General features: G+C 41.5%; 1 protein-coding gene across 2 annotated transcripts; it reads left to right on the top strand.

The window, feature by feature from the left end:
• The first annotated feature begins 38,706 nt into the window (after positions 1–38,706).
• Positions 38,707–71,750, top strand: RBBP6 (RB binding protein 6, ubiquitin ligase). Of its 2 annotated transcripts, XM_025370297.1 has the most exons (18): positions 38,707–39,913; positions 44,932–45,031; positions 47,735–47,771; positions 52,334–52,378; positions 54,433–54,521; positions 54,640–54,736; positions 55,123–55,262; positions 58,362–58,534; positions 60,418–60,521; positions 60,637–60,974; positions 61,969–62,065; positions 62,195–62,273; positions 62,383–62,437; positions 63,553–63,621; positions 66,031–66,393; positions 66,681–66,782; positions 67,631–69,385; positions 69,765–71,750. In XM_025370297.1, exons 1-18 carry the CDS (start codon positions 39,748–39,750, stop codon positions 71,329–71,331), a joined length of 5,376 nt encoding a protein of 1,791 aa, XP_025226082.1. In that variant the 5' UTR covers positions 38,707–39,747; the 3' UTR covers positions 71,332–71,750. The 2 variants fall into 2 exon arrangements, with proteins under 2 accessions (XP_025226082.1, XP_025226083.1); XM_025370298.1 differs by lacking the exon at positions 66,681–66,782.
• Positions 71,751–72,089: the final 339 nt, after the last annotated feature.

Here is a 72,089-nt window from a genome sequence, read left to right as displayed (position 1 = left end):
AAATAGAGAGGGTGGGTTTACAGGCTCAAGTGACTGAATATGCCAGGCACTATTGGATCAGGTGTCCAAAAAAGTAGCTTAGGGGATGTGTCCTTGTAAATCCCTTAGTTCGGTTTTTCTGTGCTGGCTTCTATGAAAGGCAGGCTGTCCCTATGAAGTGGCACAGATGACCCCAAGCAGCCCCAGATCTACATCCTATGGGTACCTCTACCAGTTAAGATGCTTTTTGGAGACTCATAACTGGACTCAACAAGACAGACAGCACCCAGAGACAGAGTCCAGAGGTGGGCTCGGCTTTCAGCTCAGTTGATTCACCTGCACCAAGGTGAATCTTCATTCTGTCTCTTTCCTCTGCCCATTCAGAGCACCAGCTTCATCCTCGGTCTGGCTTAAATGTATTAAAGCATTGTTTTCAGAAGCTCCTAGCAAGACTTTCTTTGTACCTCTTGGCCCAAATTGATTTTAACTTGTCCACCCTTGAACTAGTCACTGCCAAGAAACTGGATTATTATGATTAACTTAAGATAATTATCTGGGAGTAATGAATTTTAGAGAGTCAACTACTATGTCCACCAAAAGATGTGTCTTGTGTCTTTCAAATCATTTCCATTGCAACTCAACCTATGATGTCATTTACATCATGATGCAGAATACATTCATATAAATATAAATTTCCCGAAACAATATTTATCCTTACTATATATGATGCACCCTGTTAGTTCTACTCTATACTGCATTGTTTGTTAAATGTTGATTTTTAAGTTTTATTTCTTTATTTATTTATTTTTTTGGAGACAGGGTCTCACTCTGTCACCCAGGCTGGAGTGCATGGGCACAATCTTGGCTCACTGCAACCTCTGCCTCCCAGGTTCAAGCGATTCTCCCACCTCTGCCTCCCAAGTAGCTGGGATTTCAGGTGCTCACCACCACGCCCAGATAAATTTTGTAGTTTTTAGTAGACAGGGAGTTTCACCATGTTGGCCAGGCTGGTCGCAAATTCCTGACCTTAAGTGATCCATCCGCTTCAGCCTCCTAAAGTGCTGGGATTACAGGCATGAGCCGCCGCGCTTGGCCAAATGTTGATTATAATTACTAAATTGTATAACAACCCATTAATGGGTCACAACTCACAATTTGAAATATGCTATACAGCCTACTCTGGGCACAGTGCCTATGGGGTAGCCCTCCTCTGCAAGGAGCAGTACAAAAAAAAATGAAATATGCTGTACATACTTCCCGCTGACAGGTCTAAAAAAAAGAAAAAGAAAAATGCAGTACTGAAATAACTGGCTTAGAAAGGGGACTTTTGTCCAATGATTCTAGCAAAAATTCCGCATCTGACTCTTCTTCTTCTTCTGGTTCACATTGTCTCATGACAATGGGTTCCAGCGGAGTCAGGGGTCCATCCGTGAACCATGGCAGTGACTCTGACTGGCCAGGATTGGGTCCCACTCCTAACCCTGGCACCAGGGGACTGTGCTCAGCACCGCTAAAGCTGCATGGACTGAGAGTCAGTGAGGAGTAGCTCTTCAAAGAAAAAGTTCTTAAAGCAGAAAAAAAAATGAAAACAGGTGCTGCTCAAGGAAAAATAACAAGTTTCCCCTATTATCCCACTCCATTTGAGAGAATAATAAAGACTTTAGATAGCTTTAGATAGGTGGAGATCAGGAGGTCTGAGCCCAGCAGTGTGAGGCTCTGCATCCAGTAATCCAGGCTTCTAGTCAACTCCTAGTCTTGGACTTCAGGTTTATTAGGTTGCTGCAAAAGTAGTTAAGGTTTTTTCCATTACTTTTAAAGTTGGACTTTTGCCTCCTCTCTCTGCCTAAATTCAAGGCTGGGCCACCTGCATACACCTAAAATCTTGCCTAGTTTAATATTCCCTCTCTGTATCTCAGGGATTAGAATCTCACCCTTGGACTCCAGCCTGGACGCTTGGGGCCATATCACCTCTGCCAACCTATTTACCCATCTATCTACCTGCCGGGGCCTCCAAATATCACCTCCTGAATTCCCCAATGACCTGCTCCACCTGCCTGAGTGACCTGGCAGAAAGGGCCGTCTTTTGATGGGAAACAAGACATTAGTATGGTCTTGGTGGTAAAGACAAGATGTTGGTAAACAAGACATTTATAATAACGCAGACAATTCCTCCTTCCATTGGAAGATAGCCTGGCTCCATGGGGTTACTGGGACATGACAAGGTAGGTTTAGCACTACTGTGTTTTGTTTCCTGGTTCTCAGGTTGTGGCAGAGATTCTTCAGGTTCTTACCCAACCCATTTCTTCTTCTTCCTGAGCACACAACTGGACTATATTTCCCAGCCTCCTTTGCAGTTAGGAGTAGTCATGTGACTGAGTCTGGCCAATAAACTGAGCATAAGCGGGGCACCACTTCCAGGACTGACCCAGTGAAACCTCCTACATGCTGTCTTCCATTCTTTTTCCCCATCTCCCAGTTGATTAGAAAAATTCAAGGTCCTAAATGGGATCTGTACTAGTCAACTCAGGTTGCCACAACAAAACACCATCAACTAGGTGGCTTCAACCACAGAGATTTATTTTCTCACAGTCCTGGAAGTTGAAAGTATGAGATCAGAACATGGTGGCTCACGCCTATAATTTCAGCACTTTGGGAGGTCAAAACGGATGGATCACCTGAGGTCAGGATTTCGAGACCAGCCTGGCCAACATGATGAGATCCCATCTCCAGTTAAAAATACAAAAATTAGCCGGCATGGTGATGGGTACCTGTAATCCCAGTTACTCAGGAGGCTGAAGCAGGAGAATTGCTTGAATCCAGGAGACAGAGGTCGCAGTGAGCCGAGATGGCACCACTGCACTCCAGCCTGGGCGACAGAGTGAGACTCTGTCTCAATAAAAAAAAATAAAAATAAAAAAATAAAAGAAAGAAAGTATGAGATCAGGGGATCAGCGTGTCAGGTTCTGGGGAGGGCCCTCTTCCTGGCTGGCTGACAGCCACCTTCTCACTGTGTTCTCGCATTGGCAGAGAGAGAGAGAGAGAGAGAGAGAGAGAGAGCACTGGTGCCTGCTCTAGCGTCTTTTCTTATAAGAACACTACTCCCATCATGAAGACGCCACCATGGTGACTTCCTCTAAATCTAATTAGCTCCCAAAGGCCCCATCTCTAAATTCCATCACATTGTCAGGGCTTCAACATATGAATTGGGGCGAGAAGAGCACAATTCGGTTCATAGCAGTGGTCCCTGAATGACCTGCATTCTATTACGTTGTAAGAAATACATTTTTATTGTGTCGAACACTGAGCTTTGGGGAAACCACTCATTACAACAGCTCATGTTATTCACCTTAACGGATGCATCAAATCAATCCTAGCTCCTATACCCTCACCTTAGTGAACAGAGCTAAGCCCACCAGGCCAACGACTCCAAATGCACATGTGTGTGCGTGTGTGTCTGTGTGTGTGTGTTTTCAGAGCCTCATGCTCTGCCAGCCAAGCTAGTTGGGTGCAAATATGAGAAGAACATAAAATATGAGGTCTTACTGCATCTATTCTTGCCCTCTTCTCCAATCTCTTCCCCACACAGAATCCCAAGTGGCCCTTTACAATGCAAATGTAATTACATCACTCCCCTAATCAAAATCTTCAGCATCTGCCTCTTGCTCTTCGGAAATCTTCACCAGGGCAAATCAACACAGTCCCTGAACTGAGCAAGCAGCTGTTGATCTGGTGGACGAGTTCTACTCTTTTTTTAAAAATTCTTTTTTGAGACAAGGTCTGGTTTTGTCAGCAAGGCTGGAGTACAGTGGCATGATCACGACTCACTGCAGCCTCAACCTCCCAGGCTCAAGTGATCCTCCCACCGTAGCATCCTGAGTAGCTGGGACTACAGGCACACACCAACACATGTGGCTAATCTTTTTATTTTATTTTATTTTATTTTGTAGAGATGGGGTCTTGCCATGTTGCCCAGGCTGGTCTCACACTCTTGCCCTCAAGCAATATTCCCACCTCAGCCTCCAAAAGTTCTAGGATTACAGGCATGAGCCAGTATGCCCAGCCAGATGAGTTCTTTTCAATCCCCATCAGATAGGCAAATCTCGAGCAGTTCAATTCACTTGGGACTGACAGTTGTACACATTTGAGGTCTAGCCCAGAGCTATAGTAACTCTCCTCCTGTCTGGCACAATGTAGTCCCAAGGGGCCTTGATCTTCTGGGCCTCCCACAGAACATCCCTCAGGTCCACTATATTGATGACACCATGTCAATCAGACCTGGTGAGCAGGAAGTGGAAGACATCTGAACATTCTGGTGTGCCACAGGATGGTAGATAAATCCTACAAAGATCCAGGAACCTGTCACGTTGGTGAAGTTTTCCTTGCAGCCTAGCAATCTGGGATATAGAAAGACATGCCCTCCAAGACAGAGGAAAGAATATTGGACCATGCACTTACTTTTTTTTTTTTTTTTTTTTTTTTTTTTTTGACAGTCTCAGCTCACCACAACCTCTGCCTCCCTGGTTAGAGTGATTCTCCTGCCTCAGCAACCTGAGTAGCTGGAATCACAGGTGCACACCACTGTGCCCAGCTAATTTTGTATTTTTAGTAGAGACAGGGTTTCAACATGTTGGCCAGGCTGGTCTCACCTAACCTCAGGTGATCTGCCCACCTCGGCCTCCCGAAGTGCTGGGATTACAGGCGTGAGCCACCGCGCCTGGACTGCACCATGCACTTACTATCACTAAGAAAAACCTTGCATGTGTTGGGCGCGGTGGCTCACACCTATAATCCCAGCACTTCGGGAGGCCAAGGCAGGCGGATCACGAGGTCAAGAGATCGAGACTAGCCTGGCTAATATGGAGAAGCCCTGTCTCTACTAAAAATACAAAAATTAGCTGGGCATGGTGGCACGCGCCTGTAGTCTCAGCTTCGGGAGGCTGAGGCAGGAGAATTGCTTGAGCCCAGGAGGCGGAAGTTGCAGTGAGCCAAGATCCCACCACTGCACTCCAGCCTGGTGACAGAACAAGACTGTCTCGGAAGAAAAAAAAGAAAAACCTAGCATTAGCAAGGTCTTTGGTGTTTTAGAGACAGCTCGTACCATCCTTTGGGCTCCTGCTTCTTGCTAACTCAGAAAAAAAAATGTATTCGTTTTTAAGTAGACATAGAGCAAAATAGAGCTTTGTAGTAGGTTTCAGCTGCAATACAAAATGGTTCTGCAACTTGGGCCATGCAGCATGGCAAGTCCCATGGCATAGAGGTATCTGTGGTGGAAAATGACACCACGTGGAATCTCTGGCAAGCCCCACTAGAGAGTTACAACACATAAACATAGGGTTCTGGAGCAAGGCCATGCCATCTGCAACAGAGAACTCTTCAACATTGAAAAAAGCAGTTCCTGGCATGCTACTGGGCCCTAGTAGAGATGGAGTACTTAACCATGGGGCACCTATTGTGAGCCAGTAATTGTCAGACCCACCAAATCTTTAGCTTGAAAAGTACAGCAGAAATCCGTAGTACCGTGGAAACAGCACCTTCAGGGTCAGTCCTGTGCAGGTCCAAAGTTCAATGAAGTTATAGAAAGATGTGACCCAGACTACATGTTCCCTGCCTCATTGCTCTGACGCCCTTCCTCAGCTCATATTTACATCCTGATGAAGGGTTTCTTATGTACGGTGGATGGAGGAGAGACCCCAAGCCAAGTTTATGCATGGGATGACTCCTCTATTGGTGAGAGCTGAAAAATGTTCTGTGCTACACTAGATTCCCAGGCAGGGGCAGCTTAGGAAGGCTGGACAAGCTTTGGATGGTATACCCGGCCATCGACTTTGTGAGAAGAGAGAAGTTGCCTGACATGATCGTATATGCAGACTTCTTGGCAGTGGTGAATAGCCTAAGTGGTTGGCAGGGAGCCTTGAAGGACTGAGATTGGAAGACAGGAGAACTTGAGGCAGAAGTATGAGGACTGATTTGTGCGAGAGGTGCCAAGCATGTGGATCTTCAAGTCTCATGTCAACGCCCACCAGAGGTTATCCGCCAAAAGAGAGCATTAAACAAGTGGGCAGACGGGCTGACTTGTCCAGTGGAGACCAGCCAGATTGTGTACCCAGCTGTAACTGTGTTGGCACAGTGGGTACTTGAATAGACTAACCATGGTGGCACAGACGGAGGCTTGCTACGAGCTCAACAACATGGGTCCGTTTCACCAAGACTAATCTGCTGGCTGGGCGCAGTGGCTCATGCCTGTCATCCCAGCCCTTTGGGAGGCTGAGGAGGGCAGATTGCTTGAGCTCAGAAGCTCGAGACCAGCCCAGGCAACACAGCAAGATCCTGTCTCTAGTAACAATAAAAATCAACTGAGCATGGTGACACATGACTGTAGTCCCAGTTACTCAGCAGGCTGAAGTGGGAGGATCGCTTGAGCCCAGGAAATCAAGGCTATAGTAAGCTGTGATTGCACCACTGCACTCCAGCCTGGATGACAGGGAGATACCCTGTCTCAGAAAAAAAAAAAAAAAAAAAAAAAGGCCATGCATGGTGGCTCCTGCCTGTAATCCCAACACTTTGGAAGGCCAAGGCGGGCAGATTTCCTGAGGTCAGGAGTTTGAGACCAGCCTGGCCAACATGGTGAAACCCAGTCTCTACTAAAAATACAAAAATTAGCTGGGTATGGTGGCGCATGCCTGTAAACCCAGCTACTCAGGAGGCTGAGGCAGGAGAATCAGTTGAACCTGGGAGGTGGAGGTTGCAGTGAGCCAAGATTGCACCACTGCACTCCAGCCTGGACTAGAGAAAGATGGAACAAGCCTCCATTAAAAAAAAAAAAAAAAAAGAGATACTGATCTAGCTACTGCTGCTGCTGCCACTTGGTTTGTCAGCATTAAGTATTGACACTAACTCCTTAATATGATGTCATTCCTGTAGCAAACAAACCAGCCCACTGGTGGCAAGTTGATTGCATTGAACCTGGAACGGGCAGTAATTTGTCCCTATAAGGACTGGTGTGGATTCCAAGTGTGGGCTAGTTTCCCTTTCCTGTCCACAGTCCCCTGGCCAGGATCACCCTCTGAAGACTCACAAAGTACCTGATTTCCATCATACAATCTTGCGTTACAGTCTTCAGCCAAGGGACTCACTTTATGGTGGAAGGGAGGTAGCCGTGGACATGGTGTTCCACATCACTCAGAAGCCACTTGTCTGATAGAAGAAAACTGAAATGCTGTCTTAAAGGCATGGTTAAGACACCAGCTTGGTGATGACATCTTATATGTCTTTCTAGATGTATAGACTTTGAACTAACAGGCATTATATGGTAGTGTGTCACTGATAGATTTGGGGGGATTTTTTTGTGTTCTGTTTTGTTTGAGACTGAGTGTCACTCTGTCACTCAGGCTGGAGTGCAGTGGCGTAATCTCAGCTCATTGCACCCTCCACCTCCTGGGTTCAAGCAATTCTCCTGTCTCAGCCTCCCGAGTAGCTGGGATTACAGGCACGCGCCACCATGCCCAGCTATTTTTTGTGTTTTTAGTAGAGACAGGGGTCTCACCATGTTGGCCAGGCTGGTCTCAAACTCCTGACCTCAAGTGACCTGCCTGCCTTGGCCTCCCAAAGTGCTGGGATTACTGGCGTGAGCCACTGCACCTGGCCTGTTTTGTTTTAGAGATGGAGCTTGCTCTGTCACCCAGGCTGGAATGCAGTGGCATGATCATAGCTCACTGGAGCCTCAAACTCCTGAGCAAAAGTAATCCTCCCACCTCAGCCTCCTGAGTATTTGGGACTATAGGCATGTGCCATCACACCCTGCTTGCATCCCTAATAGTTAGAATACGTGGATCTGAGAACCAAGGGATAGCAGTGGCCTTTCCCCCATCACTCCCAGTGTCCCACTTTAGGAATCTGTTTCCTCTCCCTGAAACATTAAGCTCTGATGAACTTAAGGCCTTGGTTCCTAGAGGAGAGATGCTCCTACCAGGACCATCCCTGGTTACCCCTGCAGTAACCACTCCACCAACCTAAAGCTAGGCTACCCCCTGGTCATTTTGAACTCCTTGTGCCAGTAGCACAGCAGGCAAAAAAAAAAAAAAAAGGAGTTGCGTTACTGTTAGCAGAGTTAATTGACTCTAATTATCATAAAGACATAGGACTGCCATTCCCTAATAAAGACATCCAGAGGATGTCTGAAATGCAAGAGGGTTTACTGGGGATGCCTCTTGGTGCTTCCATGTCCAGTTTTAACTGTGAAGAGGCAATGACATCCACCCCAGTCAGCCTCAGGCATGAAAATCAGGGACTCAGAGGCCTCAGGGATGAAGATCTAGGTTAAAACACCAGACAAGCAAAATTACTCACCAAAATAAGCACATGCAAAGATGCTAAACATCGTCAGTCATTAGAGAAATGCAAATCAAAATCACAATGAGGCCAGGCACAGTGGCTCACGCCTGTAATCCCAGCACTTTGGGAGACCGAGGCGGGTGGACCACCTGACGTCAGGAGTTCAAGACCAGCCTGACCAACATGGTGAAATCTCATCTCTATTAAAAATATAAAAATTAGCCAGGTGTGGCCATGTGTGCCTGTAGTCCCAGCTACTGGGGAGGCTGAGGCAGGAGAATTGCTTGAACCTGGGAGGCAGAGGTTGCAGTGAGCCGAGATCACACCGCTGCACTCCAGCTTGGGTGACAGAAAGAGACTGTCTCAAAAAAAAAAAAAAAATCACAATGAGATACCACTTCACTTGTGCTAGCATGGTCATCACCAAAAAGGACACGTGCCAGTAAGGATGTAAAGAATTGGAATAGGGTGAGAGGAGGGTGAGAGATTTAAAAAAAACTCATATTGGGTACAATGTACACTATTCAGGTAGCAGGTACATCAAATTCAGATTTCGCTATGCAATTCATCCACGTAACAAAAAACCACTTGCACCCCTAAAGCCTACTGAAATAAAAATTTAAAACGAAACTGGGATAGAACCCCCATACATTGTTGGCGGGAATGTAAAACGGTGTACCTTTTTTTGGAAAACAGTTTGGCAGTTTCTCAAAAAGTTAAACATAGGCAGGGCCTGGTGGCTCACGCCTGTAATCCCAGCACTTTGGGAGGCCAAAGCAGGAGGATTGCTTGAGTCCAGGAGTTTGAGACCAGCCTGGGCAACATAGGGAAACTCCATCTCTACAAAAAAATTTAGAAAGTTAGCCGGGCATGGTGGCGCACAGCTGTAGTCCCAGCTACCTGGGAAGCTGAATCGGGAGAACTGCTTGAGGTCCAAAAGTAGAGGCTGCAGTGAGCTCACACTGCACTCCAGCCTGGGCGACACAGCAAGACCGTGCCTCAAAACAAAGGGTTAAACATATGACCAGCAATTCCATTCCTAACTATGTACCCAAGAGAAATGAAAATGTATGTCCCCACAAAAACTTGTACATGAATATTGATAGCAGTCAAGTGACTATTGTTGGCTGGGTGCAGCGGCTCACACCTGTAATTCCAGCACTTTGGGAGGCCGAGACAGGCGGATCACTTGAGGCTAAGAGTTTGAGACCAGCTTGTCAACATGGTGAAACCCTGTCTCTACCAAAAATACAAAAGCTAGCCGGGCGTGGTGGCATATGCCTGTAGTCCCAGCTACTTGGGAGGCTGAGGCAGGAGAATCACTTGAACCCGGGGGGGTGGAGGTTGCACACTCCAGCCTGGGCAACAAGAGTGAAATTCTGTCTCAAAAAATAAATTAAATTAAATTAAATTAATATAAATAAAACAAATAAAACAAAACTGAAAATGCAGCTTTTTTTTTTTTTTTTTTTAACAGGGTCTACTCTGTCACTGAGGCTGGAGTGCAGTGGTCTAATTATGACTCACTGCAGACTCAAATTCCTGGGCTCAATGGATCCTCCCACCTCAGACTCATGAGCAATTCAGACTACAGGCACGCCCCACCATTCCTGGCCAATTTCTTTTGTTTTCAGTAGAGATGAGGTCTCGCTATGTTGTCCAAGCTGGTCTCTAACTCCTGGGCTCAAACCATCCTCCCACCACAGCCTCTTAAAGTGCTGGGATTACAAGCATGAGCCACAGCACCCAGCCAACATGAAGTTATTTAAATTTCAATATGTTAATTAAAATTAAATGAAATTTAGGCTGGGCACGGTGGCTCATGCCTGTAATCCCAGCACTTTGGGAGACCAAGGTGAGTGGATTGCTTGAGGTCAGGAGTTCAGGACCTGCCTGACCAACATGGTGAAACTCCGTCTCTATGAAAATACAAAAATTATCCAGGCATGGTGGTGGCACCTGTAATCCCAGCTGCTAGGGAGGGTAAGGCAGGAGAATCACTTGAATCCAGGAAATGTAGGTTGCAGTGAGCTGAGATGTTGCCACTGCACTTCAGCCTAGGCGACAGAGTAAGACTCCATTTCAAAAAAAAAAAAGAAAATTAAATGAAATTTAAAATGTTATACCTCAACCACATTAGCTATATTTCAAATACTCAATAGCCACATGTGTCTAGTGGCTGCTATATTGGAGAGTGTAGACATAGACTGTCTCTATAATTACAGAAAGTTCTATTGGGCAATCCTGTTCTAGCCGCTAACATAGGCAAGGGAGTGCTCCTGGAATAGAGATAAAAGGAATGGTCTATGCAGACATCTCCCCTTGGGTGATCTGCCAAATGACAGCACTCCTTGTATTAGTCCTTAGCTTACCCTCAGGGTCCTACTTGGCCTTCCTGAGCAATCTCGTATTTATTTTCCTATCTGCTGGTGGATTGATGCTATTGACAGTTTGGAAAAGTAGTCATGATTAAAACAGAAGTTAATACGCTTTTGCTCTGTACACTATGTATATCCAGTAGAACAGTGCCTCGTGCCTAATAACCCCTCAATAATCATGTGTCGAATAAATGATTAATAATAATAGTGTCAATATATCAAAAAGATACCTACACTCATATGTTTATCGCAGCACTATTCGCAAAAGCAAAGATACGGACCAAAGTGTTCATCAATGGATGAATGGATAAAGAAAATGTGATACTTATACTCAATGGAATACTATTCATTGTTTAAAGAATGAAATCATAAAATTATGAAATCTTGTCCTTTGGCAGCAACATGGACGGAACGGGGGGATCATTATTTTAAGTGAAACAAGCCAGACACAGAAAGTCAAATATCATGTGTTCTCACTCATAAGTGGGCTCTAAAAACATGTGTTCGCGGCTGGGCACAGTGTCTCACGCCTATAATCCCAGCACTTTGGGAGGCCAAGGTCAGAAGTTTGAGACCAACCTGGACAACATGGTGAAACCCTGTCTCTGCTAAAAATACAAAAAATTAGCCAGGTGTGGTGGCGCATGCCTGTAATCCCAGCTACTCGGAAGTCTGAGGCAGGAGAATCACTTGAACCTGGGAGGCAGAGGTTTCAGTGAGCTGAGATCATGCCATTGCACTCTAGCCTGGGCAACAAAAGCGAAACTCCATCTCAAAAAAAAAAAAAAAAAAAAACCTGTCCACATGGGCATAGAGAATGGAATGAAAGACAATGGAGACTCGGAAGGGAGATGCAGTGGAAGGGGGTGGATGATAAGAAACTACTTAATGGACAATGTATATCATACAGGTGACTTGACCCTGACTTGACCTTTTGACCACTATGCAATCTATGCATGTAATAAAACTGCACTTATACCCTATACAATTTATTTTATTTTATTTTATTTTATCTTATCTTATTTTATTTTATTTTGAGACAGTCTTGCTCTGTCGCCCAGGCTGGAGTGCAGCGGTGCGATCTCGGCTCACTGCAAGCCTCACCTCCCGGGTTCACGCCATTCTCCTGCCTTAGCCTCCCGAGTAGCTGGGACTACAAGTGCCCGCCACCACACCCAGCAAATTTTCTGTACTTTTAGTAGAGACAGGGTTTCACCGTGTTAACCAGGATGGTCTCGATCTCCTGACCTCGTGATCGCCCGCCTTGGCCTCCCAAAGTGTTGGGATTACAAGCGTGAGCCACCACACCCAACCTTGTACCCTATACATTTATACAAATAATAATAACAGAGAACATTTATCAAGCACATACTGTGTGCCAGGTACTGTGCCAACGCCATACAGCAGCAACACTGTAAGGTGAAAATCACTCCAGGTTTCAGATGAAGAAACTGAGATAGAGAGGTTAAGAAACACTGCAGTTGACTGGGTGTGGTGGCTCACGCCTGTAATCTCAGCAGCGCTTTGGGAGGCCAGGGAGGGAGAATCGCTTGAATCCAGGAGTTCAAGACCAGCCTGGGCAATACAGGAAGACCTCATCTCTACAAAAAAAAAAAAAATTAAAAATTAGCCAGGCCGTAGTGGCATGAGCCTGTAGTTCCAGCTACTCAGGCAATTAAGGTGGGAGGATTCGTTGACCTCAGGAGTTTGAGGCTGCAGTGAGGTATTTTCATGCCACTGCCCTCCAGCCTGGGCAGCAGACCAAAGACTCCATCTCTATTTTTCTTTACCTTTTCTTTTTCTTTCTTTCTTTCTTTTTTTTTTTTTTTTTTTTTTTTTTGAGACGGAGTTTCACTCTTGTTGCCCAGGCTGGATGACAGTGGCGCAATCTCGGCTCACTGCAACCTCCCCCTCCCAGAGACCCTATCTGTATGTATATATATATATATAAACAGAAAAGAAAAAGTACTACAGTTTTTTTATTCATTTGTTTGTTTGTTTTGAGATGGAGTCTTGCTCTGTCGCCCAGGCTGGAGTGCAATGGTGCAATCTTGGCTCACTGCAGCCTCCACCTACCAGGTTCAAGCCATCCTCCTGCCTCAGCCTCCTCCCAGGTAGCTGGGAATACAGGCATGTGCCACCACGCCCGGCTAATTTTTGTATTTTTAGAAGAGATATGGTTTCACCATGTTGGTCAGGCTGGTCTCGAACTCCTGACCTCAAGTGATCCTCCTGCCTCAGCCTCCCAAAGTGCTGGGATTACAGACGTGAGCCACCGTGCCCAGCCAAGCACTACAGTTTTTAAGTAGAGGAGGCAGAATTGAAATTCAGAGTCTTATTCCAGATCCGTAGTCCTTAACTAGGGCAATATGCACAATGTAAAGGGAAGTGTTTTAAGTGGACAAACAAAATCAATCATTGCAAGCTCTCCCAGAAGTCTAGGTGTATGATGCCATCAACAGCATCCACTTGCTAAAGTCGCTTCAAACCATCTGGGATGTAGGGGTCAGGGGGAGCAGGAAGCTGTCTCAGATAGAGGCTGCTTTGAGGCTATGCAGGTCTCGGTAGACACAGGGGCCCACAGTTTCTTCTTTCTTGAGAGGCTGGGGAATGGGGGCATGAACAACATCTCTGCAGGAAAGGGTGTACTTGATAAGCCAACCCTAATTTGTTGGGCAGGGTTTTGTGGCCCTGTAAGTCAAGGGTTAATTAGATTCAGGCCTGGACTGTTGCAAGCCTACATGGGAATTACCCCAAGTCTCCGAATTCTCACAGTGCAGTTATATTGGAAAACAAAGAGTTAGGATGCATGCAGAATGTGTGACAGCTTCTTCCTCTGTGTGGGAATGCACTTGTACTGGAAGTTCCCTGAATCTGCACGTGGGCTTCAGACCCCCATAACTAATATGGCAGAAATGATTGACGATAAATCAAGGCCGACTCTTCTCTGCATAACGGTGATTTACACATACCTTGACTCTTCTCAGGGTAGCTGTACCTGCCCTGCGTGGGTGACGGGCAGGAGAAAGTGTATACCTGGGCACCGCTGGTCCTCCTGATGACATGAAGAAGCTGTACAAACCATATCTCTTGCTCGTATTCCTCTGTAACAACTGTGAGTGCAGTGGCTCACGCCTGTAATTCCAGCACTTTCGGAGGCCGAGGCAGGCGGATCACTTGAGGTCAGGAGTTTAAGACCAGCCTGACCAACATGGTGAAACCCCTTCTCTACTAAAAATACAAAATTAGCCGGGTATCGTAGCACATGCCTGTAATCCCAGTTACTTGGGAGGCTGAGGCAGGAGAATCGCTTGAATCCGGGAGGTGGAGGTTGCAGTGAGCCAAGATTCTGCCACTGCACTCCAGCCTAGGTGATGGAGTGAGACTCTGTCTCCAAAAAAAAAAAAAAAAAAAAAGTGGGGGGCAACTTGGCCCCCCAAGGGACCATAGGAAATGTGTGGAGATATTTTTGGTTGTCATAATGGGGGAAGGGATGCTACTGGCACCCAGTGTGTAAAGACCCAAGTATGTAGTTAAACATCCTACAATGCAAAGGACAGCCTCCCACAACAAAAGACTGTCCAGTCTCAGGGTTGAAGAACTATCAGACTAAAGCCTGTTGTGCCTTTTCTCTTTTTTGACGGAGTTTTGCTCTTGTCGCCCAGGCTGGAGTGCAATGGTGCGATCTCAGCTACTGCAACTTCCGCCTCCTGGGTTCCAGCTATTCTCCTGCCTCAGCCTCCCGAGTAGCTGGGATTACAGGCATCCACCACCACACCGGGCTAATTTTTTTGTATTTTTACTAGAGACAGGATTTCACCATGTTGGTCAGGCTGATCTTGAACTCCTGACCTCAGGTGATCCACCAGCCTCAGCCTCCCAAAATGCTGGGATTACAGGCGTGAGCCACCGCACCCGGTTTTTGTTTTTGTTTTTGTTTTTAAGACAGGGACTTGCTCTGTCACCCAGGCTGGAGTGCAGTGGTGTGATCATAGCTTACTACAACCTTGACCTCCTGGACTCAAGCAATCTTCCCACCTTAGCCTCCTGAGTAGCTGGGACTACAGGCACACGCCACTATCCCTGGCTAATTTTTTGTGTTTTGTAGAGATGAGTCTCGCTGTGTTGCTCAGGATAGTCTCGAACCCCTAGGCACAAGTGATCCTGCTGCTTCGGCCTCCCAGTGTGCTGGGATTACAGGTGTGAGCCACCCCACCTGGTTCTGTCGTGCTTTTCTGATGGCCCGTCCAGCCTTATAGTCATAGCTGTGATACTGAAGGCAGATCTTCATCTTGTTCCCCGAGTGTGTGTCCATGCTGCGGGGATGAGAATGCCATTTCTCTACACTCTTGCCACACCGGAGAATAGTTTACCCTCTGCTGGAGGCCAGGTGCTGGTATCCAGCAGAGGTCCTCTCGCAAAAGAGCAGACCATGAAAACACAATCTCATGGGAGTCCACTAGGGGGCAGCCATCAACAGTATCCACTTGCTAAAGTCGCTTCAAATCGAATGAAAATAAAGCTGGGGCCGGGCGCGGTGGCTCAAGCCTGTAATCCCAGCACTTTGGGAGGCCGAGACGGGCGGATCACGAGGTCAGGAGATCGAGACCATCCTGGCTAACACGGTGAAACCCCGTCTCTATTAAGAAATACAAAAAACTAGCCGGGCGAGGTGGGGGGCGCCTGTAGTCCCAGCTACTCGGGAGGCTGAGGCCGGAGAATGGCGTGAACCCGGGAGGCGGAGCTTGCAGTGAGCTGAGATCCGGCCACTGCAGTCCAGCCTGGGTGACAGAGCGAGACTCCGTCTCAAAAAAAAAAAAAAAAAAAGAAAATAAAGCTGGAAATCCACGGGCAGAAGGAAAACAGACCGTTATCTCACCCCTTATGCAAGAATGAACTCAAACTGGATTAAAGATTTAAACATAATATCTGAAACTGCAAAACCAGTATGAGAAAACATAAGGGATAGAAAGGAACAAAATAGGCCTGGTGCTGTAATCCCAGCACTTTGGGAGGCCAAGGAGGGCGGATCACTGAAGGTCAGCAGTTCAAGGCCAGCCTGGCCAACATGGTAAAACCCCTCTCTACTAAAAATGCAAAAGTTAACGGGACATGCCAAGGCGCATGCCTATAGTCACAGCTACTCGGGAGGCTGAGGTGGAAGGATCACTTGAACCCAAGAGACCAAGGCTGCAGTAAGCCGAGATCACCCCTCTGTACTCCAGCCTGGGTAACGAGCCAGACCCTGTCTCAAAAAAATAAACAAAACATAATTTATATACACTTGACCCTTGAACAACATGAAGGTTTGGGGCACCAACCCTCCATTCAGTTGAAAATGCAAATATTAACTTTTGACTTCCCAAAAACTTAACTGTTAATACTAATAGCCCACTGTTGACTGGAAATCTTATCAATAACATAGACAGTTGATGATTACATATTTTATATGGTAAATGTATCATATATTCTATTTTTACAATATAGTAAGCTAGGAAAAATATTAAGAAAATCAAAAGAAAGAGAAAAATTATTTACTATTCATTAAGTGTAAGTAGATTATCATAAAGATCTCCGTCCTTCCAAAAGTCTTAAAAAAAAAAAAAGAAAAAAAATTGCCTCAGGTCTAGGAGTACTGAAAAAGAATAATTTATTTAAAAAAAAGATCTTCATGCTGAGTAGACTGAAGAGGAGGAGGAAAAGGAGGAGTTGGTCTTACTGTTTCAAGGGTATTTTATGGTAGTAAATGACAAAATAGCCTACCATCTACATATATTTTATGCATTCATGACATACCTATTTTTTAAATTTTTTTGATATTTCTAGGCTATGCAGTTTGTCTGCAAATTTCTTTTTTTGTTTTTCTTTATCTTTTACTTTTTTTTTCTTTCTTTTCTTTTCTTTTTTTTTTTTTTTTTTTTTTTTTTTTGGAGGCAGGATCTCACTCTGTCACCCAGCCTGGAGTGCAGTAGTGTGATCTCGACTCACTACAACCCTCACCCCCTGGGCTCACTTGATCCTCCCACCTCAGCCTCCCAGGTAGCTGGGACTACAGGCACACGCCACCACGCCCAGCTAATTTTTTAATTTTTTGTAGAGACAGGGTCTCAATTTGTTGCCCAGGCTGGTCTTGAACTCCCAGCCTCAAGCAATTCTCCCACCTTGGCCTCCCAACGTGTTTGGATTACAGACATGAGCCACTACACCTAGCCTAAGTTTTTTCAAATTATTGCAAATCTCCTAAACATGTTCCAATATATTTACTGAAAAAAATCCATGTAGAAAAAAATCCATGGACTCAAGCAGTTGAAACCCATGTTGTTCAAGAGCCAACTGCAGATAGATAGATAGATAGATAGAATTTTGGTAGCATATTACACATTGGTCTTTACGGTGCTTTTCACTTATCTATATATAGCTTGGATACCTTTCCACAACAGTGAATAGTATGCCATCTAATTCCTTTTTTTTTTTTTTTTTTTTTTTTTTTGAGACAGAATTTCGCTCTTGTTGCCCAGGCTGGAGTGCAGTGGTGCGATCTCACCTCACTGCAACCTCCAATTTCCGAGTTCCTGCCATTCTCCCACTTCAGCCTCTCGAGTAGCTGGGATTACAGGCATGTGCCATCACGCTTGGCTGATTTTTGTATTTTTAATGGAGACAAGGTTTCACCATGTTGGCCAAGCTGGTCTTAAACTCCTGATCTCAAGTGATCCACCTCCCTCAGCCTTCCCAAAGTGCTGGGATTACAGGCATGAGGCACCGTACCTGGCCCATGTATAGAATTGGGGTCTCCCCCGGATCTCTCTTTTCCAGGATTCCCCCGCCTTGATCTCCAGAGACTGTGTTTGTGCATACCCTGCCCTCTGATTTTTCCACATAAAACCAGGTTTTCTAGCAGGGTTTAAGCTACTCCCAGACCTTGGCACAGATTTACCCTGCCCTCAAAAACAAGGCACTCACCCAGGCTTGTCCCAAGTGGCAGCATCACTCTAGCCCCTGCCTGCTTGTGCTCACTCCTCGGTGCCTTCAGGTTTTCACATTTTTGCAGAGTTTACAGTTGTTATCTGCACAGGGTTGATCCAGGATGAGAGTGAATTTTTGCCTCACCCTTTTTTTTTTTTTTTTTTTTTTTAGGAATGGGGTCTTGCTATGTTGCCCAAGCTGGTCTCCAACTCCTGGGTTCAAACAATCCTCCCACCTTGGCCTCCCAAAGCACTGGGATTACAGATGTGAGCCACCGCACCCAGCTTGCCTCACTCTTTAACTGCCACATTTTACCTTCAGAAATATCACAACCCAGCTGGGCATGGTGGCTCACACCTGTAATCCCCTACTTGGGAGGCTGAAGCAGGAGAATCGTTTGAACCCAGAAGGTGGAGGTTGCAATGAGTTGAGACTGTGCCACTGCACTTCAGCCTAGGCGACAAGAGCAAAACTCCGTCAAAAAAAAAAAAAAACAAGGAAGGAAGGAAGGAAGGAAGGGAAAGAAAGAGAGAAAGAGAGGAAGGAAGAAAAGAAGGAAGGAAGGAAGGAAGGAAGGAAAGAAGGAAGGAAGGAGGGAGGGAGGGGGGAGGGAGGGAGAAGAGAAAGAGAGAAAGAGAAAAGGAGGGAGGGAAGGAAGGAAGGAAGGAAAAGAGAAAGAAAGAGAGAAAGGAAGAAAGGAAGGAAGGAAGAGAAAGAAAGAAAGAGAAAGAAAGAAAGAAAGAAAGAAAGAAAGAAAGAAAGAAAGAAAGAAAGAAAGAGAAAGAAAGAAAGAGAAAGGAAGGAAGGAAGGAAGGGAAAGAAAGAAAGGAAGAAAGAAAGAAAGAGAAAGAAAGAAAGGAAGGAAGGAAAAGAAAGAGGGAGGGAGGGAAGGAGGGAGGGAAGGAGGGAAAGATCACAGCTCTGCGACCCTCCTGTCTTCAGAGCAACGGGTAGTATGGGCCATCAGATCCCAGATCATTTGAGCAATTTGGGATGGAGTGTGGTTTTGGTTTTTGTGTGTGTTGACAAAACACTGTCAGCAAATCACTGACCTTGGAAGGGTTGCTTCACCTCAGTTCTCATTTATAAAGCTGAATGGCAATACGTCTCTCCTTGCAGGCTTGTGCAGAAGTTCAATGAGATAGCACAGTGATGGTCGATGTTTTTGTGGCACTTACAGTGTACAGGTACTGCTGCTCAGGTACTTTATTCCCTGCCACAGCCCATCAATGAGGTCCTGTGATTATCGGCTCCATTTGATGGTGAGGACATGAAGGCACAGTGAGTTTGCGTGATTTGCTCAGTACCCTTCATGGAGTACGTGGTGGAGCTGGGATTTGAACCAAGGGCATGTGGTGCCTGCATCTGTGCACCTAATCATGTGGAAGCTATAATGTGGGGTTTGTTTTTGTTTTTGTTTTTTTTTTAAGAGTCAGTGTCAGGCCAGATGCAGTGGCTCATGCCTGTAATCCCAACATTTTAGAAGGCCAAGGAGGGCCAATATCGCGAGCTCAGGAGCTCAAGACCAGCCTGGGCAACATTAGTGGGACCCCCTCTCTACTAAAAATACAAAAATACAGCTGGGCATGGTGGTGCACACCTGTGGTCTCAGCTACTTGGGAGGCTGAGGCAGGAGGATCACCTGAACCCAAGAGGTGGAGGTTGTGGTGAGCTGAGATCATACCTTTGCACTCCAGTCTGGGTGACAGAGCAAGACCCTGTCTCAAAAAAAAAAAAAAAAAAAAAAATTGCAATGAGCCAGTGTCTCGCTCTGTTGACCAGACTAGAGTGCTGTGGTGCAATCATAGCTCACCGCAGCCTCAAACTCCTGGGCTGAAGCGATCCTCCCGCCTCAGCCTCCCAAGTAACTGGGACTACAGTCATGTGTGCTACCACACCCAGCCGAGTGTGGTGCTTCTTCATCCTGGGTCTGCATCAGAATCACCTGGGCTTCCTTCAAAGACCTGCTGAATCAGAATCTCCAACCTCTGTATTTGGAAAAATCTCCACGCTTTGGCATTGAGTCAGTGCTGAAATATGAACATCCGTACCTCCTGGTCTCCCTTTTCCTGATTCACAGGGGAGGACTGCTGCTGTCAGCCTCTTCTTGGCTCTCAACCAAGCTGCAGGCCTGGATTATTAGGGTAGCCTCTGACCCATTCCTGATAGATCTATGTCACCAGCCTGAGCAACAGGTGGAACAGGCTCCAGGAGCTTTGGCAAGAAACGGCTGCCCCTTGGATCATCCTTACCCGCCTGGCTGAAGCTGTAACTCTGGTCATATGGCCTCTGGCAAAGATGCTATGAGCCATGGTGTATGTCACCCAATCTCTATCTTCTAAATAAACCACACCTGGCAACCCCACGCTCTCCTGAGCCCCTGCAAGTTCCTGGAACCTCCCAGGATGCTCTTGATGATAATTACAGTTCAGTTGTAACTTGAAGGACTTAGGAACCCATGGTAACAACCATACTGAGAATCCTGAACATTAAAATGGGAATGTCTTCAGTTCTCATACCCTTCTAGAACATTCCCTTCTCAAATCTAAATTCATTCACACGGCTTTTATGATCCTACACTATCTGACCCCTGCTCACCTGTCAGGCCTAAGCCCTACCACTCCCCACAACCCCAACCCCAGTAACCACACTTCATTCAGCCACATTGGCCTTTTGACTCTCCCCTCCCCGTCCCCTTTTTTTAGAAGCAGGGTCTTACTCTGTCACCCAGGCTGGAATGCAGAGGCATGATCAAAGCTCATCGCAGCCTCGACCTCCGGGGCTCAAGCGATCCTCCCACCTCAGCCTCCCAAGTAGCTGGGACTACAGGCAAGCACTAACACGCTCAGTTAATTTTTTAGTTTAGTTTAGTTTTGTTTTGTTTTGTTTGTTGAGATGGAGTCTCACTCTGTCGCCCAAGCTGGAGTGCAGTGGCACAATCTCAGCTCACTGCAAGCTCCACCTCCCAGGTTCATGCCATTCTCCTGCCTCAGCCTCCCAAGTAGCTGAGACTACAGGCGCCTGCCACCACGCCCAGCTAATTTTTTTTGTATTTTTAGTAGAGACAGCTTTCACTGTGTTAGCCGGGATGGTCTCAATTTCCTGACCTCATGATCTGCCCGCCTCGGCCTCCCAAAGTGCTGGGATTACAAGCATGAGCCACCGTGCCCAGCCAGTTTTTATTTTATAGAGATGGGGTCTCACTATGTTGTCCAGGCTGGCCTCAAACTCCTGAGCTCAAGTGATCCTTCCACCTCAGCCTCCCAAAGTGCTGGGATTACAGGTGTGAGCCACTGTGCCTGCCTAAGTTTCTTTTGATCAAACCTCAGGGCCTCAGCACTTGCTGTTCACCCTACCAAGAAAGTTTTTTCCCTAGAACTTCCCACAGCTCTTTCTTGTCAATCAAATGTCAAGTCAAATGTCACCTCTTCACGGAGGCCTTTTCTGACCACCCAATGTTAAGTCACCCTCGCTCTCTGCCTCCCCATCACTCTCCATCTCACTACCCTGCTTTATTGTCTTCCCAGCACTTACTGCATCCTAAAGCTGTTGTTGACCAGGCACAGTGGCTCACGCCTATAATCCCAGCACTTTGGGAGACCGAGGTGGGCAGATCGCCTGAGGTCAGGAGCTCCAGACCAGCCTGGCCAACATGGTGAAACCCAGTCTCTACTAAAAATACAAAAATTAGCCGGGCGTGGTGGCGTGCGCCTATAATCCCAGCTATTCGGGAGGCTAAGGCAGGAGAATCGCTTGAACCTGGGAAGCGGAGGCTGCAGTGAGCTCAGATCACGCCACTGCACTCCAGCCTGGGCGACAGAGGGAGACTCCATCTCAAAAAAGTAAAAAAAAAAAAAAAGAGGGCCCTTGAATGATACATTGTTTCATTCAACATGGGTGGTTTCACCATAACTCAATTGCTAGCTGGGGCCACTAGCTGGAATTCGCACATTCTGCCTGCATCTGCATGGGTTACCTCACTAGGTTTCCTCTGACATTGCAAAGCTGTGCCTGTTCGGGGAATGGGGGCGTCTACATCCCAGTGTGAGTGAGTGTGTCTGTGAGTGTGCCTCGTGATGGAATGTGTCTTGCCGGGATGGGGTCACATCACGCACCCTGGGCTGCCAGTACAGGCTCAGGCCACCCGAGACCCTGAACTGGAATAAATGGAAAATAACAATCTTACATGTTTTTCTTAATCTTTCTTAAAAGTACGTATAGCTCACATTCATTTCAATGTTTAATATGAGAAGCGTGTTGGTCTTTATTTAGAAGTTTGGTGATGTTTTTGTGACCAGAAATATGCCATAGGAATTTAACTCTTGTTAATATCAGTAAACCTACGGTAAAATTGGTTTTGTTATGTGTTGTTTCGCTTAAAGTCACAATTTCCAATAACCTGTTAATGACATTCAGCGAGGACTTACTGTGCCTGAGATGGGCGCTGGTGTGACAGACACCACTGGGAGCACCTAACAGGGAGGGCAAGCCGACTCCCTGAGTTTGAACCCTGACTCCATCACAATTAGTGGGGGCCCTGGACCCACCTCTGGGGTATATAACCTGAGGCTTTCCTCTGTGAGCCCCGGGTTACTTACTCTGTAAAACGGGGAGAAGAATCAGGCCTCCTCCACTGGCTCATCATGAGGATAAGTGAGATAGTACCTGTTAAGCCTATAGAACAGCACCAGGCCTATAGGACCAGCAACCCCGGTTGCAGAGTTGGGAAGAGGAGGGCGGGGCAGATGTTTGCCGGCAGCATCACTCACAAAGTCTGACCTAGGTAAGCAAAGGCTTCCCCATGTGCGCTTCTTCCAGGGAGGTTCAGCAGTGCGAGGGGAGATTCCAGGCCAGCACTCTGCTTTAATCTATCAAGCTCGTCACTGCTGCAGAAGCCAGACAGAACCACTTATCAAGAGTCATTCTGGGGCCTCACAAAGAATTCCCCAACCCCTGCCACGAGCTTAGGGAAGACACAGGTGAGGCAGGCAAGGTCTGCGCCCTCTGGGAAGTTTATCTCAAAGCAGAGACAAGATAAAAACAAAGATAATAGGAGACTTGCTGTCGCAAGGGCATATGTTGGTCTGTTTACAGAGGGCCAGCTCTGCTCCTGGTAGCTGGGGACAAGGGGTCCCTTCTCCATGGGAAATGTTAGCCACATGGAGTAAAATGGAGTCAGTGGAGTGGGGGAGGCACTGCTCTCCCTGGCAAGACACATCCCGTTTGCTTGGAGGTTTTGATGTTGTTTTGTTTGTTTGTTTGTTTGTTGTTTGTTTTAGAGTCTCACTCTGTCACCCAGGCTAGAGTGCAGTGGCGAGACAGCTTATTGCAACCTCCACCTCCTGGGCTCAAGCGATCCTCCCACCTCAGCCTCCCAAGTAGCTGGGACTACAGACATGCACCAACCCATCCAGCTAATTTTTGTATTTTTTTTGTAGGAACGGGGTCTCACTGTTGCCCAGGCTGGTCTCAAACTCCTGGGCTCAAGCACTTTGGCTTCCCAAAGTGCTAGGATTACGGTGTGAGCCACTGTGCCTGGCCTCTGGTTTAGTTTTTTACTTTTTTTTTTTTTTTTTCGTAGAGACAGCATCCCACCTTATTGCCCAGACTGGTCTTGAACTGGTGTCAAAGAATCTCCTGACCTCAGCATCCCAAAACACTGGTATTACAGGCATGAGCCACCGCGTCCAGCTCACATCCCTTTTAAATGATGGCTCCTGTGTGACCTCAAACGTGTGACCTCAACTCTCTGAACTTCATTGTCTCATCTAGAACATGGGGATACTATTGGGATGGATTCACAGTGTTGTTGGGAGGATTTAAGAATTCAATGCAGTCAAAAGTGTTTGGTTCAGGGTATGGTGAATAGAAAATGCATGGTAAATGCAAGCAGTTGTTGTTTTGTTGGTGTCAAGTTTACCAAGTTGGAAGCACTTCAGAGAAACATACCACGTGAATTTATTTCCCAAACAGCACCTAAGTGGTGCTTGCATACCAGGCACGGTCATTAAATTGCCTTAACAACTCTATGAGGGACTGAGCATGGTGGCTCATGTCTGTAATCCCAGCACAGGTGGGAGGATAGCTTGAACTCAGGAGTTTGAAACCAGCGTGGGCGACATAGTGAGATCCCATCTCTACTAAAAAAAAAAAAAAATTAGCTGGGTATGGTGGCATGAGCCTGTAGTCCCAGCTACTAGGGAGGCTGAGGTGGGAAGATCACTTGAGCCCAGGAGGTCAAGACTGCAGTGAGCTGTGGTTGCGCCACAGTATTCGAGCCTGGCTGACAGAATGAGATCTTGTCTCAAAAACAAAACAAAACCAAACAAAAACAGCTGTATGAGGAAGGTATTTTTGTTATCTTTCATACCATTTTTTTTACGCATAACATAAAACTTATTCTCGCACCCATTTTTAAGTGCACAGTTCAGTAGTATTAAGTATATTCACATTGTTGTGCAGCAGATCTCTAGGACTTCCTTGTCTTGCAAAACTGAAACTCTGTATTTTTTGAACACCATTTCCCCATTTCGTTCTTCCCCACCCCTCACTGCCAGTCTCTGGCAATCAACATTCTACTTTGTTTCTAGGAAGGAACTATTTCTAGAAACTAGGGACTATTCTACTTTATTTCTAGGAAGGAACTAATTTAGGCCTGTTTCACAAATCAAGAAACCAAGACCAACTACATAATTTGAGGGACTCAGAGTAAAATAAAAACGTGTTTAATTTTTTTTTTTTTTTCTGAGACGGAGTCTCTCTCTGTCACCCAGACTGGAATGCAGTGGTGCAATCTTAGCTCACTGCAACCTCCACCTCCCAGGTTCACGCGATTCTCCTGTCTCAGCCCCCTGAGTAGCTGGGATTACAGGCACACGCCACCACGCCCGGCTAATTTTTATATTTTTAGTAGAGATGGGGGTTTCACCATGTTGGTCAGGCTGATCTTGAACTCCAGACCTCAGGTGATCCGCCCGCTTTGGCCTCCAAAAGTGCTGGGATTACAGGCATGAGACACTGTACCCGGCCTCCAGTGTTTAAACTGCTCTAAAGAAGGTCAAGACAGTGACAGCAGAGCTTTAACCGAAGCACAGAGCCCTTCTGAATAGTCACACAGGGCCAGCGAAACCAACCCTGGAGAAAACCACGGGCCAGAGAAGGTATATAACTTTCCCAAGGTCACACAGCAAGTGTTGGAGCCAGGATTCAAGCCCAGTGTCTAAAATGACACGACTCCCTTTACTTATTGAAAACTCCCTACAGGCAGGGGCTTTGATTTGATCACCACAAATTGCCTGGTTCCCTCTCAGGGCTTGTCACACAAGGGCACTCATGACATATTTCATATTTGGAAGAATGAATGAGTAGATCACATTCACCCAAGAGCCAAACAGCTTCTCGGAGGTTCTTTTGCTTTGCCTTGGCTCTGGCACAAGTAACACTCCCAGCTCTGCCCCTCCTTCATGTTTACTTAAAGCCTTGAATTCCTAGAAAAAGCAAGCCTGGCGTGCCTGTCTACATGTAATGGCCACACGCCGGACGCTTTTATGAGGCTCCACCTCTCCAGAGCATTCCTGGTCTCTGAGTCCCACTTTGATGGGGTGGAGTGAAGCTAGGAGACATGAGATAATGGAAGGTCACCGATGGCATACCTCACTCCAGGCCCCCACGTCACGTGAAGTCTGATGACCAAGTCCCTGGTCTGATCCCAACGCAAGGAAACTAGAACCAACTTATTAAAGTAGAAGCAAAAAATTAGTTTTATTTATGGTCATGGCATTAAGTGAAAAAAAAACAGCTAATACTGCCAGGCGTAGTGGCTCAGGCCTGGAATCCCAGCACTTTGGAAGGGAGAGGCAGGAGGATCGCTTGAGCCCAGGAGTTTGAGACCAGCCTGGGCAATATAGTGAGACCCCATCCCTACAAAAAATTTAAAAATTAGCCAGGAGTGGTAGCATGTGCCTGTGGTCCCAGCTACACAGGAAGCTGAGGCAGGAGGATTGCTTGAGCTGAGGAGGTTGAGGCTACAGAAAGCTGTGATTGTGCCACTGTACTCCATCCTGGGCAACACAGCAAGACCCTGTCTCAAAACATACACACACACACACACACACACACACAAAAACACCACCAGCTAATGCCATAACCGTACATAACTAGATTAGTCAAGATTAATTAATCTAGATTAATCTAATTAGACTAATCTAATCTTAACTAGATTTAGGGAGCTAGCCTAATTCTTGCTTCTTTGAAAGGAACTACATTTCTCTGTCTGAATGCTTACAAGATGCTTTGCTGGCAGTCGGGGCAGTGGGAGAGAGAAGGAAACTCAGGAAAACATAAATAAATGAATCATAATCCCAATGTCATAACACCTCATCATCATTGCCCTAGGCATGACTCTCCGTTAGTTTAATTATTTTTTCTTTATTTATTTATGGTAAAATAAGGAACTTGTGAACCCACTCACCCAAGAACAACATCATTACCGACAACTCACATCTCTGGGAGCGGACGTGGAGGGGTGGGTGGCTTCTTCCTATCTCGTCTTTCCATCTCAGAGGTAATCGCTGTCCTGAATTTTGATTTTTTTTTTGTTTGTTTTTTTGTTTGTTTGTTTTTGAGACATAGTTTCACTCTTGTTGCCCAGGCTGGAGTGCAGTGGCACGATCTCAACTCACCACAATCTCCACCTCCCCGGTTCAAGTGATTCTCCTGCCTCAGCTTCCCGAGTAGCTGGGATTGCAGGCATGCGCCACCATGCCCGGCTAATTTTGTATTTTTAGTAGAGACGGGATTTCTCCATGTTGGTCAGGCTGGTCTTGAACTCCCGACCTCAGATGATCTTTCCGCTTCAGCTTCCCAAAGTGCTGGGATTACAGGCATGAGCCACGGCGCCCAGCCTTTTGTTTTTGTTGTTGTTGTTGATACAGAGTCTCACTCTGTCGCCCAGGCTGGAGCACAGTAATGCAATCTCAGCTCACTGCAACCTCTGCCTCCCAGGTTCAAGTGATTCTCCTGTGCCTCAGTCTCCGGAGTAGCTGGGATTACAGGCAAGCGCCACCACACCCCGATAATTTTTGTATTTTCAGTAGAGACAGGGTTTCACTATATTGGCCAGGCTGGTCTCAAGCTCCTGACCTCTAGAGATTCGCCTGCCTCAGCCTCCCAAAGTGCTGGGATTACAGGTGTGAGCCACTGTGCCCAGCCCCTGAATTTTGTGTTGTTTAGTCACCCTTTTAAAGAAGTATTAAGGTCTAAGTGCCATGGCTCTTGCTTGTAATCCCAGCACTTCCAGAAGCCAAGACGGGAGGATCCCCTGAGACCAGGAGTTCAAGACCATTCTGGGCAACATGGTGAGCCCCCTGTCTTTAAAAAAAAAAAAAAAAAAAGAATTAATTAACTGAGTGTGGTCCTAGCTACTCAGGAGGCTGAGTCAGGAAGATTGTTTGAATCCAGGGCAACAGAGCGAGACTGTCTCTAAAAAAATATAAAAATTAAATTAAAAATATGTATGCCTAGCTAAATAATGTATTGTTCAGTTTTATGTGTCTCTGAAATTCATTAAAAAGTTATGTCATCTTTGGATACTTGCTTTGTTGATCCAGATAAGCTAAAAAGATTTCACCACCATGTTACTACATGTAGCTATATTTCATTTATTTCACTGCTGTATGATACTCCATTATCTGGAGAGACCACGATCTTTTCTTGTTGATGGGTGTTTCGGTTGTTTCCAGCTTTTTTTTTTTTTTTTTTTTTTTTGAGACAAGGTATCACCCTGGCACCAGACTAGAGTGCAGTGGCATTATCATAGTTCACTGCACCTTCAGCCTGCTGGGCTCAAGCAATCATCCCACTTCAGCCTCCCAAGTAGCTGGGACTACAGGCATGCACCATCACGCCTGGCTAATTTTTGTCTTTTTTGTAGAGATGGGATTTCACCATGTTGCCCAGACTAATGTCGAACTCCTGAGCTCAAGTAATCCTCCTCCTGCCTTGGCATCCCAAAATGCTGGGATTACAATTACACTTTGGGATGAGACAGGCACAAGCTACCGTGTCCCGCCTTTTTTTGTTTGTTTTTTTGTTTTTGCTTTTGTTTTTGTTCATTTGTTTGTTTATTTTTTTGTTTTTTGGTTTTTGGTTTTTTTTGAGACAGGGTCACACTCTGGGCACCCAGGCTGGAGTGCAGTGGTGACCTCCTGGGCTCACGCAATCCTCCTGCATCAGCCTTCTGAGTAGCTGGGACTATAAGTACGTGTCACCATGACCAGCTTTCCAGATTTTCCTCTTAAAAAGACAGCTTCCATTAATTCTTGTTCAAGTACAGTTAAATTTTACCTCCGGTATAGAGCCAAGAATAGAATTACTGATTCATAGAGTAAAGGGATGCTTAAAGTTGCTGGAGTTAAATTTTACCATGGATATATAAGCAAGAATGAAATTACATAGAGTATAGGAGTGTTCAAATTTGCTAGAAAATGCCAAATTGTTTCCCAAAGTGATAGTTCCAATATACATCCCATCATTGGGATACATCCCCCACCAATGATGGGATGTATATTGGAATAATCACTTTGGGAAACAATTGGTCTAGTCTCCAACTCTCACACACAGTATTGTCAAACTTCTAAATTTTGCAAATTGAATGAGTTTTGAATTAAATGAACAGTGTGAAAACAATGGATTTTTCACATTAATTTTCAGAAAATCTATTCATATGATGACTTAATTTATTACATTTCTACACATTGATTTTTTTTTTTTCTTTTAGGAGACAGGGTCTCATTTAGGCCTGGCACAGTGACTCACGCCTGTAATCCCAGCACTTTGGGAGGCCAAGCAGGCAGATCACTTGAGGTCAGGAGTTCGAGACCAGCCTGGCTAACATGGTGAAACCGCATGTCTACTAAAAATACAAAAATTAGCTGGGCGTGGTAGCTCATGCATGTAATCCCAGCTACTCAGGAGGCTGAGGCAGGAGAATTGTTTGAACCTGGGAGGCAGAGGTTGCAGTGAGCCAAGATCACGCCACTGCACTCCAGCCTGGGCAACAGAGGGAAACTCTGTCTGAAAACAAAACAAAACAAAACAAGGTCTTGCTCTGTCTCCCAGGCTAGAGTGGAGTGGCAAGATCATAGCTCACAGCAATCTGAACTTCTTGCGCTCAAGTGATCCTCTCACCTTGACCTCCCAAGTAGCTGTGACTGCAGGTGCACATCACCACGCCCTGCTGATTTTTAAATTTTTGGTAGAAATGGGGGTCTCCCTATGTTACCGAGGCTGGTCTTGAACTCCTGAGCTCAAGCGATCCTCTCACCTCATCTTCCCAAAGTGCTAGGATGACACGCTTGAGTCATCATACTTGCTGAACATTCTTTAAAAGACTGCTGAGAAGGCAAAACAAAAAGCCATCAACTATAATATTGTAAAAATCTTCTAAAAACAAAATCATCCCATCTGATTAAACCATCATAAAATATAGTTTAAAAAAACACAAACTTTTGGTAAATGTTCAGCTAGTCATTTATCAAACTGGAATGGCTGAAAAATAATTTAGAGAAAAGGTCAGTAAACTTTTTCTGTAAAGGGCTAAATAGGAAATATTTCACATTCCATGAACTATTCTTCTTCTTTGCTTTTTTTTTTTTAAACCCCTTTAAAATTTTAAGAAGTGCCAAGAGTGGCAGCTCAAGCTTGTAATCCCAGCACTTTGGGAGGCTGAAGTTGGGGGATTGCTTGAGCCTAGGAGTTCAAGATCAACCTAGGCAACATAGCAAGACCCCTGTTGCTAAAAAAAAAAATACAAAAAAAAACAAAATTAGCCAGGCATGTTGGCACACGCCTGTAGTCCCAGCTACTAGGGAGACTAAAGCAAGAGAATTGCTTGAGCCCAGTAGTTCGAATTTACAGTGAGCTATGGTCAAACCACTGCACTCTACCCTGGATGGCAGAGAGAAGCTCCCACAAAAAAACAAACAAAAAATAAACAACAACAACAACAACAACAAAAAAACCCATGAAATTTAAAAATTTGTGCTATTGGCAGAATAGTACAGGTTACTTTTGGGGGAAATGATTTTCAGTGAATTATTATTATTTTTTATTATTATTATTTGGGACAGAGTCTTGCTCTGTGGCCCAGGCTGGAGTGCAGTGGTGTGATCTCGGCTCACTGCAAACTCTGCCTCCAGGGTTCAAGCAATTCTCATTCTTCAGCCTCCTAAGTAGCTGGAATTACAGGTGTGCACCACCATGCCTGGCTAATTTTTGTATTTTTAGTGGAAACAGGTTTTGCCATGCTGCCCAGGCTGGACTCAAACTCCTGGCCTCAAGTGATCCACCTGCCTCAGCCTCCCAAAGTGCTGGAATTACAGGCATGACCCACCATACCCAGCTGAATTATTATACTTTTAATCCAAAAAACACAGTTGACTATTTGGAGGAAAAAAAAAAAAAAAGTTAATCCACGAGAAAAAAGCAGACTTATCAAATCACAGGTGCTGAGACATTTGGATATCCATATGTGGAAAGTAAAATGAAACAGAACCCACAGTTCATGCCATAAACAAAACTCAACTCAGCTAGACAAAAGAATTAAATATGAATGGCAAACTTAAAATCTTTTAGAATAGACTAAATGCATTGCCTATAAAGGAAAATCTTTTAAATTTGACATTATACTTAAACATTTCTATTCATCAAAGTATATCTAAACTAACAACTAAAAGATTTAAAAGGAATGAAGGACTTAGAAAAATCACCATTCTGCAACTGCCATACTAATCATTGTTCAGGTAGGACTGTTCAATGAATGAATATTAGACTAACGAGTGAAAAGTTCATGAGGAACAAGGTCTTCAAATAGTCTCAAAGTATCTCCCCACAAATTACTTATTAATTCCAAAGGGGTAATATCTGTATAGTGGATAAAACCAGCAAAACAACCTTATTTAAAAATCAAAAATAGGTTGGGTGTGGTGACTCATGCCTCATGCAAACATAATGATCTAATTGCAATGCGTTGTCCAGGATTGGATCAAAGGCCAGAAAAAAAAAAGAGATAAATTATATTAGTGGGTGGCAAAATTCAAATCTGAACTGTGAATTGGATCATAGTTCTGTATCAATGTTACATCTCTGAATTTTGATAAATGTAACGTGTAAGAGAAAATGTCTTTGTTCTCAAAATCTCAAGCTTTGAGAGGCCTAGGCAGGAGGATTGCATGAGTCTATGAGTTTGAGCTCGCAGTGAGCTACGATTGTGCCAGCCTGGGCAACAAAAGGCAACTGTGTCTCTGAAAATAAAAAAAGAAAAAGAAAAATAACATCATCAATAATGAGTAGCCATCATGGACTCCCTGCTGCAATGATTCCCTGAGTAGGACACATCAATTCTGTGGTTTTTCTGCCAGATATTCAAACTCTAAATCCAACTATGAGGAAACATTAAACCAAATCAAGAGACATCAATATAAATGAATTATCCCGTACTCTTAAAAAATATCAAAAGACTACCAGGTGCAGTGGCTCACACCTGTAATCCCAACACTGTGGGAGGCTGAAAAGGGAGGACTGCTTGAGGCCAAGGGTCCAAGACCAGTTTGGGCAACACAGCGAGACTCTTTGTCTCTACAAAGAAATTAAAAATTAGCCAGGTGTGGTAGCACATGCCTTAGTCCCAGCTACTCAGGAGGCTAAGGAAGGAGAATCACTTGAGCCAGGGAGTTTGAGGCTGCAGTGGTCAAGCCACTGCACTCCAGCCTGGGTGACAGAGCAAGCCTCTGTCTTGAAAAAAAAAAAAAAAAAAAAGCAAAAGACAAAGGCTAAGAAAATGTTTCAGAATAAAGGAGATTTGAGAGAGATGGCAACTAACTGCAATGTGTGATTGAGGAATGGCTCAAAGACCAGAAAAAAAAAAAGAGAGATAAATTACATTAGTGGGTGGCAAAATTCGAATCTGAACTGTGGATTGGATAATAGTTCTGTATCAATGTTACACCTCTGAATTTTGATAAATGTAATGTGTAAGATAAATGCCTTTGTTCTCAAGAAATATACATGGATGTTTTTAGGGATAAAGAGGCATGGTGTCTGCAAAATCCTTTCAGAGAGATCCAGATATACCTATATGAAGAAGGGCAAGGGACAAATGGTTAATTAAAAAAAAAAAAAAATGGGGCCAGGCACGGTGGCTCACGCCTATAATCCCAACACTTTGGGAGGCCGAGGGGCGGGAGGTGGGGGCACAGATCACTTGAGGTTAGGAGTTCGAGACCAGCCTGGCCAACATGGCAAAATCCCGTTTCTACTAAAAATACAAAAAAAAAAAAAAAAGCTGCACATGGTGGCTCATACCTGTAGTCCCAGGTACTTGAAAGGCTGAGACATGAAAATCGCTTGAACCTGGGAGGCGGAGGTTGCAGTGAGCTGAGATGGTGCCATTGCACTCCAGCCTAGGTGACAGAGTGAGACTGTGTCTCAAAAACAAAAAAAAAAGGAATAGGACAAGATGGGGCACGGTGGTTCATGCCTGTAATCCTAGCACTTTTGGAGGCTGATGGGGGAGGATCACTTGAGCCCAGGAGTTTGAAACCAGCCTGGGCTACATAGTGAGATCCCATCTCTACAAAAAAAAAAAAGTACCTGGGTATGGTAGCTGGAGCCTGTAGTCCCAGCTACTTGAGAGGCTGAAGTGGGAGGATTGCTTGAGCCCAGGAGGTCAAGACTGCAGAGAGCTATGATTGCACCATTGCACTCCAGCCTGGGTGACAGAGCGAGATTCTGCCTCTAAAAAAAAAAAGAAAAACAAAAAGGAAAAAAAAAAAACGAAATGGGACAAAATGCAAACAATTGCTGAATCTGAGTAAAGGCTAAATAGGGGTTTCTTATGTTCTTGCTACTTATCCATAAGTGTGAAATACTCCAATTGAAAAGGTTGTATGCTTTCACCTATGATTCCAACTACATGACATTCTAGAAAAGGCAAAACTATGGAGACAGTAAAGAAATCAATGATTGCTTGGGGTTTGGGGTGGAAGGGAGGGTTGGGGAAACAGTAGCATAGGAGAGCCAGGGTTAACACCTTATTAACTGATTGATTGATTGATTGATTGAAACAGAGTTTCACCCTTGTCATCCGGGCTGGAGTGCAATGGCACAATCCCAGTTCACTGCAACCTCTGCCTCCCAGATTCAAGTGATTCTCCTGCTTCAGCCTCCTGAGTAGCTGGGATTGCAGGTCCACGCCGCCATACTCGGCTAAGCTTTGTATTTTTCATAGAGATGGAGTTTCACCATGTTGGCCAGGCTGGTCTCAAACTTCTGACCTCAGCTGATCCACTCACCTCAGCCTCCCAACATGCTGCAATTACAGGCATGAGCCACTGCACCTGGCCAGTGTCACCATTTTAAAACAGACTCCATCTTAAAACTAGCAAGACACATTCCTTGCTGGTCACGGCTCATGGTCATATGATGTTTACAACTGAAGAAACAGCTTAGTAATGCCTGCAAGGACAAACTCCTCCGACAACAAAATGTCCAGATGTCCCAATCTCTCATAACAATATATGCTTTTACCATCATTATAGTCATGCTTTTTGATATACTTATGCACTAAAATGCCAAGGATAAATTTCTTTAAATCAACAAGGTAATAAATTTTGTTATGCTGTCAGCCCACTAGCACGTAGACAGAGCTTAGCTTTCACATAGATAAGACCCCTATATTAGAAGAGGTTAAAATAAAGACAATGCATGCCTCCTCTTGCTTTCTGAGGACGCCCTACTCTGCAACGGAGTAGCTTTCAATACACTATCTCTTCTCACTGTACTCTGAGACTCACCCTGAATTCTTTCCTGTGCCAGATCTGAGAACCCTCTCTTGAGGTCTGGATGAGGATCCCTTTGTCCAGCAACAGGACGGAGGGTTGACTAGGAAGGACACAGGGGAATTTTAGGGCTTTAACGGTGGACATATGTCACTGTACACTTGCCAAAATCCATAGAAATGTACAACACAAAGGGTGACTCCTAATATGAAATGTGGACTTTAGTTAATAATGTATCAACACTGACTCATCAATCATAACAAATATATGACATCAATGCAAAATGTTAATAATAGTGGAAGCTGTATGAGGGGAGACGGGCATATGGGAACCCTGTACTTTCCACTCAATTTTTCTGTGAACCTGAAACTGCTCTAAAAAAGAGTATATTGTGTACCAACAAAAATTAAACATTAAAAAAAATTAAAATAAGGCTGGGCACGGTGGTTCACACCTGTAATTCCAGCACTTTGGGAGGCCAAGGTGGGCAGATTACTTGAGGTTTGGCGTTTGAGACCAGCCTAGCCAACATGGCAAAACCCTGTCTCTACTAAAAATACAAAAATTAGCCCAGTGTGGTGCTGGACTGTAATCCCAGCGACTCCGGAGGCTGAGGCAAGAGAATCGCTTGAACCCAGGAGGCGGAGTTTGCAGTGAGCCAAGATTGTGCCACTGCACTCCAGCGTGGACAAGAGAGTGAGATATATTTTGTCCTTTATTTACTTATTTATTTATTTTTTATACAGGGTCTCACTCTGTCACCCAGGCTGGAGTGCACTGAGACAATCACAGCTCACTGTAGCCTCTACCTCCCAAGCTCAAGCAATCCTCCCACCTCCGTCTCCTGAGTAGCTGGGACTATAAGCATGTGACACCACACGTGGTTATTAATTTTTTGTAGAGATAGGTTTTTGCCATATTGCCCAGGCTAGTCTCAAACTCCTGGGCTCAAGTGATCCTCCCAACTTGGCCTCCCAAAGTGCTAAGATTACCGGTGTGAGGCACCACTCTTAGACTCTTCATTAACAATATATTTCACAGTGAAAAAGGGAATACAATGATCTTCGTTCTATATTATACCCTGTACACCAAAAAAACAATCAAATAGATTACGGAGTTTAAAATCATGAAGCTATACATAAACTAGAAGGAAATATAGCAAAAAGAAAATCTAAGATGAGTGCTGAGTGGGCTACAAGCCATTTCTCCAAGCAAAAAAAAAAACATAAAGCGAGAAAGGTCAATGGACTTTGTTTGGAGACAGATTCTCCCTTTGTTGCTTAGGCTGGAGTGCAGCGGCACGATCATAGCTCACCGCTGCCTCAAACTCCCCAGCTCAAACTATCCTCCCACCTCAGCCTCCCAAAGTGCTGGTATTACAGACGTGAGTCACAGCACCCTGTGGATTGATGGACTGTATTACATAAACTGCAAAAAATAAAAATAAAAAAAAATACCCCAACTAGAGGCTGAAATATTAAATAAAGTAGAAAGTCAACATAAAAGCAGTCAACTCTCTGGAGAAAATACAGTGTGATGTAAGGGACGTATCTACCTTCTGTGAATTGGACTGAGAACACTGAGGCTTAGAACCTGATGATGGTTCTGCTGTTGGTGCTTTTTTTTTTTTTTTTTTTTTTTTTTGAGACAGAGTCTCACTCTGTCACCCAGGCTGGAGTGCAGTGGCGCGATCTCGGCTCACTGCAACCTCTGCCGCCTGTGTTCAAGGGATTCTCCTGCCTCAGCCTCCTGAGTAGCTGGGACTACAGGCGCCTGCCAATGTGCCTGGCTAATTTTTCTATTTTGAATAGAGACGGGGTTTCACCGTGTCAACCAGGATGGTCTCGATCTCCTGACCTCGTGATCCACCCACCTCGGCCTCCCAAAGTGCTGGGATTATAGGCGTGAGCCACCGCGCCCGGCTTTTTTTTGAAATGGAGTCTCGCTCTATTGCCCAGGCTGGAGTGCAGTGGCAAGATCTCGGCTCACCACAACCTCTGCCTCCCGGGTTCAAGTGATTCTCCTGCCTCAGCCTCCCCAGTAGCTGGGATTACAGGTGAGTGCCAATGTGCCAGGATGATTTTTGTATTTTCAGTAGAGACAGGGTTTCACCATGTTGGCCAGGCTGGTCTTGAATGCCTGACCTCAGGTGATCCGCCCGCCTCGGCCTCCCAAGGTAATGGGATTACAGGCATGAGCCACTGCACCTGGCCTTGTTGGTGCATTTTTAAGATTAAATTCAATATACAAGCATAGGACAGCTTCCCTGGGACCAGTCACAAGCTCAGGCCTGTAATCCCAGCACTTTGGGAGGCCAAGGCGGGAGGATTGCTTGAGGTCATGAGTTTGAGATCAGCATGGCAGCATAGAGAGGCTCTGACACCACTGAAAAAACTAAAAAATTAGCCGAGCATGTTGGCACAAGCCTGTAGTCCCAGCTACTCAGGAGCCTGAAGCAGGAGGATTGCTTGATCCCAGGAGTTCAAAGTCACAGTGAACTATGATTGCACCGCTGCCCTCCAGTCTGGGTGACAGAGCAAGACCCGGACTCCAAAATAATACTACTAATAATTAAACAAACAAAAAGAGAACAGCCTCCATGAAATAGACCTCATTCCAACTTCCTGAGATTGAGTAGTTTACTACAGACAGCAGGCAGGCAGAGCTCCTTGGATCTCCCAATTCCTCTTGCTGGAACTGAACTTTTGACATAAGAAAATAAGTTAAAGGGTCTAATAACTGTCTATGGTCAGTGATATGAGGCTGTATTTACTGGGTTTGAGAACGACAAAGGTTTGAAATCCTGGGACATGGGACCTCCAGAATTGTAACATTATGGGAAGATTAGACAGGAGTGCTTCATTCACTGCAGGATAATACAAAAGGCTTTTTCAGGGCTTACAAAACTATTGGTAGGGGAGAGAAGTGGCAGGGAGAACAGCTCCATATTACCCAAGGAAAACGGCAAAATTTACAGTTCAGCTCACTGAAGAAAAAAGAAAATAAAAAGATTTTGTTTAAAAAAAGAAAACTGCAAAATGAAGATTAGTAAAAGAATTTAGTGAAATGGACCAAATGTAGCATTGTGTCAATTAGTCAGGCAACTCAAGTCATAGGCTTATTGGGGGTGGTTAATGCATTTTTACCTGTTTGACGTGATATGAAGTGAGGCCTCTGTAAGTGAGAATATCAAGGTTGAACAAAGCTCTTGGCGGATTAGAACAGTTGGACCAATTGACAACATTCTTTCCAAGGACACTCTCCCACTGATTAGGTTATGATCCACTCTATCCTATCCTGAGGCTGTGGCCCCCTTTGAGATCCATGATGCACCAGGCTGATTAAATTAGGCATTCAGTATATAAAGCAGTAGGCCAAAGACAGGCGAAGGGAATAGATTCACCGCTTCAGAGTGAATGCCATGATGGTTTGCAATTTTCTCGTCGAGTTTTCCTTTCACTAGAGATAGCCTTCGCCCTTTCATTCACACAGAGGCTTTTAAGAAAAAGCAACCAACCTAAAGAGGACCTGACAGCAAGAAATTTTTGGTGAATTAACAAAGAGGTAAAAGTGGAAGAAACGTGTTATATATGAAAAGTACTGATGTGTGTGGTTGAGTTAAATTGTATTGGTGTCTCTAGAGCTGCCCTATGACTGTGGCCAAAATTGTATTGCCACGATATCTCTATGGATCACGTAAAAATGTATCCAGCAATTCAGCACATATTTATTGAGCACCTACTATGTTCTAAGATCTGAGGATACAGCAAAAACAAAGATAAAGATAAGATCCCTATTGTCAGCTGAAGGTAGAGGTTGGGGGAGACAGATAATTAAAAAGTAAATGTATAACTGTCAACTATCTGCAAGTGCTAGGAAGAAAAGACTAAAGGGATAGAGAAAGATCGCCATCTTATTCAAAAAAGATGGCCTTAGGAAAGCTTTTCTGACAGGATGATGATTAATTTTAAATCAAGTTCAGTAAGAATTTGGAGTGTGTTTTCAGGAAGTCCCTGGGAAACTCTGCTACTTCTTGGCTATAGGATCTTATTCTCAGTTGCCTAGATTCATTGAGCCTCGCCTGTAAAATTCAGACTAGATGAGGAACATGGATTGTAAACGATAGTTACTATCGTTTGTGAATGTAATTTTATTATATTATGATTTTTTCTGAATGTAATAACGTCCCCATGCCTGAAGGAAAAAAATTCCAATCTACTGAGGTGGGTTCTTGTCACTGTTCCTGGCATTTGCGCTTAGGAATGGAATTGGGACCCTGCCACTGAGCAGGCATCCCCTTCTGCAAATTCAGAAAGTACATGATTGCTAGCTTCAGTTCCATCATCTGTAAATCGGAAATAATGGTCATGTTGACCACGTAGGGTTTTTGTTGTTAAATTGACATTTATTGAGCCACCTATTAATATTTCTGTGCACTGAGCCATGTCAATGCACCGGCATGGTCTTAGACTATGGATTTATTTAATCCATAACAAACAAGTAAACCAAGTACTATTTTTAATGGCATTTTACAGCCAAGGAGACCCAGGCACAGAGGGGTTAAATCTAGAGCCCCACAGGTGGGGATCCAACCCAGACAACGTGGCTGCTGAGCCTGGCAATGTTATTATGCGATCAGCCCGGTGCCTAGCACATAGTAAGAGCTCAATAAATCTGTATGGTGCGAGTGGCTGTTGTCAGTTCTTGGCAGCGGCTGCTCCACGATTTCCACTTGTGAAGAGTATAGGGTAGTCAGTTTATTAGGGAAGCAGCAGCTAAGGAGCGCTTGCATAGCAACCATAGTTTTCTGCTTAGCAACCATAATGCTCACTTAAATTGGGAGGCTTAGGGGAGCTGACAGGACCTGTGGGGAAAGGGGAGTTAGCTGGCCACCCCTAGGCAAGCCATTTTGCAGTGGAAACTGCACGCAGCCCCGGCAAGGCGAGCTCTCCCCACCGAGCCTCCCTGTGAGCCGCTCCTCCCGACGCGACAACCCCCCTCCCTTGTGAAGCAATTGGTTCCTCCCGTTGTCTCGGCTCGTTCAGTTTCCGCGCTCTGGAGTCACAAAGCACGGGGTCACGTGGGCGGGCCGTGCGCTTTGTGACGTCAGCATCCCCGCCCCTTGGCCCGCCTATCGGCGCACGCCAGCCCCGCCTCGCGCGCGCCGCCCGTGCAATCCCTGCTTAAGAGACCCCGGAGTGGGGCGCTCGTCCGAAGCCAGGCCGCGTCCGCCATAGTGCCTGGCTTGGAAGTGTCGCCGCCGCTCGGTGAGGGCCCCCGAGCGGCAAGGGGGCAACACAAAAAGGGAGCCGGAGAAGCCCTGGCCGCTGCCCGGCAGCTTGCGGGCGTGTTCTCCCGGTTCCGGGCCTCAAGGCGACGGAAACGAAAGGCGAGCGAAGCGCGGAGGATCCGGCGAGAGGAAGCGTCAGGGAGCCTCGGCGGTGTCCCCGGGGTCCGCCGAAGCCACCCGGCCGCCGGCTGGGGCCCGGGGTGGTGAGGAAGTGCTCCGAGGCCTCGCGGAGGCCTAGTGCCGGCTTTGTGTCCGAGGCGGCGGCGGCGGCGGGGGGAGGCGGAGCCGGGGGCGGCCTGCGGGAAGGCCTCTCCTCCGCCGACCGCGCGTTTTCGGCCTAGGCCGCGGGGCCGCTCGTGGCCTCCGGGGAGCAGGCGCCAGGGGTTTGTGTGCGGTGGGGGCCTGGGCCTGGGCCTGGGGAAGCTGACGCCGGTCGTCCGGAAACCAGGAGGAGGCGTGAGGCCGCTCGTGGACTCCGGGCCTAGGCCCTCTCCCCTCAACCTTCTCCCGGGGCCTGGGTCACCCCAATCCACGGAGAGAGAGACCCGCCGGGAGGTGCGGCCGCGCTATGGACCCCTGACCCCGTGGGGTCGCTCGGACTCTTAACGTGTGGACTGACCGCTACTGACTGCACCGCCTATCCCCCCGTCTCTGCCGGCCCCTTAGCATGAGCGAGGGGGACCCAGCCGGGTGACATTGTGCCCGTTGGCGGATTCTCGATTTCCCCTCTTACCCGTCCTCGTCCTCCTCCTCCCCCATGAAGTGATTCTGAGTATCGGGGGGGCTCTGGATTATTGTTCTGACGAACCCCTGCTTGTGGTTGGGGGGTATTTAATCTGAGGCCTTAGGGTCCTTCGGTGTCTTTTAAGTGTTTTGTGTGTACATATTTTGCTCTTAAAGTTTATAAATATACATATATTGAGAGTGTCCACGTCTCCTCGCTGAACCTTAGGAATCCCTTGGCACCATGTCCTGTGTGCATTATAAATTTTCCTCTAAACTCAACTATGATACCGTCACCTTTGATGGGCTCCACATCTCCCTCTGCGACTTAAAGAAGCAGATTATGGGGAGAGAGAAGCTGAAAGCTGCCGACTGCGACCTGCAGATCACCAATGCGCAGACGAAAGAAGGTAAGGGCCGCATGGTCTTAAGATAATTTGCTGGCTGGAGAGAGATACTAGTTAGAAGGTGCCTAGCAGGAAGCTAACCGCCATTATGTCTCTCGTGGGACTGTTCGTTCTAGTACTTTGGATACAGCTTTCATTGATAGCCAAGGGTTGCAGCAGCTGGCCTTGGAGTTTCACTGGTTTATTTTATTTCTGCATACTTGGGTCATCTGTAACAGGCTAACCCAAAACGTGGAAGCCTGATTATTCTTTTTGCTGTTTTTTTAAAATGAGGGAGGGAGGGAGGAGAGGGGAATAGCTATCTAGACTCTTTGGGTGCTTGTCTTAGGGCGTTTTCTAACTTATTTTCCATCAAGAGGGAAGGAGAGCCTGTGCAAGACTTGTTTGTTCGATCAGCCAAAAAAAAAAAAAAATTCTCCAACCTAACAACATTGTGGAGTTTGATGGCAAATTTTACGTCCTGCCTTCCTCCCTCCCCGCATTTATTTATTTGGAGTTGCTTGCCTGTGTTGTGGAGAAGGGATCTGAACTTTAATATTTTTGAGGGTTTAATCAGTGTTGGAATTGCTTTTGGATCTTGAAATGTTCTGATGTCACCGCTCTTGTGTGTCAGCTTTAGAATTAGTAACTACTCTTAAGATTTATCAATTCGATGAAGATCAAAAGTACTGATTTTTTTAAGTGGTAGTTGCTAGATTTTACGTGACCGTTGATACTAAGATATGAAAAATAGGCGGCTACCATAGAGTACAAATAAGCCACTGATAAGAATCGTTAGATTCTTTCTCCTTTTCAAAAGTATTTGATAATATTGGGAACTTAACAGTAGATCAATGTGACAGGCAGTCTTTCCTGACTCTGAACTTGTTTTGGTTTCTTTTTCTCAAATCAGTAATGCTGATGTGTGTTTTTTAGCAGTTCGGTGTTCTAAAGTTACTGATGGGATGAGAAGTGAAGTTGACAATTAGGTTAGGGTATTTTTTTAGTCACTGAATTTTTATCACACTTAAGGTGTGACACGGATTCTTTTAGTTGAAATGGGAGGTCCCCCACTTCCAGCCTGTAGTTTAGGTAGAGTAAATCTTGTCATGTAGACCAGTTTTCCATTTACGATGCAGACCTAAGTATAATTGTATTAGGTTAAGGAACAGCAGTGCTGGCGTATCATGACTCAAAAATATTAAGGAAGAATTTTATTTGCTCAAATGATATTACGTGAAAATACTGTCTGCTTCCCCAGCTTTTAAAAACAAGTATCATACCCTTGGATAATTGGAGCTGTGTGGAATCCTCTGACTAAGGAGAGGAAGAACTGGTGGTGGTCATGAACAGCTGAGAAATAGCTTTATTTAAGTGTCTCACAAGCATCCCTTAACTGTAACAGTCACATTTCACAGAACAGATGGGTTTATAAGAAGTTTGGGCCATCTTGATATATTGAGTATTTATGAATGAGAAGAGAGACAATATGAATGGAATTAAAGGATATTAAGACAATTTTTATCGTCATATATTCAAGTTTCATATCTTACTGGAGTATTACACAATTGAATCATTAGGGCTAGGCGTTATCCATCTTTTCGACTGAGCAATTGAATGCAACTTTTTTGTTTTTTTTTTTTTTCCTGTAACAGAGTCTCACTCTGTCACCCAGTCTGGAATGCAGTGCCACCATCTCAGCTCACTGCAACCTCCACCTCCCTGGTTAGAGCTATTCTCATGCCTCAGCCTCCCAAGTAGCTGGGACTACAGGTGTGCGCCACTACACCCAGCTAATTTTTGTATTTTTAGTAGAGACAGGGTTTTGCCTTGCTGGCCAGGCTGGTCTTGAACTCTTGGCCTCAAGTGATCCACCCACCTCGGTCTCCCAAAGTTCTGGGATTACAGGCATGTGAATGCAACTTTAGACTGGGTAAGTTATAGTTGAAAGAATCCTGTCCAGAAATTGAAGAGTTTTGTTATAGTTGAAAGAATCCTGTCCAGAAATTTAAGAGTTTTGTGACTTTGTGTAACCAATTTTTTTTTCCTAGTCCAGGAAGTAAATGATACGTAATTCAAACCCAGAAAGCCAGGGAAGTGATTTGCCCAGCACATTTTCTTTTTTATATTTATGTGAGCTGCCCTTTATTGGAGAAAGATTTGATGTTAGGTTTTTTAAGAAAAGGGAGCTTTGAGGGAGAAAATTTGTTTTTTATGCAGTCCTCAAATTAAGAGAGAAAGAGATATTGATGGTAGCTACTTAACTAGTTTTATGGAAAATAGTATCCAATGTCACAAGGCAGTTGAGTAGAACGCCACTTGATTTTCGCACTGATACTCAACATATTTACTAAAGAAAACTATGGTAATCTTTTTACCATAGTTAAGGTCCAGTTTCTTAATTCCTTTCTTATAGTTTTAAAATCCCTAATCTACTATGTTTCTATAAAACATTTCCTTACAGTTTTGGAATGCTGTCCATGTTGAGGTCCCTTACATCTTTTTTTTTTTTTTTTTTGGAGACAGATCCTCACTCTATTGCCCAGGCTAGAGTATAATGGCACAATTTCCGCTCACTGCAGCCTCAACCTACCAGGCTCAGGTGATCCTCCCACCTCAGCCTCCTGAGTAGCTGGGACTACAGCCACACACCACCATGCCCAGCTAATATATTGTATTTTTTTTTTTGGTAGAGATGGAGGTTTTGCCATGTTGCCCAGGCTGGTCTCCTGAGCCCAAGTGATCCTCCTGCCTTGGCCTCCCAAAGTGCTGGGATTATAGGCTTGAGCCACTGTGCCTGGCCTAGGACCCTTAAATCTTGATAAGACTAAAATGCTTGGGTCAGAATTCCATGTATTTTAGACAAGAATCCTGCTTGTTTCTAGACTATATTTCAAAATGAATCTCAAGTAATCTTTGTTATATATGAGAAACTTTTCTGCTTTTCTGCACACCGACCCCTAAAAAACAAAACATCCTTCATTCTGAAATTAAAGTGTGAGAGGTTTGGAAGCTGAATATGAAGAGTTTATAAACGACTCTTACTATCTTTCTAACTCTCCATTTCTCAGATTCATGTTGTTTTTCATTTCATCCATGCCTTTCATGTCTGGGGTCAAAAAAACTGCCAAGCACAAAGGGTCTTTTGAAGCCAACAGACTGCTTGTTAAGGAGGTATTTTAAATGAAATAACCCCCAAAGTGTCTTTACTTTAATACCCCTAGAAAGGGGTAAGAAATCATCATTGTAAATCAGGTATTTAAAAAGTCAGTTAGAACATCTGTTTTGAAGGGCATTGAGGCACCTTTTAGTTTGACACAGTACTGTGCTAATCAAATTAATAGGCTGTCTTGGAAAGCTCTTGTGAGTGCATTGAGTTGTTAGCATATTCAGAAACTTCCTGTCAGGTGTTTGACACTGTTTTGTTTCTAGAATTAACTTTAAACAAATCTAGTCACCCCATACTCTCAGTTTTTCTGAATCAAAACTTTCTTGGAATTTGGGACTATCATGAACTATCCAAGATAATGATTATAGTCCTACATTGGCATGCCTAAATCTAGGAAATTGCCTACCTCTGATTGAATACCTGTGAGATACCACCTTCTATTTGAAGTATATAGAAAATAACCCTTGCCTGAACAATTTCATTTATAACAAGGAGTACTATTAGCATTATGACCAAAAATAATTAATATACATTAAAAGCCGGATACGCCTACATATGTGGTAAGCTTAGTAATCGGAAGAACAGAGATAGTCACTTTGTGCAGAGTAACTTTAAGTGAAGCAAGTAAACTTAATGACAATAAAAAGGCCTGGTTGGGTGATTAAAGGAGATGGATACATTTTTGCATCTTCAAGATAATTTTTCTTTTTGGTAATTTTACAGATTCTTTCACCACAGTTAAGGTCCAGTTTCTTAATTTCATTCTTATAAAAGTATTGCAGATAGCCCAAGGAGTATAAAAATAGGATCCATTCATCTCCCTCTTGGTTTTCCCAGAAGGTGACATCACGGTTTATCCAGTGGCTGTAGCCAGTAACCCAGGGATTCCTCTGGCCTGATTCCTCTTTCTCTTTCATCTCCCCAATATTCGGTCCATCAGCAAGCTTTGTCAATCCTACCTGAAAACATTCTGTCTTAATTTCTCTCTGTCACATCCTAACATAGGTCATCATTATCTCTACCTGGATTGTTTAACAGCCTCATTATTAGTTCCCTGGTTTCTATTCTTGTTCTCCTACAAGCAGTCTTTTTTTCTTTAACAAAAAGCAAATAATCACTTTGCTTAAAATCCTTCAGTGTCTACCTGTTGCACTTTAAAACAAAATATAAATCAGTGTATGGTCTATACCTTTCTGTCATTCTTCTCTTTTATTTTCTTACGCTGTTCAAGCTATTTCGTGTCATTTTCCCACATGCTTTTCTTATCTTCTGCCTGAAATAGTCCTCAACCAGTTTTTTTCCCCGTATCTGGCTGGGTTCTCAGTCCTTAAGGATCCAGTAGAAGTTCCTCCAAGGGGCTTTCTTGGAATCATCATGCTATCTGAAGTTGTATTCCATTATTCATTCCTTGTTAGAAAACCATTTTCTCTTTATTCATAACATCATAATTTAATTTTTGGTCTATCTTCCTCAGTAATAATTTCTGTGAGTGCAGGGATTGTAATACTCAACTAATGTTTAGGGACTAGGAGAGACAGAATATCTTCATTCTAAATAACAGCTTTTTCTCGGCTCATATGTTCAGCATTTCTGACTAAACTAAAGAATGACAGTGTTACTGAGATTTGGAGTTCCACAAAGGTAGAGGTGCCAGAGCCAAGAACCTGCTGATGATATTTGTTGTCCTTTGAAAACAAGCCCTCTTACAGCTTTGGATGTTTGTTCTGACAATATCAGTAATCTAGTTGCAAGGAACTTTTAGTTATTATATTTAAAGTTCATTTCCCATGAAATTTATGTTTGAAGTTTTCTAATTCTTGGGTACTCACCCAAATCCCCAAATGGAAATTCGATTCTGTCTTTTTATTTACAGAATATACTGATGATAATGCTCTGATTCCTAAGAATTCGTCTGTAATTGTTAGAAGAATTCCTATTGGAGGTGTTAAATCTACAAGCAAGACATATGTTATGTAAGTATCAAATCTCATGTATTTCTCAAAATAGACTTTTTTTTAGTTTGTTTTTTAATTTTGTGAGAGAAAACTATATTTTAGAACTGAACTCATTACTTTAACCTTAATGAATACATTTTCTCAAGACTGTGAGGATAGTGGGTTTCTTTGTTCGTTTGTTTTTTATTTCCTCCCCCGGTTAAATTGACTTAGCCTGTGGTGAGAAGGGCCATTATTAGGAAAAAATGTTTTCTCCATATGGGCAGTATATGCAAAGACAAGAAAGTGATATTCAAATTATTTCTGTGCCTTTCTTTGACTGCTTTTTTTTGAGCGTGTTCCTTCGGTTTTCTTCACGACAAAAATTTAGTGTCGTAGACATTGGTCCTAAATATTTTGACAGCATCAAGAGTATTCAGCAATGCTAACATTTACTCTTTATTAATAAGGAGCTTTGGCTGAGAGGCATAAAGTATATAGGATTTATAATCATAGGCACTGAAATCAGGCTTAGATTTGACTCCATTTACTGCTTCATACCAGTTGTGTGACTTTGGACCTTGGGTAAGTCTCTGTGCCTCAGATTCCTCAAAAATAAAATAGGGATGTGAGTACTTAACCCTAGAGGGTTGTAAGAATTAAATAGTGTCTGGCACATGGTAAATGCACATTATTGGAGTAGGAAGAGAGCAGTCTCACAACTAGTCCAGAGCTGATGGTCACTAACCTGGGGCAGGATTAAAACCTTATATCCTTAACTTTCTCTGCTTTCTTGCCATTTCAGTAGTGATAGCAGAACTATAATATGTGAAAAGGGCAGCAACGTAGGTTATTTAAAGAGTAGTGATTTTCACTTAGGAGGATTAGGTAGTTTTGTTTGAAATGGAATAAATTGTTTTGAGTCAATGAAAAATTCTAGAATTTGCCAGTGCTAGGAAATGGAAAGTGTTCTTGAAATTAAGGTAAAAATAAAGTCATTTCTTGGAGCTTTACCTCATGTGGGCAAGTATTCTAAGGTTTTTCTCATTAGTTTGTTGTAAAGTTACATTCCATATCTTAACACTTAGAAGTCCTTTTGTGCAGTATCTTCTGTATAGTAAAAGCTTTAAAAAGCTGAATACTTTCCTTGTTGTAATTGCCAAGTGAACTTTTAATGGTGTGTGTTCTTATCTTTAAATGATTCTAAGAACTATAGAAGAATTATATTAGGGTTTTTTTGTTTGTTTGTTTGTTGTTGTTTTTTTTTTTTTTTTGCCTGAGAGGGAGTCTCACTCTATTGCCCAGGCTGGAGTGCAGTGGTGCAATCTGGGCTCACTGTAGCCTCCAGGCTCAAGCAATTCTCCTGCCTCAGCCTCCCAAGTAGCCAGGATTACAGGTGTCCACCACCAAACCCGGCTAATTTTTGTGTTTTTAGTAGAGACTGGGTTTCACCATGTTGGCTTGGCTGGTTTCAAACTCCTGACTTCAGGTAATATACCTGCCTTGGCCTCCCAAAGTACTAGGATTACAGGTGTGAGCCACCGCACCCAGCCTAAGAATTACAAATTTATGGGGATAATTAATTCCTACAATCTAGTGTGAAGTTTTACTTTAATTTACCAAGTGCTTTTTAAAAAATGGCAAACATCATTTCTGTAGATTTTTTTGATAGAAACTCTTAAGAAAAGAATTACTTGAAGTACATGGCAAAATAAGTTGCCTCTTACACAGAATACTATGTTAATTTACAACATATAGGATTCTGTTTGTAATAAATTTGCCTCATAAAATGCATCTGGTTTTTTTTTTTTTGAGCAAATAACTAGAAAATCAAAGCTCAGCTTTTTTTTTAATCTCAAATTCCAAATTATACACAAACCTAGAAACTCCTGTTAGATGCTAACATTTCTGTATAGTCAAGATACCTTAAACTTGAAGCATTAAAAGGTATATCTGGCAACTCAACTCCTTCCCCTTTCCTGTGTGGATTAAAATAATTTCTTTTGGGGTTTACGTGTATGGTTTTTAAACACCAAATTTCCAGTTCTACACAGCCTTTTGAGTCAGTTCTTTTAACTAAAATATGTGTTTTTCTGGGAATGAGAATTTTTGTTCAGTTTTTTTTTTTTTTCTTTTTTTAAGAGATGGGGTTACTATGTTACAGCCCAGGCTAGTCTCAAACTCCTGGGCTTAAGTGATCCTCTCACCTTGGCCTCTTGTTCAATTCTTGATCGTTGTTTCGAGACATTTGAAAAATGAAAATAGGTATCAGCCTGGCCTTCCAGATTGGAAAATTAGTTTTGGGAGCACAGCAATTTCTCAGGGATCCAAATTACAAATGTTAACAACAGTGGTCTTCCTGATGTGTGAAAATTTACCTATTCAGAAACTGGGAAATTATGTAATTTAATTTTTCAGTGTATTAAGAATAAACCACATTTCTAAACCTAAAATCCCCATACTACCTTTCACAAAACATTTGTTTTAAGTGGCACGGTACACCTATTTTCGAATTCCCTAGTATGGAATTTTTTTCCAAACCACAAATCTATCTTAAAACTGTTCAGAGGTGGTAAAGATTAATCAGAGTAATTCATTCAGAAATTGACTGTTGTTAAATATTTATACCAAAGGAAAATTATGTTCCTAAAAATGTATTATTGAAGATAATGTGTTAAAATTTATTAGCACAAAAATTCATAAATAGCTAATGTTAATTTTGGTTTTTATTTTGTTTTTTAGAAGTCGAACTGAACCAGCGATGGCAACTACAAAAGCAGTATGTAAAAACACAATCTCACACTTTTTCTACACATTGCTTTTACCTTTATAATGTAGCAGTGAAGTAAATCATTTTAGAACTTAATATCCAACTGATCATAGTACATATTGTAAATAAAATGTATTTTGATGACAGCTCAGTTGAATATGGATATATGTGGCATCATTTGCACACTTATTTTGTAGAAATGGGTAATTTGTGCCCGTAACACTGTTTCATATTAAATATGATAGCATTCTCCCTGTATGACACTGTGTTGTACAGTTAATGTATGATCCTTTTTAGATCGTTTAGGTTTTACACTAATGAACATGATGACATGTTCTACATTTGTCTGTCTATAGTTAGTATTTTGTATGTATGTACAGGCTGTTGTGTGCTTTTTGTTTCTTGCAATAAAAAATGTTTGGAGTGTATATTTTGCCATTTTCACGTTGTATCACTTAGTTTTTTGTTAGTTTTTTTTTTTCCTGCCTGATTTATGGCTTCCAAAAATGCATTAGCAACATGCAAAGCTTATATTAAAGTTTGATGCTTTCTCCAAGTTCAAACACATCATAGAAAAGAGCTTTCCAGAGACCATTGATGCAGCTTTATTATTTAGTCGTGCTTTATTTGGCATTTTGAGCTCCTCCTTTTGTTTACATCTGTACTATAAAGTGATACCTGAAACTGGGGCCCCTATGAATATATAAATGTCTTAGTGATTTTCAGTTTATATAAATTTATTATATTGTTTTCAAAGTTTAATGAGATCTTCTACTTCTATCTAGTTAGTGCAGATGTCCAAATTAAAATATTTCCCTCTTTTTCATGAGATACTAAAATGCTGCGTTAATTGTAGGCTATTGAAAGCTGTAGCTTATCAGAGGTAACTCCCGCTAACCAGGATAACTGGTTTGAAGAAAGTTAAGCTTAATTTTTGTAATCACAGATTAACTTAATTTGTGATATCATTTTAACTTTGAGCTCTTAAGTAAAAAGTAGCAGCATTCCTAAGTTGTGGGGTGAAACATCTGTTTCATAACACAGGTCTATCATAATTGGGTTCTGTAAATGTAATGGTTCTCTAAACATTTTAATACCCAGGCTTGATATTGTACACAATGCAAGATGTCTAAAATCTTCATTTAGAATTCAAGGGTATTGCTTGCTATTTCACATTATATACTTTTTAAATACTATTGCTCTTTGTATATGAGGCATTTCACTAATCTTGGATCATTGGATCTTAAACATGATAAAATAGAATATCTGAACATTGGACTTGTTCTTTAGAGTTATATGGCCTTTAGTTCTTGTGGAACTAAATACAGTGATTCTAAGATCAAAAGTCTTAGTGTTTGGGGCTTTTTTCCTCTTTTTGGATATGGGTTTTTTTTGTTTTTTTTGTTTTTGTTTTTGTTTTTGTTTTTTGTTTTTTGTTTTTTTAAGCATAATGCTGTAAAAACTGTCCAAGCTTATGTTTTGCTGGTGATTGGTTTAAAACTGATTTTTATGTATCCAAATGCTAGCATAAATTAGATTGACTATCCTGGTGACTGTAGTAGTTAATGTAACACATTTTGTATAAAGTACAGTTTATATAGTATTTAAACTAATTCAGATGAAGTTTTATTTCTTGAAAACAGTTATTTCCTTTTTGTTTATTAGCATGTGTATAAACACAAATCACATGTTCATAAATAAAGTTAACATTCTTTTAGCCTTGTGTGTTCCGGCATGTCTGTATTACATTTATAAGAAGCAGTTTATTTAAGCTTATTTAGGTTTCTCTTTTCTTTTCTTTTCTTTTTTTTTAATACTTTAAAAGTGGCTTTAATTTTTAGGTAGAATTATTGAAATAGAGATATTAGATACCCTGTTGTCCCCATCATTTATTTGCTTGGGGTGCATTTGCTGGCATTTAGGATGAGAATATATTCATCAAGCATAATTAGTGCCCATCTTAGGAGATTTAGAATCACGTGGATTGTACACATTCACAAAAGCAAAGTAAATAGAGGCGCTAGGCCAAATTTTTCTTATCCTGATTAGTAAAGTGAATATATAGTTTTGGTAATGGAAGCGAACTCTAATCAAGGATGGATGACTGTTTCCATATTCCCCAGTCTTGTTTTTAGTCATCCGTCCATGTTGATACGCCAAAGCTGGATGTTCTTCTTGCTAACTAAATATCAGAGTTGCATTTCATAGGATCCTTTAACTTCAAAAAGCAAGTATAATTAGCATAAAAGATTTTAGATCCTTGCTCCCCAAAGTAAGACCCCTAATTAGGTACAGCGAGGTGGGTTAATTTTAATGTCAACAATCTGCATCAGTCAGTTTTGTGAGGACTTTAAAGTGGCAGATTTTTTTTTTTTTTTACCATTAGTATCTTACCAAGAGTCACTATTTTTATTGATGTTTAGTAATACAGATTTCTAATCATTTTTAAACCATTCTTTGTCAACATTTTTTGCTCATTTCTTAACACCTTGCTATATATAGAAAACATTTGTTTCCTTTTCTAAATTTGAGGTAAACTTGACTTTTTTGTGGACTATAAGATATTTAGGGGCAATAGTGATTATTTGGTAAACAGGTGATTTAAGTGCAGTTGCATATCTAAAACCACTTCAAAGTCAATGAATATATAATACGAAGTTGGCAGAAAGCTTAAAAGCACACAAAAGCCCAACATAAAAACAAAAAGGATACTGTATCTTAAGTGTTAGGAGTGGGAAGACTTTTTTTTGTTAAGTTTTTTAGTTCCAGTGGTAAGAAAGTTAATATAATTGTTTTCTTTCCAAGGAAATCATCAGTATTTGTATTCTATTCTAGATAGTAATGGGCTATTTTTAAAGGCTGTTTATTTTATTGGTGAGAAATGTAGTATAGATGATGGTTGACAGCAATTTGGCTAGTCCTTGTTACTTAAAATCAAATAATTCCTGGTTGGTATAAAATCTTTAAAATAGATTGAGTAGGTCAGAACTTATTTTAGATAAAAAGAGAGTATGTATTATTTAGAGGTTTTTTTCAACTTACCACTTGAGATTAGTTCTTAAAGGAAAAAAATACTTTAAAGCTGGACAAAAATGATAACCCATTGGCAAATTATGTTAAAATGCACTAGGATGTGGGATTAGTGCATCATGAACTCTTTTCTAGTCAGTTCCTTAATGTAGAGCAAAGAACCTTTTGTCTGAATAAACATCCCAGTAATATCCATCAAACTAACTTTTAAAACCCTAAGATATTTGTGAGATGTGTCTTATATTTAGCCAACATTATTTTTTATTTACATTTATTTACTGTGTGGGCATTGGCTAAGAACTTCATATTGAGACTGGTTACATTTCTCTTTGGGGCTCTTAAGTCATGTTGCTTTTATTTTAAAACTTTTAGTTCTCTGGAATATAGAATACCTGATGAAGACTTTTTTCTTTGATCCAGACATCTTGTTACATTCTCCATTTTAAATGAAGAGTTCTGACCTTACGACATGTTAAATAAGCAACCCACTTACTACATAGGAAGCTGTAGGGAAAGCATATCTTCAGGATTGTTTACTAAAGATTCTTTTAAAAACTAATATTAAAATCATTTCAGAGGATCAAATGAACAAAAATTAGTGTTCAATTTAAAATACATTTTAATTTTTATTTTATTTTTGAAAGAGAAATGTTTTATTCCTCTTTGCACACAACAGTTTATGAAGGTGGCTCTCTCCTGACTCCATACATCTTTTACACAAAGATGCCTCTTCAAATATGCCCAGTTATCTCCCCCACTTCAGTGTTGGAGAATTGGCAGTGAGTGAGTGGAGCAGAATGCTTAAGACTCATTAAAATACATTTTTTAAAGCCCTCTTATATCCTTTATATGTACACTTGCTCTGTGTGATTAAATTAACTTTCTTCAAATAATAGAGTCCATCATAATAAGTGACAGCTCTGTTGGCCTTCTCCACAGGGTGCTTTTGTTTTCCCTTTTTTTGACTTAACATCTTTGCCCTTATAAAGTTGTGGTTTCTTTGACAAGAAGCTATTCTTACTCTGTATGAGAGAATAAACAAGCTTCACTCAGACTGAAGTGTATGTTTTCAAAAATTAAAGAAGTAGCAATTATATGGGAGCTGTTATTTATTAAAGCAATTACCTGAGCCCTTAAAGAGCTGTTTGTTTTTACAGCGTTGTATAATGGCCTTGCAGGAAAATTAGATTTCTTATTCTCTCTTCCAGTGTATATTGTCTTGAGTATTGTCACATTTAGAGACCATAGAAAGAAATGGGACTCAACACTCTGAACAGATTTTCTGTGTGATATATTTTTTCCCCATTTTTTCATTTTAATTGAGCCCCTTTTTCCTCCCCTCCAACTGATAGCCTTTGATAACTGTGGGAAATATCTAGAGAAGAATGAAGCAGGCTGAGCTACATTTTCAAGCTTAACATTCTTTAGAAAACTAAGAAAATGCCCAATATTTCAACATTAAGTGTCAATAGGGGCTAAATGATCACTTTAAGATGTTTTCAGTTTGGAACTTGAATGTGTGTTTAATTTTTTGTGAACAGATTGATGACTCTTCCGCGTCTATTTCTCTGGCCCAGCTTACAAAGGTATATATATATTCTTGAAAATATAAGTTTTTTTCTAACATCATATTTTTTTATGTGGAATGGTTTTTTAAGAGGGGTTGGGGGAGGATATATTTTGCAAAAGCATTGTACATATTATTACTATCCTGTAAAGAGTAGTTGCTGTTTTGAGAAGATAGGGGAATACTTTGTCAGCCTCAGCGTATTGGAGTATTGTTCATCTTCAAGACAGAAGAAACACTTGAAGCTACACTTAATTTTTTTTTCCCTCATACGTTTTGTTTAATTATACATTGGAAACTAACAAGGTTCTGGAGGAATTTCCTGGTTTTGGCTATAAATTATGTGGACCTTTTTTAAGCAGCCAAAACAGAAGATTTCCTTTACACGGACGATTGCATGGTTATTTCTTGAATATTTGACTTGATCCCATGAAGGTCAATATTTTAAATGTGATACAGTTGTTTCTTTATGCTATAGACTTGTAGTCTGTCTGCATTAGAAAAAGTTTTGAACAACCTAATTTGTTTGAACACAGACTACATGAATTGTGTAAGTGTGTAAAGCTGTTTGCAGGAATATACCAATGTGTATGTTTGGCAGAGGGGCAAATTGTTACCTCCTGAATCACTGTATATGCAATGTTTTGCGATAAGATTGCTTGCATTTTCTGCTCAACAATGTGTATCTTCTGTTTGGGAAAGCACTAGTGATGGATTACTTTTTAAAGCAATACATTTAGCTTGCAAATTGTGCCTTTAAAAAAAAAAAAAGTAGGCAGACTTTTGAGGGCCGAGAAGGAAGCTGTCCAGTTTTCCAAAAATCCTTTTTCCCTGCTATCAGAAATGTGAAACCAAATTTAGCAACCAAGATTAATGAAAAGATGGGTTTTCCATTAGTGCTGTCCCTATCTTGTCCTTGGCTTTGTTACGTCCTTTCCCCTAGACTGTATCCCGACAAAATGTCCTAGTAACAAATTGCTTTTTAAGCTCCTGTCTGGGAAAAGTAAGCGTTAAAATTGATTATTCTAAAACCTAAAGTGGACTAAAGCCATCCTATTTTATAATTTTCTAATGCAAAGTGGTTTAGTATAGAGTTAACACTTAGAATTTTATAGTTTACTGTTTTTATTCTTATGTACTGTAAGGACCATATTTGAGTTTTTGGTCTATTCCTACCATTGTTTCTTTGCGGGGAGGAGTTGGGGAGATTTGGGGGATTGGGTTTTTTTTGTTTTGTTTTGTTTTTTTAAACTACAGGTATTTGTAAAACAGTGTTTGGGTTCAAACAAATTAGTTGTTAAACATCTGTAATCCAGTTTTCTGTAAATGTTGCTGCTGTTCTAAGCTCTGTTAATGTTAAGCATTCTTTGTATATAAAATTACAATAAAATGTTAAAACTGGTTGCTTGTTTTGTGGATGAATGTAAAGACAAACCCCAATGAATGGCTGATATGAGTGCTAAATGCCTGAAGATTCAACTTACTAGAAATCACTCCCTTAGACCCTGCTTATATCTAGACCTTGTATATCATACCTCAAAGATGAAATTCATAAAACTTACCTGAAGAGTTCAATTTAAAATTATAATGCTCAATGCACATCTTTTGCACTTGATTTGAAACTAACATCACTACCTAAAGAGCCGCCTTCTAATACCTGCTGCATAATATGTTCAGTCATTCTACCCCCATCCCTACCTCCACATTGTAAGTATAAATTATAGTCTTAATGCTCTGACACTTGAATTATTTTTAAAACATCAAGTGTTTCTATTCTAACAATATCAGTCTTTAACTTGTAGAAAATTAGTATGCAAGTCTTAATGTAAGGTACAAACAGGGTCTAAGGTTTGAGTGCCCCCAGAATGACTTTCTTCAGCCTTGCAGACACCCAAACATCATGTAATTACCTAAGGAATTCCCAAGTGCCTCTTCCAGGTTATACGTGTAAATAGCTGTTTTTATGCAAGGTTAGTTAGATACTGCTCTTTACAGGATGAGTGGTGTTGTCTTTGGCTGTGTGGTCTTAAATGTGTTTCTAATGTGTGTGTCAAATAATTACCTGTTAAACAGACTGCCAATCTGGCTGAAGCCAATGCTTCTGAAGAAGATAAAATTAAAGCAATGATGTCGCAATCTGGCCATGAATACGACCCAATCAAGTAAGTTTCATAAATATTTTATACTAATAGGAACTTTTGGGGTGGGTTTTCCCCCCCAATCAAAAGCACTATTTTTGCGAAGTCCTCGTATACATGTAATTTTTTTTCCCCCTTTTAGTTACATGAAGAAACCTCTAGGTCCACCACCTCCATCTTACACGTGTTTCCGTTGTGGTAAACCTGGACATTATATTAAGAATTGCCCAACAAATGGGGTAAGTTCAAAGCAGAAACTATGTCTTACCTTTTTTCCTTTGGAATTGTTTCTTAGCTCTCTTATTTTTCTTGGTTAATACTGCCTTCTGTAGACAATGGCAAATGAGCGTGGTCTCTGGAGCCAAATTTGCCAGGCTTCACCTCTTGGTTCTGCCACTTAGCTGAGTGAGTTTGGGCAAGTTACTTGATCTCTATAAGCCTGTTTTTTCTTCTCTAAAATGAAGATAAAATAGTACTTACCTCACATCGCAGTTACGAGGATTAAATGAGATCACATATGTAAAGCACTACAAGTAATATAGTAAGCACTGTATAACATTAGCTAATTTATTAAATAACGGTAACTGCTTTTTCTCTTCCTCCTCTTCCTTTGTCCTCTGAATAGGATAAAAACTTTGAATCTGGTCCTAGGATTAAAAAGAGTACTGGAATTCCCAGAAGTTTCATGATGGAAGTGAAAGATCCTAACATGAAAGGTGCAATGCTTACCAACACTGGAAAATATGCAATACCAACTATAGATGCGTAAGTATGCAAATTAGGTATGACCTTTGGAGACTCCAGTCAGTCCCAGGGTATAGTGTTTTAATCTTGGGCTTGTAACTTGGCTACTTGGATTCCTTGAGAACTTTGTATACCAAGGTCATTACTTTCTACATCTTGCATTTCTGTGAGGCTGCAGTCTGCTCCATTTAAAGCAAATTTAAAATGGATTTGGGGATTTTTGTTATCAGTGAGTGCCACTTCCCTTGTAGTCTTCTAATTTTTTCTTTTTCTGTCATTCCCTGCTTTCTTCCTCATTCACATACAAACTCCCACATACTCTTATTATATATGCTACTTGCATTTTTAAGTGAACAAAACAGATTGTAATCATTTTAAGAAACAGGAGGCTTAAGAATAAAAGCTCTGCATGATGTTGAGGCAAATTTAAGTGTCAGGCGTAAATGAAATACTGAAGTAGCTTGAATAACGTTGGATATGCCATGTGAGTCTTAAGATTCTCAAGTAAGGTTTATTTTATAAACCATTAGTTCTGATAAACTATAGCTCTATAAAACACCTTAATGCCTTTTTTTTTTTTTGAGACCAGGTCTCGCTGTGTCCCCCAGGCTGAAGTGCAGTGGCGCGATCTTGACTCACTGCAAGCTCCGCCTCCAGGTTCACAACATTCTTCTGCCTCAGCCTCCCCAGTAGCTGGGACTACAGGCGCCTGCCACCACGCCCAGCTAATTTTTTGTATTTTTTTAGTAGCGGCGGAGTTTCACTGTGTTAGCCAGGATGTGTTAGGAGTTTCACCACGTTAGCCTGACCTCATGATCCGCCCGCCTTGGCCTCCCAAAGTGCTGGGATTACAGGGGTGAGCCACCATGCCCGGCCCTTAATGCCCATTTTTAATGTGTATTCAGATTTATATTATGAACCAGTTTTTAATGAAATGGACAGACATGAAAATTTAGTGGCAGGGTTCAACTAGATAACTTCCCATTTTATCTGCTTTTATTAATGTAGTCAGTTACTTTTTGGATTACCTTCAACAGTTGTTAATTCACATACTATACAACACAATATTAAGTGTTCTTTGGACTGTCGTTTTCTAACTTTGTTGAGCATAAGAATCTCCTGCAAAAGTATGTTAAAAGACTGGCCAGGTAGAGTGACCTTGGGCAAAAAAAAAAAAAAAAGATCCTGGTTGCTCTGCCCCCGATTTTGATTTAGAAGTTATGTGATAAGACCCTGATTCTACATTTTTAACAGGTTGTACAGGAGATTGTGAAGTTAGAGGATCCTCAGGGCATCAATTTACAGAATAGGTGTTCATGTTCTCAGTGACAAAAAATATATATATGTGTGTGTGTGTATATATATATATAAAAAAGAACAGTTTTCCTCAGCTTCATGCTATAAATATTGTTGAAGTGTAGTGTAGTGAGCAGGTGGGGATGATGGTGAAAATAGCTATGCCGTAGAATGGTATTGAAAAGATCTTGTGTTTTTGAATATGTGCTTTAGTAAATAGTGTTTTCGTTCACAGATAAGAATGTTTTCCTAAGCTCCCAACCCTGCTCACTTCCTCAACTTCACCCCCATCTATTTTTTATCAGTCACCATCCTGTGTTTTTGTGGTTCATCATTGAACAGTCTGTTGTTATGCTGTTTCTAATTCAGAGACATTTCGTAGATGTTTCCAAACAACTTTAGCTTGAAATTGATTCTTTTTACAGACACAAGAGCAGACCGCTTCATCTATATTATGTAAAATTTTTAAATAAAAATTTGTGTCGGAAAAATTAATATCACCTGTAAACCCTAACTAATAATTAACTTCATTGCTTTTGAATGCTGAAATACAAATGCCCAATTGTGCCAGACACACAGCAAATACTGGGGAAAGATGGGAATCCAAATATTTTAAATGAAACTTTCACCCTCTTCACTAACACCACTGATAAGCAACTCAGACTCTTCTTCTGTTTCTTTTTCTATCCTCTGTTCTCCTCTTTTTTTTCTTTTTTTTTTTTTTCTTTTTTCTCTCTTTTGGGCAGTGGGAGACTCCTCTTTCACAAATTGGGAACAATGGGGCATAAGCAAATTGATACTTATTTCTGGAATCGTGGTGATGTCTATGGAGCAACTGCAACACAAATAACACACCTAAGGTACCCTACTCTGTACAGCCGAGATTCTTTCATTTTCAGCATTGAGATAAACACACTCTGTTCCTGAATGAAATAGAACGGGTTTATCTAGGGATACCTGTGTTTTGCAAATTTGCCTGATTACAGAGAAGATGGGGGTGTAGAAGCAATGGTGACAAGTCTGAGAATAGCTATTTTTATTTTTTTAATACTATATTTAATGCCCAACATTTCTGCAAAGTGCATTTCTACAAAAAACTGGACCTAGAATGTCTAATGAGGTGTTACTTTACAATTTTGTAACACATATTTTGATCATTTAAGTCACTAATGCTTCTTAATTGACTATAAATTGATTAACCTCTCTTAAAATACTAATAAGTAGATCATGGGTTTTGGTATCTCATTTTATTAATTATTTGTGTGGCAATGACATAATATTTCCTTTGAACTATCTTTCCTTAATTGTATAATGTCAGTACTAATTTTAATTTCCCATCTTGTGGCATTTACTCCAATACCTTCACAGGTTTGAGGGACTTTTGGGATATGGAGAAGGGGAGATTTTTGGGGATTTTTAATTTTAATTTTTATTTTTTTCAAGAAACTTGATAGAGTAGGAAAAATTGTGATTATGGTGTTGTCTAAATTCAAGTCTTGTCTTTGTCACTTAAATAGAAGTTTATGGCACAGAACATGTTGCTTTATTTCTGGCCCACAGTTCTTAGAGTTATGGGTTCTAAGATCCTTTTATTGTTTTTATAGCATTTCCTTGCTTCTTTTTGTTATACTTGTTTAGACTTTTGTGTCTTTGTTTAGAGTGAGGTTGTACATAATTACTCCCTTATTTTAGAAGATATGGTGCTTGTCAAAAGTAATTTAGCATTGTGCTGAATTATGTGTTCCAATCATGTAATAGTAGAACATGTAGCATGAATACTCTGCCTTCTTAACAATGGTGAAACACTAAAACCTTCTTTTACAGAGAAGCATATGCAATTGGGAAGAAAGAGAAACCTCCCTTCTTACCAGAGGAGCCATCTTCTTCCTCAGAAGAAGATGATCCTATCCCAGATGAATTGTTGTGTCTCATCTGCAAGGATATTATGACTGATGCTGTTGTGATTCCCTGCTGTGGAAACAGTTACTGTGATGAATGTAAGAAATGCTGAATCTTGGAAGATGTATATTTTAGAATACTTGTATTTACTTGGAATGGCTCTTCCCAACCTCATATATTTTAATAATAAAATTAATAATGTTGATGACAAGTGTTGATCAATGAGCATTTAGTAGTGAGAAGTCTGTTTTTGTTGCTGTATCTTTTTTAAACAATAACCTCTTTGTCCTTTTAAATACTAGAATTGAACACCACCTCTACCTTTGTCAGGGTGACTATACTGAGGTGTTTTTCTTAATACCGACTTTGTTTTCTATATGTTTTAAGTGGTATCCAGAATTTTAAAACCTTTTTGGGCCTTAGATAATCCTGGAAATATTTTTAAGTGGTATCTAAATCCTTTTCCTGGATTGTGAATAGCTTATCCTAATATTTCTAAGTGTATTAAGACCTGCTTCTCACTGTCTCCCAGGTTGGAGTGCAGTGGCGTGATCTCGGCTCACTGCAAGGTCTGCCTCCCGGGTTCACGCCATTCTGCCTCAGCCTCCCAAGTAGCTGGGACTACAGGCGCCCGCCACCATGCCCAGCTAATTTTTTGTATTTTTAGTAGGGTCGGGGTTTCACCATGTTAGTCAGGATGGTCTTGATCTCCTGACCTCGTGATCCACCCACCTCGGTCTCCCAAAAGTGCTGGGATTACAGGCTTGAGCCACCGCCCGGCGTCTGTAGACATATTTATTACCCAGCATTTACCATGCAGTTGTGACTTTTTAAATCACTTATATTAGCACTTAGTTTTTTCCTGCCTCTTATCCTAAGTTTGTGCCTTCTTACACAGAATAAATCAGTGTTAACCCGAAAATTTGCTCAAGCCTGCTCTGGCCTTTTTCATTTTTAAAGGTAGTTTTGAAATATATAGTCCTCATACACATGGTTCTGCATCTGCAGATTCAACCAACCACGGATCATAAATATTTGGGGGGAAGGAAACAGTAAAAACTAATATAATAGTAAAGACTAACACAGATTTTAAAATAAGAGTATTAATTAGTTACATAGTATTTATATTGCAGCAGGTATTACAAGCAATCTAGAAATTATTTAAAGTATACTGGAGGATGTACATAGTAGTTACATGCAAATACTATGCCTTTGGGGCAGTTGAGGGACTTGAACATCTACAGATTTTGTTATCTTCAGAGGGTCCTGGTTTGGATACCTGTAAATCTGTATTTTTTGACCTCTGCAGTGAAGACCAAAATCAAGAAGAGGTTGCTAAAGACTTGTTTTAGAGTATATCTTAGATTTAACAAACCACTTGATATTACTGGAGTTTTACTACATTGAAGCATAATCTTCATATCTGTAATTTAGTGTTGCTGCCATGTACTATGCTGTAGATCTCTCATTTCCTTGCTAGAATAAAAACCCCAACTTAGCCATGTAAAATTTTTGCCTTTCTAGACTATCTCATACTTCTCTTTTGTTTTCTGCAATATTCCAGTTACTAGCTAAACAAAGAGTGCTTTTGCTCGCAATTCAGACATTTGTTTAAATGTGTCCTTTAAAAAAAAAAATGATGAGGTGGGGGATCCTTTCTATTTTGCCCCAGGCTGACCTTAAATTTTTGGGCTCAAGTGATTCTCCTGTCTCAGCCTCTCCAGGAGCTGGGATGACAGGCACATGCCAGTACACCCAGCTATGACTTCTCTTTTTAGAGTAGCATAGGTCATACAGAAAAGAGCAGAGGGGTACTTAAGATGGGAGATTTTACTTAAGTTTCTTAATCTAAGAAATGATTAGCACAACATGCTTGGAAAACAGTAATGTAACTGAACAAATGTGGACCATCCTTTTAATTCATTTCGTAAACACTGAGTTCCTACTATGCTTTTATTAATATTTGAAATCTTACACATAGGTATAAGAACAGCACTCCTGGAATCAGATGAGCATACATGTCCAACGTGTCATCAAAATGATGTTTCTCCTGATGCTTTAATTGCCAATAAATTTTTACGACAGGTAAATCTTTGTATCCATTTTATGAAAAAATTCTTTTTACTCTTTAACTGATTTAACTGTACTTCAGTGAATACTGCATAACATTTTTCTGCATTATTATGCTTGGTATCTGTAGGCTGTTAATAACTTCAAAAATGAAACTGGTTATACAAAAAGACTACGAAAACAGTTACCTCCTCCACCACCCCCAATACCACCTCCAAGACCACTGATTCAGAGGAACCTGCAGCCTCTGATGAGATCTCCAATATCAAGACAACAAGATCCTCTTATGATTCCAGTGACATCTTCATCAACTCACCCAACTCCCTCTATATCTTCATTAACTTCTAATCAGTCTTCCTTGGCCCCTCCTGTGTCTGGAAATCCATCTTCTGCTCCAGCTCCTGTACCTGATATAACTGCAACAGTATCAATATCAGTTCATTCAGAAAAATCAGATGGACCTTTTCGGTAAGCCTATGTATTTTTCACTGTTAGAAACCAAATGAGGTCAATGATGTAGTGCTTTGTTGTTGAGTATCACTTTAACAGCTTTCTTAGTGGACCACTGTGCTTAGTAATGTGGGATGACTTGTAAGAAATGACTTAGTCTTATTGGGGGAAGAGGAAAACAAAGGAGATTCATTTGGCAAATGAGGATTAAGCATCCCGAGGTCAAATACTACACAAGTTGCAACCAGCTCCTGTTAAACCTTGAATGTTCCATATACCATAACAGCTCTGAACTTAACAGAGGTGGAAGAATTCACTCGTGGTCATAATGATAGTTTTGGATAGGAGTAGTTTTGAGTAAGAACAATTTGGATAGGTAGAGAAGTCAGAAATAGAGATTGTTGTGGAGCATCGTTATTATGTAGGATAATAGTGAAAACTCATAGCCTGCCACTTCGGAAATGAGACAGTTGTCCGTGTAGTTTAATATCTCATAAATTCTTAAAAAAAAAAAAAAAAGGTGTCAGAGGCCCATTTCAGACATATTGAAGCAAAATCTTGAGGATGAGACCTTTACATTTACATTTAAGAAATTCCACTGATCTGGTGAAATGTATTTGGTTGATAGTGGGAATAGGCCCAGAGAGTTCTATGGCTGGCCCAAGATTATCCTTTCAGTTTAGTGGTAGAGCTAGAGCTAAAACTTAACTCCTAATCCTAGGGGGATTTTTGTCTTCATAGGCCACACTTTGATTTTCTTTAAGTTTTGCTTTTCTTGCAAGTGATTTCTGTCATAAGTATCATATCTTCTTGAGGGTCCTTCATTTTACTTTTCCACTTAGATAGAGAGAACTCTTCAAAGTTTCAGCCTTCTGTCATGTTTCTCAAAAGTATTCATCATCTTTCACGTAACTGATCTTACTGCAGGTGATGGGTAAACAGCAGCAAATTTTTTACTCTTAATTGTCCATTTCTGATGATTTTTAATGTATTATAATTTATATTTTTTAAGGGATTCTGATAATAAAATATTGCCAGCTGCAGCTCTTGCATCAGAGCACTCAAAGGGAACCTCCTCAATTGCAATTACCGCTCTTATGGAAGAGAAGGTAAATTTTACTGATGCTTTAATTTGGGATTTTTTTACAGTAGGGTTTTGTTGTTCTGGTTTTGTTTTTACCTCTTTTTTTTTTTTTTTTGAATTAACTATTTCTGTTTATTTGTGGTTATTTGTAAAGGGTTACCAGGTGCCTGTTCTTGGAACCCCGTCTTTGCTTGGACAGTCCTTATTGCACGGACAATTGATCCCCACAACTGGTAAGTAAGGTGACTTTGGTTTAGACTTTTTTCCCTTTAAAAAATAATTTTAGCTTGATTTAATGTGCAATTTTATATTTACCTACTGTTTTTATTTTTTTGCTTCTAGGTCCAGTAAGAATAAATACTGCTCGTCCAGGTGGTGGTCGACCAGGCTGGGAACAGTGAGTAGATGTTTACAATAATCTTCTAATGATTGCCTGCAAACTAGATGATGGAAGGTCCAAACTAGGCAGCCGGTCGCTGCTCTTTATTGTAAACTTTCATGTGCCAGATTAACTTTTTTTTTGTAAAATGTCAAAATTCAAGCTTATATGAGGGTTTTTTTTTAAATGAGTAAATCTTTTCTAAAATACAGAATTTTTAAACTTTTTTTCTACTTTGATGTCCAACAAATGGGGATCTTGACAGGACTTCAGTTAATGAGTAGATAAGATTACTTGAAAAGTTATTTTAAATATGGTGTCAGTTATTTTCCTAGTAGGTTTAACTTTTTCTATCCTTAGATTGGATGATCAAAGTTTGATTTGAGTACATACATAAGATTAACATCTACCAAACAAAAATTTTTTGTCTGAAATGAAGTCTTTTATTCTACAGGATGTGTTTTTTCCACCCTAAAATACAAAGAACTTTGATTTTCTCTGTGGGATGTTTTATGGCATTGAAAATCGGCAGACTGACTTAATGTATTTTTATTTATATAATTATTTCTGTTTATATAATCCAGTTGAAAACTGACATATTCTTAAAAGTATGAGTTACTAGTAGGATAAATCAGTAGAAGGAACATAGGATTTAGAAACAGGTAGACTTGGATTTGAATCCCATCTCCTTCGTTTCCTAGCTGCATGACAGTGGTCATGTGGTTTTACTCCCTAACATCCATTTCCTCATTTGGATTTGGAATGACACTACCTACCTTAACATGTAAAATGACTTCATTGTGCCCAGCAGACAAAAGGGCTCTTTTCCTTCTATATAACAATAAGTTCACAGAGTAATTTATAGAATGCCAATTAAAATATAATATTACATAAAGTGATCTCTTTTGAGGTCTAGTTATTGTTATGATACAGTTAATTGGTGGAGGAAAATTAGTTTTAAGTAAATATAATATTTATTCAGCTCTCTATCCGAAACAAGTTTAAGAATTGGGGAGTAGGAAAAAGTTTTCAGAGCAGTTAAAATTGGTGTCTTAACATCTATGCATGGAAAGGTCATGTATTATACCTGTGGAGAAATACTTGAGCCTTTTTTTTTTTTTTCTCCCACACAGTTCCAACAAACTCGGCTATCTGGTTTCTCCACCACAACAAATTAGAAGAGGGGAGAGGAGCTGCTACAGGTAGGCACACTAAAAATCTTGGAAAATAATCATCTTATTTTATATATATATGTGTGTGTGTGTGTGTGTGTGTGTGTGTGTGTGTGTGTGTATGTATCACCAAAGAAAAATATAATACCAAAGAAATAAAAGCACAGCAGTGGCAGGAGGGAAGGGGGTCATTTGTTTGTATTGTGTTTATCCCTCTTAAGTCCTGGGTAGTTGTCTTTAAAGAGGGCTAGAAAAGAATAATATATAGTATCTCAAATGATGGTTTTTAAGACATTTTTAATATTCCTTCCCAGTGATTACTTTCTCCCAGTCAGCAAACAGCAGAATATTGGCTTGCATTTACCCTATTGGAAGTAGAAGAAAGTCATTAAGGCTCAGACAATATTTAAGATACCAATTTAAGATGAAAGCTAACAAGCTCAGCTCCCAACTGTGAACAAGAATTGCATTTATTTCTCTTCTATACTCCACTGTCCCAATCATCTCCCACCCTCTCTTTTCCAAAAGAAGAGACAGGAGATTGTTAGAGGCTTCTGCCCTGGTGGGCAGGTACAAGCAATATTAATCTGAGAAGTAAGAATCTTACTGTCTAGGTCAGGGGTCCCCAACCGTGGGCCACAGACCAGTACCCATCCTTGGCCTGTTAGGAACTGGGCAACACAGCAGGAGGGGAACAGCAGGTGAGCATGCATTACCACCTGAGCTCCACCCCCTGTCAGTTCAGTGGTGGCATTAAGATTCTCATAGAAGCATGGAACCCTGTTGTGAACTGCGCATGTGAAGGATCTGGGTTGCACGCTCCTTATGAGAATGTAATGCCTGATCCTGTAAGGTGGAACAGTTTCATCCCGAAACCACCCCCCACCCCCGTCCATGGAAAAATTGTCTTCCACAAAACAGCTCCCTGGTGCCAAAAAGTTGAGAACTGCTAGTCTAGTTCATAATCACCACCAGGATAAAGGGGTCTCCAAAACTTTATAAAAAGAGTTTTGGCCAGGCATAATGGCTCATGCTGGTAATTTTAGGGCTGTGGGAGGCTAATGGGGGAGGATTGCTTGAGGCCTGAAGTTCAAAATTAGCCTGGTTAACATAGCAAGACTCTGTCTCTACCAAGAAAAAAAAATTAAAAATTAGCCAGACATGGTGGCATGCACCTGTGGTCCCAGCTACCTGGGGAGCTGAGGCAGGAGGATCACTTAAGCTTAGGAGGTCACGGCTGCCGTGAGCTATAACCACATCAGTGTACTTTAGCCTGGGGAACAGAGCGAGACCCTGTCTCCAAAAAAAGGAGAATGCTTTCTCTTTGAGAGAAAGCCTTGATATTTTCATTGTTAATTATAGAAGTTAAAACTAGAGTTTATTCTGCTTTGTATGATCTTCACCCGCTTCCTCCCTCAAAAAAGAAGTTACAGTAGGTGGTTTTCCTTCATTTAAACTTTTGGGGCCGGGTGCGGTGGCTCTCACCTGTAATCCCAGCACTTTGGGCATATCACCTGAGGTCAGGAGTTTGAGACCAGCCTGCCCAACATGGTGAAACCCTGTCTCTACTAAAAATACAAAAATTAGCTGGGCATGGTGGCACGCGTCTGTAGTCCCAGCTGCTTGCGAGGCTGAGGCAGGAGAATTCGCTTGAACCCAGGAGGTGGAGGTTGCAGTGTGCCAAGATTGCACCACTTAGTCCAGCCTGGACAACAGAGTGAGACTCTGTCTCAAAAATAAATAAGTAAACTTCTGGGGAGAGCTAGGTCACAGCAGCATTAATCTGTCAGTTCCTTCAAAAGACAAGTTTAGGGGCCGAGCGCGGTGGCTCAAGCCTGTAATCCCAGCACTTTGGGAGGCCGAGACGGGTGGATCACGAGGTCAGGAGATCAAGACCATCCTGGCGAACACGGTGAAACCCCGTCTCTACTAAAAAATACAAAAAACTAGCCGGGCGAGATGGCGGGCGCCTGTAGTCCCAGCTACTCGGGAGGCTGAGGCAGGAGAATGGCGTGAACCCGGGAGGCGGAGCTTGCAGTGAGCTGAGATCTGGCCACTGCACTCCAGCCTGGGCGGCAGAGCGAGACTCCGTCTCAAAAAAAAAAAAAAAAAAAGACAGTTTAGGAAGTAACAGGTAGTAATTAGTGGAGTGATAATCAATCTGAACTTCATAAAAGAGAACTTTTAAATACAATATTTCCATGTAGAAAAGGTCCTATAAACTTGCATCATCTCAGTCAATACATGGCCTTAAGAATTATGTTATGTTGTAGAGTTATTTTTACAAATAAATTGTACTAATGTTTCTATACTAGTTGAATAGTTGGTTCTATTCCACTGTTTTTAAGTTTGAAAATAATTATGGATAGAAAAGATAAGCTTACTTGTCTCAGATGACTTTAGTTTGAAGAAGTAATATCTTGGAATTTATTTCTCCAGAAGTATAAACCGTGGGCGACACCACAGCGAAAGATCACAGAGGACTCAAGGCCCGTCACTACCAGCAACTCCAGTCTTTGTACCTGTTCCACCACCTCCTTTGTATCCGCCTCCTCCCCATACACTTCCTCTCCCTACGGGTGTTCCTCCTCCACAGTTTTCTCCTCAGTTTCCTCCTGGCCAGCCACCACCCGCTGGGTATAGTGTCCCTCCTCCAGGGTTTCCTCCAGCTCCTACCAATTTATCAACACCTTGGGTATCATCAGGAGTGCAGACAGCTCATTCAAATACCATCCCAACAACACAAGCACCACCTTTGTCCAGGGAAGAATTCTATAGAGAGCAGCGACGACTAAAAGAAGAGTATGTATTCTAATTTGAAATTATTATACACTTTTTTCATTTTCTGATAATAACATTAAATAGGTGTCTGGAAACGTTTTCCAGTGTTTCCAGTTAGTATGAGAAATTCACCTAAAATTTAAACCAAAGCCATACAAGCAACTTCCTCAGGGATTCCTAGTTTATAGTTTTAAAGTGGAAAACTAATGGCAATTTCATTCATTTCATTCATGATCTAATTACATTTGTCTTGTTAGTTTTCTTAAATGGTTTTTGTTAACTTTCACTCTTTAACTTTATTTTACTAGGGAAAAGAAAAAGTCCAAGCTAGATGAGTTTACAAATGATTTTGCTAAGGAATTGATGGAATACAAAAAGATTCAAAAGGAGCGTAGGCGCTCATTTTCCAGGTTAGTGTTTTGCAAGCCTTCACAACAGAATTACAAATGGGACTTTGAATATCCAGGGATTAGCTATGGATATAAAGAACATTGCACTTACGAATTTTTCTGATTCGGTCTAGGTGTGTAGAAGTGAAGATGTAGCTTATTTCCCAATATCTGTTCATTGAAATAATGTCTCAGTGTAAATTCTATTGTGTAGAACTAACAGTTGTGGGGATTAAATTGCCCTTGTCCCTTGAAGTTATTTATAGTATCAAATAATTGGGAAATGTTTTTGGAAGGAAAGAAATAGGGGAATAGCCAAAGAACAGTTCTCAGGACCCTTTTACCATAAGGCTACAGCTTCTTGCTGGAACATTAACCTGTGTAATTATGAAGCAGTAATAGAACACGAATTGCTTTATTGATAGAAAAAGTGAATTATAAAAATTCCCTGGAAGTTTGTTTCAAAGACTTTATTTTTTAGCCTTACACTTGAAATGTTTCTTTTACAACTAGGCTGTTGGCCAGTATAGGACAAAAAACAGACTCCTACTTCAATATTCAGATAGGAAGTGAAATTTAAAATTAATTGACATTTTGTTTAATGTTAGTTAGCTCATATAACTCACGGTACATTAATGCACTTCACTCTAATTGTTAAGACTTCACTTTTGTTTTGTAACAAGTGATTGCTCTGATTTGTGTACTTTATTCCATTCCAGTAGAGGTCACTATGCCTCTTTAATCATCTAAGATGAAATTTGATATAAAGACAGATGAAACCGTGAGGAAAGAATACTGGAATCTGAGAGTTTGTGTTTTATTTTGTATGTATTTCTCAACTATCAACTATTGTTTTGTTTTGTTTTTAGGTCTAAATCTCCCTATAGTGGTTCTTCGTATTCAAGAAGTTCATATACTTATTCTAAATCAAGATCTGGTTCAACACGTTCACGCTCTTATTCTCGATCATTCAGCCGCTCACATTCTCGTTCCTATTCACGGTCACCTCCATACCCCAGAAGAGGCAGAGGCAAGAGCCGCAATTACCGTTCACGGTCTAGATCTCATGGATATCATCGATCTAGGTCAAGGTCACCCCCTTATAGACGCTATCATTCACGATCAAGATCTCCTCAAGCGTTTAGGGGACAGTCTCCTAATAAACGTAATGTACCTCAAGGGGAAACGGAACGTGAATATTTTAATAGGTACAGAGAAGTTCCACCACCATATGACATGAAAGCCTATTATGGGAGGAGTGTTGACTTTAGAGACCCATTTGAAAAAGAACGCTATCGAGAATGGGAGAGAAAATATAGAGAGTGGTATGAAAAATATTATAAAGGTTTTGCTGCTGGAGCACAGCCTAGACCCTCAGCAAATAGAGAGAACTTTTCTCCAGAGAGATTTTTACCACTTAACATCAGGAATTCTCCCTTCACAAGAGGCCGCAGAGAAGATTATGTTGGTGGGCAAAGTCATAGAAGTCGAAACATAGGTAGCAACTATCCAGAAAAGCTTTCAGCAAGAGATGGTCACAATCAGAAGGATAATACAAAGTCAAAAGAGAAGGAGAGTGAAAACGCTCCAGGAGATGGTAAAGGAAATAAGCATAAGAAACACAGAAAAAGAAGAAAAGGGGAAGAAAGTGAGGGTTTTCTGAACCCAGAGTTATTAGAGACTTCTAGGAAATCAAGAGAACCTACAGGTGTTGAAGAAAATAAAACAGACTCACTGTTTGTTCTCCCAAGTAGAGATGATGCCACACCTGTTAGAGATGAACCAATGGATGCAGAATCCATCACTTTTAAATCAGTGTCTGAAAAAGACAAGAGAGAAAGGGATAAACCAAAAACAAAGGGTGATAAAACCAAACGGAAGAATGATGGATCTGCTGTGTCCAAAAAAGAAAATATTGTAAAACCTGCTAAAGGACCCCAAGAAAAAGTAGATGGAGAACGTGAGAAATCTCCTCGATCTGAACCTCCACTTAAAAAAGCCAAAGAGGAGACTCCAAAGACTGACAATGCTAAATCATCATCTTCCTCTCAGAAGGATGAAAAAATCACTGGAACGCCCAGAAAAGCTCACTCTAAATCAGCAAAAGAACACCAAGAAACAAAACCAGTCAAAGAGGAAAAAGTGAAGAAGGACTATTCCAAAGATGTCAAATCAGAAAAGCTAACAACTAAGGAAGAAAAGGCCAAGAAGCCTAATGAGAAAAACAAACCACTTGATAATAAGGGAGAAAAAAGAAAAAGAAAAACTGAGGAAAAAGGTGTAGATAAGGATTTTGAGTCTTCTTCAATGAAAATCTCGAAACTAGAAGTGACTGAAATAGTGAAACCATCACCAAAGCGCAAAATGGAACCTGATATTGAAAAAATGGATAGGACCCCTGAAAAGGACAAAATTTCTTCAACTGCGCCAGCCAAAAAAATCAAACTCAACAGAGAAACTGGGAAGAAAATTGGAAGTACAGAAAATATATCTAACACAAAAGAACCCTGTGAAAAGTTGGAGTCAACATCTAGCAAAGTTAAACAAGAAAAAGTCAAAGCAAAGGTCAGACGAAAAGTGACTGGAACTGAAGGATCCAGCTCAACTCTAGTGGATTATACCAGGTATCTGAATGTAGGGGGTGGGTGTGGAAGTTTGTTGGGGGAAGGATTTTCTTCAGTTTTACCCATGCTTGTGCTTTCTATATTATGAATGTGCTGATCTAGGGAAGTAGGCTGGTTTTATTTAGTCTTTTGTTGTCTTTGAAGAAAGGAATTGCTAAAGACAAGGTTATAAGTAGATTTTGGGGGTGAGCCACATTTGTGTTTATACAATCAAAATCTTAAATTGTGTGTCTTCCTTAGGGCAGAATAAGTTTTTTTTGTTTGTTTGTTTTTTTTTAAGTTAAAAGGACATTTGTGTTTAAGTTAGCATTTTTATATTTATCAATGTTTTATAATTAATAAATTCTTCATTAATTAAAAATATTGTTACTCTTTTTAGTACGAGCTCAACTGGAGGCAGTCCTGTGCGGAAATCTGAAGAAAAAACAGATACAAAGCGAACTGTGATTAAAACGATGGAAGAATATAATAATGACAATACAGCACCAGCTGAAGATGTTATCATTATGATTCAGGTTCCTCAATCCAAATGGGATAAAGATGACTTTGAATCTGAAGAAGAAGATGTTAAATCCACACAGCCTATATCAAGTGTAGGAAAACCCGCTAGTGTTATAAAAAATGTTAGTACCAAGCCATCAAATATAGTCAAGTATCCTGAGAAAGAAAGTGAGCCATCAGAGAAAATTCAGAAATTCACCAAGGACGTGAGCCATGAAATACAACACGAGGTTAAAAGTTCAAAAAACTCTGCATCTAGTGAAAAAGGGAAAACCAAAGATCGAGATTATTCAGTGTTGGAAAAGGAAAACGCTGAAAAGAGGAAGAACAACACTCAGCCAGAGAAAGAGAGTAATTTGGACCGTCTGAATGAACAAGGAAATTTTAAAAGTCTGTCTCAATCTTCCAAAGAGGCTAGAACTTCAGATAAACATGATTCCACTCGTGCTTCCTCAAATAAAGACTTCACTCCCAATAGAGACAAAAAAACTGACTATGACACCAGAGAGTATTCAAGTTCCAAACGTAGAGATGAAAAGAATGAATTAACAAGAAGAAAAGACTCTCCTTCTCGGAATAAAGATTCTGCATCTGGACAGAAAAATAAGCCAAGGGAAGAGAGAGATTTGCCTAAAAAAGGAACAGGAGATTCCAAAAAAAGTAATTCTAGTCCTTCAAGAGACAGAAAACCTCATGATCACAAAGCCACTTATGATACTAAACGCCCAAATGAAGAGACAAAGTCTGTAGATAAAAATCCTTGTAAGGATCGTGAGAAGCATGTATTAGAAGCAAGGAACAATAAAGAGTCAAGTGGCAATAAACTACTTTATATACTTAACCCACCAGAGACACAGGTTGAAAAAGAGCAAATTACTGGGCAAATTGACAAGAATACTGCCAAGCCTAAACCCCAGTTAAGTCATTCCTCCAGACTTTCCTCTGACTTAACTAGAGAAACTGATGAAGCTGCTTTTGAACCAGACTATAATGAAAGTGACAGTGAAAGTAATGTTTCTGTAAAAGAAGAGGAAACTTCAGGAAACATTTCTAAGGACCTGAAAGATAAAATAGTGGAGAAAGCAAAAGAGAACCTGGACACAGCAGCAGTTGTCCAGGTGGGCATAAGCAGGAACCAGAGCCACAGCAGCCCCAGCGTCAGCCCCAGCAGAAGCCACAGTCCTTCTGGAAGCCAGACCCGAAGCCACAGTAGCAGTGCCAGCTCAGCAGAAAGTCAGGATAGCAAGAAGAAGAAGAAAAAGAAGGAAAAGAAAAAACACAAGAAACATAAAAAGCATAAGAAGCATAAGAAACATGCAGGCACTGAAGTGGAATTGGAAAAAAGCCAAAAACACAAACACAAGAAAAAGAAGTCAAAGAAGAACAAAGATAAAGAAAAGGAGAAGGAGAAAGATGACCAAAAAGTGAAATCTGTCACTGTGTAAAAGGACAGATCTTAAAAATTGACTTAATTACTAAGTCATCTGTATTAAATTTTGTTATAATGTAAAGAGATTCAAGCCTTGTAAATAATGACATGGAAGACCCTGTGCTGCACTTAAAATATTGCTGCTTGATTATTTGATTTTTACATCAGAGCTTTATAACACGAACTTTTGTACAGAATTGTGAGTTGTGACCATGTAACATGAGAGGTTTTGCTAGGGCCTATTATTTTTAACCACCATTAATTAGTTGGGGTGGAGTTTACTGTAATGTGAAATTTTCACATTTGAATTTTTTTAATTGCCTGGCAAAAGCTGATATAAGTTCTAAAATATCAGCAGAATGATTTGCTGAATTCATTACAACCCCGTTATGTCACTTTTTGATTACAATAAAAGTTTTCAGTAAACTTTTCAAATGTTGAGTATTTGCATTATTTACAGAAAGTAGTGCCATATTTATATACTTAACCCACAGACGGAGATTGTATGTATGAGTGCATTTCCCTATTTTAAAATTCTTAGTTTTTAATATAAGTTAAACTGAATATACAAAATTCTAAATTAAACATTGAAGATACACTTCATAGGTGGGCAGGTGGTAGAGGCCAGAAATGAATCAGGATTAATTGGAGATGTGGTTAAATAAATTTAGGAGCGTCTTGAATTACATAGAAATTAGAAGTTTGAACTTTCAAAATGGTTTGGATTTGAATATTAGAGATGCAGAATGGTGACTCATTTATGGCCACGTATTT

Source organism: Theropithecus gelada, chromosome 20 (genome assembly GCF_003255815.1).
Source record: "Theropithecus gelada isolate Dixy chromosome 20, Tgel_1.0, whole genome shotgun sequence".
NCBI classification, from domain to species: Eukaryota; Metazoa; Chordata; class Mammalia; order Primates; family Cercopithecidae; genus Theropithecus; species Theropithecus gelada.
The sequence above is the reverse complement of the archived record's forward strand: the minus strand, read 5'-3'. Positions and strand labels throughout refer to the sequence as shown.

Coding starts and splice junctions, on each gene's coding strand:
- RBBP6 (XM_025370297.1), top strand. CDS start 39,748: ATGTCCTGTGTGCATTATAAATTTTCCTCTAAACTCAACTATGATACC. Junction 54,522..54,639: donor CATGAATACGACCCAATCAA/GTAAGTTTCATA, acceptor TCCCCCTTTTAG/TTACATGAAGAAACCTCTAG. Junction 60,975..61,968: donor AAATCAGATGGACCTTTTCG/GTAAGCCTATGT, acceptor ATATTTTTTAAG/GGATTCTGATAATAAAATAT.